The sequence below is a fragment of the Miscanthus floridulus genome, chromosome 12 (assembly GCF_019320115.1).
Source record: "Miscanthus floridulus cultivar M001 chromosome 12, ASM1932011v1, whole genome shotgun sequence".
In the NCBI taxonomy this organism is placed as follows: Eukaryota; Viridiplantae; Streptophyta; class Magnoliopsida; order Poales; family Poaceae; genus Miscanthus; species Miscanthus floridulus.
Genome location: NC_089591.1, coordinates 40,548,786 through 40,620,874, shown reverse-complemented (window position 1 = coordinate 40,620,874; position 72,089 = coordinate 40,548,786). Strand labels below are relative to the sequence as shown.

At 43.7% G+C, this 72,089-nt stretch overlaps 2 protein-coding genes across 3 annotated transcripts; one reads left to right on the top strand and one right to left on the bottom strand.

The window, feature by feature from the left end:
- Positions 1-33,425: 33,425 nt before the first annotated feature.
- Positions 33,426-35,903, top strand: LOC136496832 (uncharacterized protein At4g22758-like). The gene is made up of 2 exons (XM_066492583.1): positions 33,426-34,175; positions 35,442-35,903. Exons 1-2 carry the CDS (start codon positions 33,710-33,712, stop codon positions 35,624-35,626), a joined length of 651 nt encoding a protein of 216 aa, XP_066348680.1. The 5' UTR covers positions 33,426-33,709; the 3' UTR covers positions 35,627-35,903.
- Positions 35,904-36,766: 863 nt separating this feature from the next.
- LOC136497060 (uncharacterized) lies at positions 36,767-43,443 on the bottom strand. 2 transcript variants are annotated; one of them, XM_066492842.1, is made up of 7 exons: positions 42,613-43,443; positions 42,396-42,540; positions 42,260-42,313; positions 42,075-42,166; positions 39,045-39,280; positions 38,708-38,881; positions 36,767-37,292 (listed from the first exon to the last, which is right to left on the bottom strand). In XM_066492842.1, exons 1-7 carry the CDS (start codon positions 43,362-43,364, stop codon positions 37,195-37,197), a joined length of 1,551 nt encoding a protein of 516 aa, XP_066348939.1. In that variant the 5' UTR covers positions 43,365-43,443; the 3' UTR covers positions 36,767-37,194. The 2 variants fall into 2 exon arrangements, with proteins under 2 accessions (XP_066348939.1, XP_066348940.1); XM_066492843.1 differs by lacking the exon at positions 36,767-37,292 and having other exon boundaries at positions 38,796-38,923.
- Positions 43,444-72,089: the final 28,646 nt, after the last annotated feature.

Below are 72,089 nucleotides of genomic sequence, written 5' to 3'. Positions count from 1 at the left end.
CCATTGTCTGATTGCTCACGCACATTGCTCCACCATCCCCTCCTCCACCTTCCCAAGCCACTAGCAATACCAATCGTGCTCAGGAAAAGCCGTTGTTCGAGTTCATCGCCACCGCACCATCGTCAGAGCTACGCCAAGCTCATGTTCACCATGGTCGTGCTCCACCTGAGTAGTCTCACGCACACCTTTCTCTCATTAGGGTTAGCCTAGGGTCAGGTCTAGGTCACGCCGCTGGCCATTGAGCTAATGCTAGCACACCGACGCTGGAATGTGGCTGCGCATCGTCGTGCTTTCACCGCCTCCATGCCACGCACGTGGCCAAGCTTCACCGCCGCTCTACCGTAGCTCCAACCTAACCCTAGATCTCTACTGCACCACTAGGACATTGTAGCCGAGCTCGCTTGACCATGCCATGGCCAGAAATGATGGGTATGCCATCGCAGCGCCGCCGTTGTCCGCCATTATTGCCGCTACCATAGCCAACCACCATCAGGGGTTCGCCCACTTAGCTCACTAGGTGCGAAACGAGGAGGGGAACACGTCGGTGGTGACCTCGTCGCCGGTGACATCGCCGATAGTGAGTTCTCGTCGGCCAAAGCTGATGCCCTGCCTCTATCTCACTGGCGCGTGGGACCAGGGTTGACTACGGGACCCGCATGTCAGTGCCTAAGGGTGTATAGACTGGGTGCACCTAGCAGTTAGGGTTTAGTTGGTTTTTGAATTAATTTCTTAGATTTGAATACAAACTTCAAAAATTCATATCTAGAACTAGGAGTATCCAAATGAGGTGAACCAAATTTGGTTGGATTCATCTTGAAGTGTATTATTTGATAAAAATATTAAATATACTATTTATGGTATTTTTCTAGGAGAATTAAATTGACCAAGATAAAATTAGTTTATATCATATAAAATGCATATCTTGAGCTAGGAAGGTGATAAAATTGTAATTCCAATTTTGCTCATCTTGTGTTGACATGATCTAGCCAAGAAAAATATTAAACATACAGTAAGCATAATTGAAATATGGTCTTCCTATTTAATCTTAATTAATTGATAATTTCTAATGAAATTCAATATGGTAAAGATACATAACATATGGTCATGCAAATTTTTATGCAGTATTCTTTTGCTAATAGGAAAGTTATAAAAATATTAAATATGTTGCTTGACACTTTTATTAGGCTAAACAATTTTTACTAAAATAAACCTATATAACTTATCATTTTAGTAGAGGTGGCTATATTTATCAAAATGGTATGAAATTTGTACAATAGACTATTAGAGTCATAGTTAGGCTACTGTAAGTTTTTCAGAATTTATTGAGCACTAGAAATATTTATCCTTTAAATCTCCTTATTATTTAAGGAAATTAATAAATGAATATAAATAAATTAGTTGTGTTTAACCATGATAAATTAGTTAGGCTTAGAAGTAATTGGTTGTATGCAACTAGTTAATTATTGCTTTATAATTCAACTAGATGGCTGCATGTATAGTTTCTGTTGTGGTGATAATTTCATGATGATAATGGTCTTTTCTGTAAAACTTATTAATAACAAAGTTGTAGATAACTTACTTATCTACCTGGTATTAAATTTTCATAGTCATAGGTCTTAGGGCATGAACAACCCACAGATGAGCTCCGTCTCTAAGCGCTTCGATTCTGTTGTACAGACATGTATAAAGACAGGTCATACAACCCAATAGACGGGGCTCTGTCTCTAAGCTGTTTAATGTTTTATATGTAGCTAGGATCAACTATAAATAATTTTTTGCATACCATTGTGTGGCTATTTTCGCCTCTGCCCGATAGCGTCTGCGTGCGCCGGCCCCGCCACTACCGCCGTAGCACACCATGCCCGGACCCCCTCACCGACTGCAGCTGCTCGTGCGGCACCGCGACATGTTGGCCCCACCACCTCACCTCGCCATTTGTGCTGTGGGCCCCACCCTGCTATCACGTCGTGCATGACGTAGGCCCCACCTCTCGTCTCCCTCTCCCTTTCTCTATCTGCAATGCGAGGAGCACCCATAAGCGGGAGCAAAGGCAGCACGCACAAGGCACCGCAACTAAGCACACGGCATCGCAAGTACACGCGCACGCAAACATGCAAAGAGGACAGGCATCCATCACCATCGCTGCAGCCGTCCTCACCGACCTTGCCCCAAACCTGAGTCCCCTCACTGCCCTCTATCTCCCTGTGACCTTGGATTTGATAACGGTGGTCAGAATCACTGTCTTCGTGAGCTGAGCAACCGGCCATGGCGGACGAAGGCGGGTGCTCGACGCCAGTGTGCTATGCTCTCTCTCTCTGAAGCACACACGCCTCTATCCTTTCTACATTTCAGTTGCAACTTTGCTTTTCCAGCTACAGCAGCAAATGGACCCCACCATGGCCGCGCTCAAGGTCTCATGTGGGGGCGCTCCTGGCCACGGCCGCCGTCACCATGGCCGCCATCAACAGGGTCCAGCCATCGTAGCTCGCCGAGGAGCAACGCAACGCCACAACCGCGATAGTTCCTTCCCACGCGTGGCCAAACCACAACTACGCGCGTGAGCGCCCGGGATCCACGAAGCGATGAGTCGAGGAGGCAGGCCATACATCGCTGCTGAAGCCGTCTTCTCCACCTCGGAGCATGGGACGTTCCCATCACCTCATGAGACGACACCGACTCAGTCTCCATGCTCCTATGGGGTGTTTTCTATAAAAATTGCGTCGAAGGGATGGGGTTAAAGGGACCATTGTACGTGCCCTTATGGTTTAAGAATTATAGCTGTTAGAAGTCTGCTATCAGAAATGCTTTATGTAACGTGTGACATGTATGTTGAATCATGTACGATCTTGGTTGTATGTTGGTTGAATTGAGACCTTTCGTGGTACTCGACGAACTACTAGGTTTATATGGGCTCAAGTATAACAGTGCGACCGCTTGCGGGCTGCTATTGTACTTGTGCTCTTATAAATTGGACGGTTCTGCTACAGCTGGCATCAGAGCAAGATTCAACATTAATTGCCACATATGTATTTAAAACAAAGGTTTTTATTTTTCCAAAACTAGTTTTGGCAACTGATAGATATATATATATAGGTGTTTAAACCTAAAGTTTGAATCTAAAGTATGCTAGTGATCACTTCCTTTATGCGTGCTATTGTATGGATGTCATTCACTTGAGTGGTAATGTATGGATCAATTGCCTCTACACCCAAGGTAAGATGATAAGTGCCATGACTGCAAGATGTGAGCGTGTGTTCTAATGGGGAGAGTTAGCTTTGATACTAAAGTATATATGTATCATATATATATGAAGATATTTAATTATGGGTTAGCTTTGATATGACTGTATATACATATTTATATGTATATATGGGACGTATTTACTTTTGGGTAGCTTTGATATAGAAGTATATATATGGGTATATATATATATATGGAAGTATTTAGCTTGCAATCTAGAGCCCAGATTTTTATTTCTGCATATATACTTGTGGGGTTGGGCTGACATGAAATTCTTGTGTAGGTACACTAAAAGCGAAACATGTAGCCCGACTAGCTATGTTATATATGAGAGAACGCACATATGCCACCATGTATGCTGTTAGAAGTTTTAATTTTCCAAAGTTTGTGAGGACGTATGGAACGTCTATGCATCATGATAAATCATTTATTACCTACTTGCATTGTTCCTCCCCTTATAAGTTTCTTATTCGGTTAAGTAACTCTTTTCTATTATACTGTTGTTCTCACGAGAGTTGCACCATTTTGTTGGAACAAATGGCAGCATCAGCTGGGAGTGAGACTTTCCTAGAAATGTTTGGTACCCCTACCCTACTTTGGAGGGTCTTGCATTATGCGGGATATACCAAACCATCTCTGTCTTCCTAGAATGAGGTATACCTGGAAGGACAGTCATGGTATGAGGTGCAGCTAACCATACTAGCTCATACCCAAGCACCCCTATGGCAGGAGTGGAAGGCAGAATCTGAAGGAAAAACTCCTTGGGAAGGTGCCTAGGTAGTTGCTTTTGAGGTGCTGAGCCAGATATGTCAGCAACACAAGGATGAGCTTACCAATAGTGTCGCTATTACTTTTCCTTGGGTGGATCCATCCATAGTAGTTTGGGCACAGCGCAAGCACAATGCATTGATCTGAGACCGAGATGAGCGAGCAGATAGTTCTAGTCCCGCTATGAGTGTAATGTTTGTCATGATGAAGATGTTCTATACTCGTCAGGATACCTAAGACTTCTAGGAGTCCTATACCATTTGCATGCATAGTTCATGAGGGCTGAAGCTGCACAGTGTAAACTAAGGAAGCATGTTCACAAGCACAAAAGGGCAGCAAGTGAGGCTCGATGGGACACCGACCAAGCTTATGTAGCATTGGGAGAACTCCATACTCAGATGGAATAGGTCAATCAGCAGAGAGCTACCGCCTAAGTAGTAAGAGCAGATGATTAGGCAGTGCTAGCAGGACTATGGGAGTAGCTGGAGGTCGCTCGTGCTGAGGCACTCATAGCTACATGCTAGTGGATCCAAGCAAACAACCGTGCTGTCATGGCAGAAGCAGCATGAAACAATGCCAAAGCCTTAGCCACACAGCAGGACCATGTCGAAAGGGACTTGCGCTAGCAGCTTGTGTAGACCCAGCACATGGTGATGGATCTTTAGCATGAGGTGCATTATTTAAATAACCAACTGCACCCACTCCTTGATGAGAAAGAAGAAGATCCAGAAATGTTTGTTGAAGATGACGGTTGGGAGGAAGAAGTGGTTCCATTGGATAAGGATGATGCTATCTCCGACCTCGACAGCGAGCACGCTAAAGAGTAGAGCCATCTAGGGACTAGTCAATGCACTAGTTGTATCCCTGCTATCTGTGTAATGGGCTTGTAGTTTGAATTTTAGTATTCGTGACTTAACTTCGGTGTAATATTGGCACTTTGCATGTTGTGTGATTACAGATTGAACTTTGATAAAATTCTAGTTTTGTTTTACTGATGAAATATGACATGCATGTTAATGTGTTGCAAGTATAATAAGTGATCTAATTGGTGATGTTATGTTGCGAGAATGAATTATTATGCCTTTATTTTATTGTATGAATTTAAGATTCTCTCTAGTAATTTCAGTTTGGCATGATTACACAATTCATCTACAATCTCCTAACATCAACCAATAATCACTTATGGTTGCAATTTTGTAGATGACTCACACTCGTGCTGCGGCAGGCACCATCTAGGGTGGCAATAATGGTGATTTACCACCACCACCATCACCTTCTACGAATTAGTTCTTCGGGCAATTTCTAGGAAATCAGAGAGCTATGGGAGAGACACTACGCCTCATTGCGCAGAACATCGCTCAGGCCCACCAGCAACATCAAGGGCCTAAACCAAATCAGTATAGCTCATTCAAAGACTTCCAAGACACTAAGCCCCTTATCTTCAAAGAGGCCAAAGAACCGCTCTAGGCGGATGAGTGGCTTAACACGATAGAGCAGAAGTTCCATCTGTTGAGGGTTACTAAGCATCTAAAGGCCAAATATGTGTCCCATCAACTGCAGGGACCTGCAGGAATATGGTGGACCCATTTCCTATCCTCTTTACCTTTTAAATGCATAGGTCACATGGGAATAGTTCAAGGAAGCCTTTAGGGGGCATCACATTCCCCCGGGGCTGATGTGCATGAAAGCCACTAAGTTCATGAGACTTACTCAAGGGACCAAAACCCTTACTGAGTACATGCATGCCTTCAACAATTTGTCTAGATACGCCCTAGGGTTCGTCGATATAGAGGAAAAGAAGATAGAAAGCTTCAAGAGAGGCCTTGGCACCAAACTAATGAAGACTATGGCCAACTCAAGGTGTGCCTTGGCACCAAACTATAATGAGTTTGTTAGTGATGTCTTAACCCTAGGAGAATCAGAACAACTTACATGCAGCAGCAAAGGGCCACAAAAGAGCAGCTGAGGCAGGTGCCTCAAGATCATCTCAATCTAGAGCTCTAGTGGTAGCCATGCCATAGTTCCGTCCACCAGCGCCTAAGTATAGGCCTCCTTAGCCAAAAGCTCAAGCCAATCACCCCCAGAGGACATTCTGCAAGGCATTCACCATTGCCATACCTAAGGGCAATGCAGGCCAGGGAAGCTCAGCAGGACCAAAGAACAACTAGCCATGCTTCAACTACAATCAGTTGGGTCATTGGGCCAAGGAGTGCCCCCATCCCAAGAAGAATGGCAATCAAAACCAGGGTAATCAGAAATAGGCCAATCCAAAAGCATGTCATGGATACGTGCGTTATACAGTCATAGAAGAAATTCCTACAGGAGAAGTTGTGACTGTCGGTATGTTTCTTGTTAACAAACATCCCGCCATTGTTTTATTTGATTTTGGAGCTTCTCATTCATTTATGAGCCAAACATTTGCATATAAGCATCATCAGAAGATAATTGAGGTAGACAAGGGTGGTTATAGTATAAGTTCAGCTAGGGCCACTATTTCTACTAATCAATTAGTGAGAGATGTGTTCATCTCTATACAAGAGAGGGAGTACACCATGGATCTTATAATATTGCTAGGACTAGCAATAGATGTGATTTTGGGCATGAATTGGATGAGGGGTCATGGAGTTCTCATTAACACTACCACCAGAACAATTATGTTGAGAGAACCAAAGGGGAGTAATGTTTTTCTAGTACCACTTCCCCAGAGTTTTGATCTTCAAAACTTGTCTTGTGCTATTCAAACCACTACCCTATGCGATATTCTAGTAGTTTGTGAATTTCCTGATGTATTTCCAGATGAGTTGTCGAGTTTACTACCTAATAGGGATGTGAAATTTAAGATCGAGTTAGTGTCGGGTATAGCACCTATCACAAGAAGACACTATAGGATGCCACCTAAATGAGTTAGCCGAACTTAAAATTCAGCTATAGGAACTATTGGACAAAGGTCTCATTTGACCCAGTTCGTCTCCTATGGGGTTGTCCAACTTTATTTGTAAAGAAGAAGGACAAATCCTTGTGGATACGTGTGGATTATAAGGCCGCTTAATGCTGTAACCATTAAGAATAAGTATCTTTTGCCTCGCATCAATATCTTGTTCGATCAACTGGCAAAAGCAAAGGTATTCTCTAAGATTGACTTCAGGTCAGGCTATCATCGGATTAAGATCAGGCCAGAGGATATACCTAAAATAGCTTTCTCCACTAGGTATGGCCTGTATGAGTATTTGGTCATGTCTTTTCGACTGACTAAATTCTCCTGCCTACTTCATGTATTTGATGAATTTGGTATTCATGCCCAAGCTCGATAAGATTGTGGTCATGTTTTATCGATGATATCTTGATTTACTCAGAGAATGAAGCAGATCATGCAGAGCAATTGAGAGTTGTCTTGTTGAAAGGTCCTAATATGGCTAGAGGGGGGTGAATAGCCTATTTAAAAATCTACAAATCAACTAGAGCAATTTGATTAGCATAACAAATAGCGAAAGCAAACTTGCTCTAGCTCTACAAGGGTTGCAAGCCACCTATCCAACAATTTTAGTTGCTATGATCTCTAGACACACAATTTGCTATGTCACTACTCACTAAGAGCTCTCATACTTGCTACACTAAAGAGCTCCAGTAGATGAACTTAAAACAACAAAGCAAGCTCTCAATTCTAATTACACTAAAGAGCTTGCTACAACTAATTTGCAAGAATATAAATGAGTGAGTAGGGTGATTATACCACCATGTAGAGGAGTGAACCAATCACAAGATGAATACTAAATCAATCACTAGGAGAATACCAAAGGGCAAGAGATAACCAATTTTTCTCATGAGGTTCACGTGCTTGCCGGCACGCTAGTCCCCATTGTGTCAACCAACACTTAGTGGTTCGATGGCTAAGAGGTGTTGTACGAACCTCATCCACACAATTGGACACCGCAAGAACCTACCCACAAGTGAGGTAACTCAATGACACAAGCAATCCACTAGAGTTACCTTTCGGCGCTCTACCGAGGAAGGCACAAGACCCCTCACAATCACCACGATCAGAGCCAGGAGACAATCACCAACCTCCTCTCAATGATCCTTGCTACTCCAAGCCATCTAGGTGGTGGCAACCACCAAGAGAAACAAGTGACTCCCACAACGAAACACAAATACCAAGTGCCTCTAGATGCAATCACTCAAGCAATGCACTTAGATTCTCTCCCAATGTCACAAAGATGATGAATCAATGATGGAGATGAGTGGGAGGGCTTTGACTAAGCTCACAAGATTGCTATGTCAATGCAAATGGCCTAAGAGAGAGAGCTTGAGACTGGCCATGGGGCTTAAATAGAAGCCCCTATGAAATAGAGTCGTTGGCTCCCCAGTCCACTGAAAAATGAGATGACCAGACGCGCAGGTCAGATCAACCGGACGCTGGACCCTAGCGTCTAGTCACGTGATGTGTGACACGTGTCCCCTGCTTCAAACGCTGATCACTCGATCTCAATGGTCATCAGTACATTTAAGTTGTGATCGGACGCGCTGCTTCGAAGTGACCTCTGTCTTTTCTGTAGATAGCGCCGGTGGCACCGTCGGACTGTCCGCACTCTACGGGCGGATACTCCGTCAGTGAAGTTTCTAACCCTTACTCAAATGTGCCAACCACTAAGTGTATCACCTTGTGCACATGTGTTAGCATATTTTCACAAACATTTTCAAGGGTGTTAGCACTCCACTAAATCCTAAATGCATATGCAATGAGTTAGAGCATCTAGTGGCACTTTGATAACAACATTTCGATATGAGTTTCATCCCTCTTAATAGTACGGCTATCGATCCTAAATATGATCACACTCGCTAAGTGTCTTGATCACTAAAACAAAATGGCTCCTACTATTTATACCTTTGCCTTGAGCCTTTTGTTTTTCTCTTTCTTCTTTTCCAAGTTCAAGCATTTGATCATCACCATGCCATCACCATCATCATGATCTTCACCATTGCTTCATCACTTGGAGTAGTGCTACCTATCTCATAATCACTTTGATAAACTAGGTTAGCACTTAGGGTTTCATCAATTAACCAAAACCAAACTAAAGCTTTCACTTGTCTAGATTGAGAGAGCATAAATTATATGCCAAATTTAGCAAATGTGAATTTTGGTTGAGCAAAGTACCTTTCTTGGGTCACATCTTATCTAAAGATGGAATTTTGGTAGACCCATCCAAAGTACAAGAGGTCATGGATTGGAAGGCCCCAACTTGGGTTCATGAAGTTTAGAGTTTTCTAGGGTTAGCAGACTACTATCATCGTTTCATTCCTGATTTTTCCAAGATAGCTAAGCCCATGACCAGACTACTCTAGAAGGATAAGAAGTTTAATTGGACACCAGAGTGTGAAACTATTTTTCACACCCTAAGGACCGTGTTAACTATAGCTCCGGTTTTAGCACAACCCGACATTAAAAAGCCTTTCGATGTGTTCTATGATGCATCGGGTATAGGTTTGGGGTGTGTGCTCATGCAAGAAGGAAGAGTTATTACCTATGCTTCCCGACAATTGTGAAAGCATGAAGTCAACTATCCTACACATGATTTAGAGCTTGCCACAGTTGTCCACACTTTGAAGATATGGAGACATTACTTGTTGGGAAATGTATGTCACATATACACTGATCACAAAAGTCTCAAATATATCTTCACTCAACCTAAGCTGAACATAAGACAATGTAGGTGGTTAGATCTGATCAAGGACTATAATTTAGAAGTGCACTACCATCCATAAAAAGCTAATGTTGTAGCAGATGCACTTAGTCAGAAATCTCATTGTAACACCTTCGAAGCCTTGTTGGAAGATGGATTTAATTTGTTACATCCTGTTGTGTTGCACAATATCACTGTCAGTTGCTCACTTGAGAGCAAAATCATAGAACTATAGAAGAAAGATGTGGGTGTGTTCCATATCAAGCGAAAGATGAAAAAACAGGAAACCAAGCATTTTAGGTTGGATGAAAGAGGTGTGCTATGGTTTGAGGACCGACTTGTGGTACCAAAGGACCGAGAACTTAGAAATCAAATTTTAGATGAAGCTCATTCATCCAAGTTGTCTATCCATCTAGGTAGTAGCAAAATGTATCAATATTTGAAAAGCTATTTTTGGTGGACCAAGATGAAGAAGGAAATCGCCGCCTATGTCGCTAGGTGTGATAATTGCAGTAGAGTCAAGGCCATTCATTTGAAATCTGCTGGATTACTTCAGTCGTTACCTATTCTAGGCTAGTAATGGGAGGAAATAAGTATGAACTTTATTATAGGCCTCCCGATGACACAACAAGGTCATGATTCTATATGGGTCATTGTAGATCGCCTTACCAAGTTAGCGCATTTTATACCGGTTAACATGGCGTATCACGTGAGGAAGTACGCTAAGCTGTACAATTCTCAGATCGTGAGACTACATGGAGTACCAAGGACCATAATCTCAGATCGGGGACCATAGTTTATAGCTCGCTTCTAGGAACACTTGCACCAGGCCTTAGGAACTAAACTAATCAGAAGTTTAGCATATCATCCACAAACTTTGGGATAGACCGAGCGAGTGAACCAGATCTTAGAAGATATGTTGAGAGCTTGTGTTATATCCTCCAAGGGTTCATGGGAAAAGTGGCTACCTTTAGCCAAGTTTTTCTACAATAATAGTTATCAAGAGAGCATCAAAATGGCTCCTTTTGAAGCCTTGTATGGTCGAAAATGTAGAACTCCCTTGAATTGGATTGAGCCCGGAGAAAGAAGATACTATGGCATAGATTTTGTCACTAAAGCGAAAGAGCAAGTATGCATCATTCAACAGCATATGAGAGTAGCTCAGTCTAGACAAAAGAGTTATGCTAATAAAAGAAGAAGACCACTAACCTTTGAAGTAAAAGACTATGCATACTTAAAAGTTTTGCCCATGAATGGAGTGTAGAGATTCGGAGTGAAAAGGAAGCTTGCTTCTAGATATGTAGGGCCGTACCAGATTATTGAACGGAAGAGAAATGTCACCTACAAGTTACAACTTCCTCTAGAGATGAGTACTATATTCAATGTCTTCCATGTTTCTAAGTGAAAAAGTTGCCTCCGCATACCTGATGAAGCTATTGCACCCACCAACATTAAGTTTCAATCAGATTTGACTTATGAAGAGAAACCAATCCGAGTGCTAGAAGAAATAGAAAGAGTAACATAGAGCAAAGTCATTAAGTTCTACAAAGTGGTGTGGAATAACAACAATGAACAAGATGCCACGTGGGAACGGGAGGATTATTTACGTGAGGTTTATCCCACTTTTTATGAAGAATGGTAGGTCTTTCAAATCTCGGGATGAGATTTCGATAAGGGGGAGGGGCTGTTACACCCCAATGATAAGCATTGCATTTGGCACTTGCATTTCATGAGCACAAGCATCATCCAAGCATTCATGAACATGAGCATATGAAATTTCATCTCATTCTTATACATTGTCACATGAAATGTTGATTATTATATATATATATGCTTATGCTTGTAATCATGTATGACCAATGTGTGGAATAGTTGTAAGGTCACTACAATACCCTAGACACATCTAGGATGGTGAATGGAACAACTTTTGTATTTATGACATGAACCAATTTTGCTTCGAAGTGTTGGTTTAATTTGAAATGTCAGTTTCATGATGCTAGTTTGACCAAAGTTGAATAATAGCTTAGAGTGTTTGCATGGTTGTATGACCTAAATAAAAGTTGTAGTTCACATCAAGGGTAACAAACTTTATTTAAAGGTCATGAGCTAAATGAGTGTCTAACTTAGTCAAACAAAGCTCACAAAAACCAACAAAATGTTGTGTGTAACTTAGAAAATTTTGCTAAGCCCTAAACTGGTTTTTAGTTCAAAGTACCTTGCTTTGGAGCACTGTAGTTTGAAAACCATTGGGAATTAGGTCAAACTCCTTTAAGCAATCTTGTAGTACTCATGTAGCTCTACACTTTGTATTAATAAAGTTTTCAAAAATTCACCATGGTTTGGGAGATTAGGAGGTTCAAAAACGTGCTGTCAGTTGGCTCCTTCACCTGTCTGAATCGGCCGAGGCAGCAGCCATCGTGGCCAACCGGCGTAGGCCGTGCGTGTTGCGTGGTGGCCGTACACCAGCGCTAGCCCCACCCATCAGGCTAGAGCGGGTGGTAAAGAGCACCATGTCGCGCGCACCCGCTCACACACGCTCACTCTCGCTCTCGCCTCGTCTCTCGCCCACGCACCGCTCTAGAGCGGAACCACAATGCCGCGCCATCACCGCTGACCTTCGCCATGCCCGCTCAGCTGCGACCATAGTGCCATTGTCCGAGTGCTCGTGCACACTGCTCCACCATCCCCTCCTCCACCTTCCCAAGCTGCTAGCCAGTACCAATCATGCTCAAGTAAAGCCATTGTTTGAGTTCACCGCCGCTGCGCTATCACCGGAGCTCCGCCAAGCTCACGTTCATCGTGGTTGTGCTCCACCAAGCCGTCTCGTGTATGCCTTTCTCTTGTTCAGGTTAGCCTAGGGTCAGGTCTAGGTCACATCGCTGGTTGTTGAGCCAACACTGGCACACCAGTGCCTGAAATGTGGCTGCGCACTGCCGTGCTTTCGCCGCTGCCATGCCACGCACGCAGCCAAGCTTCCTCGCCGCTCCACCGTAGCTCCAACCTAACCCTAGATCTCGGCTACACCACCAGGATGCTGTAGCTGAGCTCGCCTGAGCATGCTGTGGCCAAAAACGATGGGTGCACCACTGCAGCACCGCCGCCGACCGCCATTAGCATCGCCATCGTAGCCAACCACCATCAGGGGTTCACCCACTTAGCTCACTAGGTGCGGAATAAGGAGGGGAACACATCGGTGGTGACCTCACCAACGATGAGTTCTCATCGGTCAAAGCCAACGCCCTGCATCTGTCTCACTAACGCGTGGGACCAGGGTTGACTGTGGGACCCACATGTCAGCGCGTGGGACCAGGGTTGCTGGATTCATCTTGAAGTGTACTATTTGATAAAAATATAAAATCTAGTGTTTAGGGTATTTTTGTAGGAGAATTAAATTGAGCAAGATAAGTGCTTTTAAATTAGTTTATATCTTGTAAAACACATATCTTGAGCTAGGAAGGTGATAAAATTATAATTCCAATTTTATTGTTCTTGTATTGACATTCTCTAGCCAAGAAAAATTATTAAACCTATAGTAACCATACTTGAAATATGGTCTTCCTATTTAATCTTAATTAATTACTAATTTCTAGTGAAATTTAAAAGGGTAAAGATACATAACATATGGTCATGCAAATTTTTATAAAGTATTCTTGTGCTAAGAGAAAAGTAAGAAAAATATTAAATATTTTTCTTGACACTTTTCATTAGGTTAAACATTTTTTACTAAAATAAACCTATATAACTTGTCATTTTAGTAGAGGTGGCTATACTTATCTAAATGGCATGAAATTTGTACAGTAGACTATTAGGGTCATATGTAGGGTACTATAATTGTCTCAGAATTTATTGGGCATTAGAAGTATTTATCCTTTGAATCCTTTATTATCTAAGGAAATTAATAAATGAATATAAATAAATTAGTTATGTTTAACCATGATGTTTTCTGTGGTGCTTGTGATGCATATGATCTGTTGATGTTATTAGTTAGGCTTAGAAGTAATTGGTTGTATGCAACTAGTTAATTATTGCTTTATAATTCAACTAGATGGCTGCATGTGTAGTTTCTGTTGTGGTGATAATTTCATGATGATAATGGTCTTTTTTTGTAAAACTTGCATCTCCACTTGTAACCAAAACCACAAAGTCTATGGATACATGGGACTGTCCAACTCGTACACAAATATCTTCAAGAATTCCCTTAGGGTAGCAGAGTGACTGATCTACAAGCTGCAAACGCATGTTTGTGTACAATATAGTATCTCCATTGATTTTATCATAGACTACCTTTGGCATGATGTTAACATTTGCTCCAAAGTCATAGATAGCTTCTTGTAATATGTGAGGTCCAATGACTATGGAGATGACAGGTCTTCCTGGATCTCCTTTCTTGATGGGCAAGGAATAATCCTCCCATCTTCATGTTGATTGTTCTATGTAGCATCCTAAAGTAATGTGAATATCGACAAAATTTGATTTTCTAGATCTTCCGGTTGCCCTGAAATCTTACCTTTGTCGGTCGAAAGGAACAGCAGCCGCCAGCTAAGCTATTTATGATTCTATCATTTTATTAAAGCTACGCTAGTTTTTAATGGCTGAGGAGAAGCTATCCATTCTATTGTTCATTTGTTTCTAAGATTTTATCATTGGAAGCTAGTCTTCTAGATAAGCCCTCCATAATTTTAGCTTGGCCTAAAATTAACTCTCTCAAGGGTGGTTGATTATTGAAATTATTGAAATTACTACCTTGATAGTTACCTTGGTAGTTCAGCCTTTATTGCTGATTCCATCCTTTATTCTGTTGAGGATGATAGTTGTTGTTGTTGATGAAGTTCACATCCTTGTGGGTTTTAGGACAGTTGTTCCCTGAATGCCTAGTGTTGCCACACTCTTCACACGTCATGTGGGAATCATGAATGTGCATGACTTCTTGTTTCTCATTGGCTCATTCTTCGAGCCTCTTCATTAGCAGGTCCATCTTGGCAGATAGCATGTCTACCTCCTTGAGTTGATGCATACCTCCACCTCTCTTGCAAGTTTGAAGATGTTCTTCATTCCAATCTTGGTTGGAAACCATCTTCTCCACAAGAGCAGTTGCTTGTGTAATAGTGAGTGATAAGAATGCACCTCAAGCAGTGGCATCCATATTATGATGGGTGTTGTTTATCAACCCGTGGTAGAAAGTCTGCATGAGTAGCCAATCCTCCATCCCATGATGAGGGTGTTCTGATATGTAGTCTTGGAAGCATTCTCATGTCAAAACTTGAGATTCTTCCATGCAGAGCATTGGTTTTGCCTGTGGAAAAGAACTTTGCTAAGAAGGCAGCGGAGCAGTTTTCCCATGTAGTATTTCTATCTTTGTTGGTGTAGAACCAATGCTTTACCTTCCCCAAAAGTAAAAATGGGAAAAGGTAAAGTAAAATAGCATCTCTAGTAACTCTTTTGATGGAGAAAGTGCTGCAAATCTCCAGGAAGCATTGGAGATGAGCGCTCACATCTTCATGTGCCTTTCCACAAAACTGGCTAGCTTGCACCATGTTGATGAGAGCGGGCTTGAGCTCAAAAGCATTGTCTCCAATGTTGATCGCCGGTCCTGTACAGATGTTGCCATAGTTGAAGCAAAGAATTCATGGAGAGTCTTGTCAGCCATAGCTTCAAAAATTGGTGTTAAGCTTCGCCTGGTCTGGTTGTCTTCCTGTTCTAAAGCTAGAACTTTCTTGAGTTTAGCTCTAGTCCTCCTGATTAATGCTTCTGGATTTTCGACGTAGTTTGTCGAAAGATCAAAATTGGTCATACATTACCCTTCATAAGATATAAAAGTAGATATAACAAGGGTAAGCCTATTTGAGCAGTGGTCAATGGTTCCCTCGATCACATCAATAAGTAAAAGTTTATCAATATTCCTTTTTGCCTAGCTACCTTCCCCAGCAATGGCGCCAAAAATGCTTATTGGTATTTATTAACATGTCACTTGTTTACATAGCCACCTAATGTTTGTTGATATTTCTTAACATCACTTTTGCTAAGTTGTCATCCCTAGCTATGATGCAAGAAATGCTTGTTGGTACTTTTTAGCGTCACTTCTAGAATGACACTAAGAAGTACTTAAGTATTTTATTATGACTAGAAAGAATATATATATATAAAGGGATCTACAAGCGCACAGATAATTTACCATTGAAGCATTTCACCTGGGAGCATTCCAAGTATCGTTATTTATATTTTTACCATAGGGAAGGACTGGTAGTTGGAATATATTGATAAATTATACATATGATGGAGAAGTAACCATCACCTAGACTTCTACTCACAATAGGGGTAAGTCAAGAGATAAATGTAATATGAATGGTAAATGATAAATGATCACTCAGTGTACTCATTTCTATGGCATTAGCATTGCTAAGTAGAAATTAGAGAAATAATTCATAAGTCATTCTTAATTACAAGTCAAAGCATACGTTGATTAGTGCAAGTTCACTTAGTAGTCATGGCTGACATCAACTTCATATCTACACATAAGGGATATTACTAAGGAAGATCAAGAACAGAGCATGTCTTCCTTCATAACTAGATCCTACATGTCCTATATTCGGGGAGTGGACTACAAAGGACTCAATGGGAGTGTCACATTCGCGATCTACCATATGGATCGGAATACAGGGTGTATCCACAGGTAAACAACATATAAGCACCATGTTTACACAATGTCAACCACTCGGTCCGTGTACTTTAGAGCGAGCGCTATACGAACTTATGCCCAAACATAAAGAAAATCTATCTATACTAAGCATATAATCAAAGTAGACGATGATCATGATAACTAGGAATATGAATAATATTAAAAATAATGTCAAATCCATTGTAGCAAATATATGAATAATGAAAGATACTTAAGTATTTTATTATGACTAGAAAGAATATATATATAAAGGGATCTACAAGTGCACAGATAATTTACCATTGAAGCATTTCATCCGGGAGCATTCCAAGTATCGTTATTTATATTTTTACTATAGGGAAGGACTGGTAGTTGGAATATATTGATAAATTATACATATGATGGAGAAGTAACCATCACCAGACTTCTACTCACAACAGGGGTAAGTCAAGAGATAAATGTAATATGAATGGTAAATGATAAATGATCACTCAGTGTACTCATTTCTATGGCATTAGCATTGCTAAGTAGAAATTAGAGAAATAATTCGTAAGTCATTCTTAATTACAAGTCAAAGCATACATTGATTAGTGCAAGTTCACTTAGTAGTCATGGTTGACATCAACTTCATATCTACACATAAGGGATATTACTAAGGAAGATCAAGAACAGAGCATGTCTTCCTTCGTAACTAGATCCTACATGTCCTATATTCGAGGAGTGGACTGCAAAGGACTCAATGGGAGTGTCACATTCACGATCTACCATATGGATCAGAATACAGGGTGTATCCATAGGTAAACAAGTATAAGCATCACGCTTACATAATGTTGACCACTCACCTCATGTACTTTAGAGCAAGCGCTATACGAACTTATACCTGAACATAAAGAAAATCTAGCAATACTAAGCATATAATCAAAGTAGACAATGATCATGATAACTAGGAATATGAATAATATTGAGAATAATGTTGAATCCATTGTAGCAAACATATGAATAATGAAAGATACAAAAGAGGGTACAATGGGCTATACCAAGCCTACGCTCTTGACAAGATTAGGAATCCAAGCGAAGCTTGCCTCCCTTCTATATCTAGCCTAGCTAGCTATGCCCTAAAATATGGTGGAGCTTTGAGGATGATTAGGGTTTTTGCCTTCTCAAATGACTTACTACCTAAGGGAGGGGGTCGGGGCTAGTATATATAGGACGAAGCATCAATTCTGAGCCCTTGGATCAAACTGACCTAAAAGAATGGTGTAGATGCAAACCCTAAGGCGGTGGAGAACCAACATTCAAAGGAGGGGCTAACAGGTGGGCCTAGGGGCTGGCCGGCCTATAGGTGGCTGCCTCTCAGCCCTTTGCTTTGGTGGTTTGCCTCCTGGAGTCTTCTGGAGTTATTTTTGTTGTTGATAATTGTGATTAATTCTAACGTTTGCGTCCACCTTGACGGATTTCTAAATAAACCCTGCTGAAAACATAGATTCACCAAAACTTATGGAATTTGTTAGTTTAAACCTCTAAACCTATGTTGGTGATCATATTGATGCATTATACTGACGGGTTATAATGGTTCTTAACTACCACTAACAACTACTTCAGCCATTGCACATCCTAGTATGGAAATGGGACGAAATTAGCATGGACATAATAGTAGGATTGCCCATTGCACCAAATGGACATGACTCAATATGGGTTATAATAGATCAGTTGACGAAGGTGGCACACTTTATTCCAGTAAGGACTGATTACAAGGGTAACAAGTTAGCACAACTATACATCAATAACATCATTAGATTACATGGGGCTACCAAGCCAAATCATTTCAGATAGAGAAACTCAATTCATAGCCTAATTTTGGAAAAGCTTACATAAAACTTTGGGAACACGCCTAGATTATAGCTCAGCCTATCATCCACAAACCGATGGATAGACAGAAAGAGTAAACCAGATATTAGAAGAGATGTTGTGAGCCTGCGTACTAACCTATGGAAAAGACTAGGAAAAGAGCCTATCATTCATGGAATTCTCTTACAACAACAGCTATCAAGTAAGCTTAAAGATGGCACCATTCGAAGCATCGTATGGAAGGAAATGCCAAACACCATTAATGTGGTTTGAGGTCGAAGAAAGAAGCCTATTTGGCCTAGACATGATCAAGGAAGCCGAAGAACAAGTAGCCAAAGTCCGAGAGAACTTGAAGGCAGCACAAACTAGGCAGAAGAGCTATGCAGATACCCGACTAAGACCATTAGAATTTCAACCAGGAGATTTTGTCTATTTAAAAGTATCACCCATCAGGGGCACCCAAAGATTTCAAGTCAGAGAAAAGTTAGCACCATGGTATACTGGGTCATATCGGATCATTGAAAAGATTAGAGCGGTAGCCTATCGCTTAGAATTACCTCTAGAAATGTTAGATATACATGATGTGTTTCACGTGTCACAACTAAAGAAATGCCTAAGGGTACTAGAAGAGCAAGCACCTATGGAAGCCATGGATTTACAGCCAGATTTACAGTATCAGGAAAGACCTGATCAAGATATTGGATATTGTCACCCAACAAACCAGGAGGACAGCAGTAAGATTTTGCCAGGTATAATGGAGTAATCATATAAAGGCAAAAGCCACATGGGAAAGAGAGGACGATCTCAAAAAGGAATTTCCCTATCTATTTGAGGATCAGTTTGAATTTTGAGGATGAGATTCTTTTTAAGGTGGGTAGGTTTGTAACACCCTGAATTTTGACCTAGTTTAAAAACCACTAAAAATTGAACTTTTCAAAACTATGCATAGGAACCAACATATACGATTAATTGACCTAGGTATTAGTATAAATAGGCCAACATAGAAATTACAAATTATATGTGTAGGATTGTGTGCTTGAGTGTTTGCTTGCTTGTGGAACATATGGTGGTACTTTATTTTCAAAGTTGCATTTGAATTTGAATTCAAACCATTTCAAAATAGCTTAATAGGAAGTATGGAAAATAGAAAAGGGAAAGGAAATAGAAAAGAGCTACTAGGCTCCCTCTCCCTCTCCCTCTCCCTCTCCTTCTAGCCTACAGCGTAGCCCATCTCCCCCTCCCTTCTTCCCTCTCCCACATGGGCTAGCCTCTGGCCCAATGAGCTATGGCAGTAGCCCGCATCCCCCTCTTCCCTCTCCTCCTCACTGACAAGTGGGGCCCAACTATTAGCTCCTTCTTCCTCCCCACATGGAGCTCGCGTCCATGCCACCATAATGGCCCCACTGTGGCCCATCTGGCGCTAGAGAAGACGAGCACATAGTCACGGGGTTGACAACGCCTTGAGCCATCCCATCTCCCTCCTCTCTATGTCCATAGCATGTCAAAGCTAGCAGGGCAGCTGGCAAAAGAACCCCACCGACATGACAATGCATTGCATCGACCTTACCGGAGTACAAACAAGCACGGAGGCGTCCAGCTCACCATTATCGAGCTCAGGCACGTGCGTGAGGTGAAAATATCCATCGACAGGAGAGAAACTATCTCACCGCCTGCCACCGACTGTTGTGGGGTCAAAACCATGGCAAGCATGGTGTTAGAGTCGATGTTACAGTATGGGGTCTCTAGTGGCTCGGGTGGACTCAAGAACATAAGAATCACACAGAGAAGACGCAACAGTTTATCCTGGTTAGGGCCTAATTTGGTCCCTACATCTAGCAGTTAATGATCCTTATACTCAAGAGCACCCAAAATCTAGGGGTCACAACAGAGTGTAAAGGAAGAAAGTTTGGTAGGGGGGTTAGCTCAGTGCTAATCCTAAGGTTTCCTCACCGCCAGTGGAGTCTCCCCCTCATCGGAGAGAAAGGAGACGACGAGATGTGGTGGAGGAGGGGCTCTCGGTGCCCCTCTCTGGGTTGCCTTGCTCTTAGTGAAGACCGAAGGCAGATGGAATGGAATGGAGTGTCTGGTGATCGAATCGGGATCCTCCCCCTTTAGGTCTGACCTTATCCCTTATATAACGAGATAGGTTAGGTACAAGGGGGTTTGGGGGTTCTAGTCCATGGTCTATGTGATTCGGAGTCTAGGAGGGGCTAGCAGCGGTGCGCCATGGACCATCGAGGTGTCTTGAAGCCGAAGAAGCCTGGGTGTCATCCGGCTGCTCTGTTCTGACACTCTACGTGTCAGACGGTGTTGGCTTGGACTGGCTTCCCATGGGTGAGACATTCTGGAGTCTTCTTAGTGGCGAAGAAGGTTGGCTCCGGTGGGCTAACATGTGGGCCCAGAAGCCCCCAAGCCCCCAGAGGCCATGAGAAGCTATCTTCTTGTGTCACGCTTTGAACGTGACCCTATCGGATGAGCAGTTGGCAAGGGCACGCCTAGGGAGTGACGCTAGGAGCCCCTGGGCATTGGTATCCTAGGGCTTGTCTTCTTGTGCCAGGCCTTGGCTAGCATCGTTAGTGGAGTAGGAGCCAAGGGTCGGGCCTAGAGGTGCCGTAGATTAGGAACCCAAGGATCTGGGAAGCCCCCAAACCCTAGGCGGAAGCTGCAGTTGAGTCAGGCTCAGTCGGGTCTCTTTGCCAGAGGGTGCACACGAGCGTGCCCGATGGGCATAGCCACCGAGCCCCCAGGCGATCTTGAAGGGGTCGGTCTAGGAGTCTTCTTTGTTCGAGAACCATTGGACCCAAGGCTTAACATACATGTATGTTAGGATCTCATCAACGACCTTGATGGCCTATAAAAAGCCTGGCTAGTGAGCCTCCGCCTCAACCATCACCGCTACGAGCTCTGTCGTGAGCTAGAACATACCATTACCCCCTCTGTTCTCCCCTTCTCCCTCTCTCTAGGGCGCTACGTCTGTTTCCCCCAAACCAGGTATCGACGATGCCATTGGAGCCTTCTTCTTCTTCCCTTCTCGCTACGTCCCCAGTTAATTGGAGTGGCAGGTGAGTTTCCCCAGATCCTTCTCCACCTTCTGGTGTAGCTAGTTTCCCTCCCTCACCTTTGTGTTATGCTATCCCCATGCGCCATGCACCATTGAGCCACCATGGCCACCGGCTAGCCATCGGCGAGGCTCGGCTAGTCATCACGCCACCTCCACTGCACTCCTCACACACCCGTGCACATGCATGTGTTGTTGGTTAAGTAGGATAGGTTCATTAGGAGCACTTTCACTGCTTACCACTGCCGCCGTTGACCTCACCACCATCCGCGGTGAGCCTCCCCGAGCGTCGTCCACCCCTCAAACACCACCACTAGGGCCCAACATCGCCGACATAGCTTACCCCAGCAAGCCTGAGCCCTATCCCCTGTTCTGGTAAGGCGTCGGCGGAGTCCGTACGACCGCCGTCTCCTTCTCCCTCTCTCTTCTCTCTCTATTGGGTGGGACCGGGTCAAAACGGCGTCGCTATTGCCGTCCGTCCCCATCCATTACATCCTCCTCCCCTTTCTCTCTCTGTCACATGGGCCATGGCCTTAACACCACTACCATCATCCCCCACAGACATGGCAGGATGGCACACCTATCACACACACACACACACACACACCACACACAGCGCTGGGTGCACAGCGGAAATTGCTAGGTACACCCGGGTAGTGTACACAGTGTTAAAACCCTATTTTCCTGGCCTACAAAAATTGCAAAAAATTTGTAAATAAACTAGATGACATAGGGAATTTAATCATGTACTTTTCACCCATATTTTATGTATGAAAATGTAATCATAAAATTCCACTTAGATTTCCATCTATAAATAAACTTCTAAAACATATAACTTTTGAACCATAGCTCCTTTTTACATGAAACTGCCTCTAAAATTCATCTAAAATATAGCTCTATCATTTGTGCCACCATATTGTTCTATGTTTACTTTTGCCTTTATTTGTATTTTAGCAGTAGTCTTATACGATTGCTACGCACGGGAGACTATGGTGATCGTCAGGAGAACGAGGACCTAGATTTCATAGACATGACTGAAGGTGAAAACAATGTAGGCAAGTCCTAACTCCCCTCTCTACCATCTTGCTTTAATTCACTGAAAATGTTTAAAACATGATTATTGGATTTATTACCCTAGAATCAGTTATTGTGAAATGATTATTGTTGAATTAAGATAAATGGTTATCGTGTTAATTTATGAGCTCCACGATATGAATGAACTTAGGGATAATAATGAAACTTAAAATTGGTAAACCTAAAACTAAACCCTGACAGGGGGCGAGTGGTGGTAATCTATGGAGGTAGTTTACCATAACAGGGATGCCTAGAGAGGATTCCTATGGGAGATACTCGCCTCGGTCACATAAGGATCGGTTCATAGTTCCTCTCGCCTAGTGAGATATTATGTACAGCCACATGCATATATGTGTTGGCTTGATCTCACACCCCATTAGATAGAAGTATAATTTCTACTAGCAGGCCGGTGTAGGTAGCATAATATCACACAAGGAAATACGTTCGTAGGAGTATGACATCGAGGCTAGGGTTTTGATCGCGCTCAAGTTGCCTGTGGAATAGGGCACCAATTCGTTGTATAATAATACTGCTCTAGAGACTACCAGGAATAATGTCGTTTCACGGCCGTAGTATATCGCTAGATATGTAAGCCTAAGACCATGCCCCTTTGGGCCACTATCGTAAGACCCAATTTTTAGATATCAATAAAGCTCAGAACCTTTTATTATATATTTGTGTACTATTCTTGTGATTTGTGCGTACTTGTGCGTGATCATGGCACAAGTATGGATGCACTTAGGACTCTCAAAATGAGGGCCGACAAGTTTGTAGTAGTGGTTACCAACAGGGTGAAAAAGAGAGTTCGAATATAGAGTTAGTCTGGAGCATACTCTGTCTAGAGTAATCTCTAGAGAGCACCTTATATAGATGGGAGAATGAGGTTACACATGGTCGTAGGCCCTAGGGAGTGGTGCGAGTTGCAGCTGTTGCGATCCATCTTGCGAAGTCCTATAACCATGTTGTGTCAGACATTAGGTGATGTCAGAATCTCCCTTGTTAAGTTGTTGACTTAGGGGTGATTGGTTGCATGTAGGAGGCCATCCCGAGCCCCATCCCAGCACCACTCAGTGCACCTAGCCGTGTTTGGATGCCTACCTCGTATCTTTTTCCTGCTCTGTCTGATTCATCTTCACCCCTCTGTCTCACATGTATCCGTCTTCTCGATTCTCACTTCCCTCGCGATGCAGGACAACGCAATGCACCCATGATACAGAGGCCCATGTGTCATGCACTCAAAACTCCCATCCATGTATGCAACCAAACAAGATCTTATCTCGTACTGGACCAACAACAAAGACAACCAAACATGACTGGGTGCACGGTTTGAGTATGCATCTCACCATCCTGAACCGGCTCTCCATCCCAGCTCCCAATCACCAAAGCAACCAATCACCCCCCTTAGAGAACGTGTTTGTTGTAGTGGTATGAGATCTCAATAGCATGGAAAGTGGTAATGAGGAGAGAGGAGAGGAAGATCTTGCGAATGACGCTGCCAGAAATATCAGGGAAGGGCTCCATCCTTAATGGTCACCAAGAAACCACACCACCTGAGTCTTCGATGACTAGCATTGCGAACTCACAGTCAAAGGCGAGAGAGGAGATGGCGGGATCTCCAAATCTGCTTATGAGGAAGGCGGCGACGAGAGGGGTTGTAACCCTAGAGAGGCAGTGCAAATGGATGGAACCTAGAGGGGATACGGTGGCACGGTGACCCTATCGGTGGTTGTCTGCAAAGCGAATGCAAGACTGGTCCCTGGGCTGCAGAATAGGTGGAGGACATAGGTTCGATAGTTGGATATGCAACATTTGGTTGACTTATGGGATATATGCTAGACTTGCTTGTTAAGTTCCTACAATGTATCATGGCGTCATATGATATGTGATTGAGTGACACTATACCTAGCTATAGATAGTAGTCTTGTGCAAGTATGGACATTGTAAGTTATGATTTGTGATTGAGTGACACTACTCCGTATACCTAGCTATAGATAGTAGTTTTGTACAAGTATGGACATTGTAAGTTAGTCTTGTATAAGTATGGACATTGTAAGTATGGACAGATTGTATCCTGCCTTTTGTAATGCCACGTGTCAAGGGATTTTCTTGACTATATTAATACATTCGTGCGGCCTCCTCAGAGGTGAGAACGTTTACACAATTTTTTACATTGCTTAGAGGAGAGTGCTAACCTATATATGGGTTAGTGCAGTTAACCAAATATGATTTAATGCAGTGTCAGGGCATAGATAAGGGGTTGTGTAAGCAACTAATCGGACCCATTATATTCCTCAAAAAGGAAAAAAAATGTAAAGCATGTAGTACATCCTCTAAAATATAAGATATTTTGTCTTTTGTAAATATATTATTTTTGGGTCTAGTCTACAAATCTGGTGACAGATTTCTTTTGATAAAATCTTTCAGATTTTTTGCCAATCAAAAATAAGACAGCTCGCCAAAAGAAAATCTGACAGATAATACACATATAAATGTAGTGACAGTTTTGTTCGATTTATATCCGTTGAATTTTAGACCGACAGCTAACGGGTTTGGAAACCCGCTAGTTTCAGTTTTAAACCTTGCAATACAAAGTTTATAATGTTATAGTTCAAATTTTTTAACATAGCAGTACAAAGTTTGTAATGTCATAGTTAAAAGTTTGTGATTCCAGACTGTAAAGTTTTAAACTTAGCAATACAAAATTTATAATGTCAGAGTTCAAAGCTGTGTACCTAGAATTATAAAATTTGTAATGTCATAGTTGAAAGATTATAAATCTTGAGTGTAAAACTTTGAATCTAGCAGTGTAAAGTTTATAATGTGATAGTTCAAAGTTTTGAACGAAAGTTTATAAATCTTAAATGTAAAGTTTTGAACCATCTTTTTAACGGAACAAATCTGTCAGCTGATAGCTAGACAATCCGCTTAGAGGACAGCAAGAATCTTCAAACAAAATGAATGGCCCAGAATCTGACATATATGAATCAAACATTTTCTGTCGACAGAAATATAGTAATTTTCATTATTTATTTTATATATCTAGACATAGTGTGTATAGAAATGTATGGCAAAAATATATATCTAAAAAAGTCAAAATATCTTATAATTTAGAATGGAGGGAGTAGTTCTTATGCCACAAATAGCTTCAGTTCTGGATTATTTTTAGCCTTTATTTATGGTCAGAGTGTTAGGAATTTAGGCAATTTAATTATCAGTTTAATCTAGAAAAATAACATCAACAGGTTTGTGATGACATATATGTGCATGTGTATATTTCATATGAACACTACAACTTGCAGAGATGACATACTGGTGAATACAGTAAAAACACAAAGTATAGAAATCACAGAGAATAGACTATACCCAGCGGAGGGTCCCATGCCGAGGGCATCGGAGGCTCCATTCGCACTAGTCGACATAGTGCGTTGCTCGAAGTCATGGACCACAGTCGATGCAGGAAGATGTTCGCAGTGCAGTCCCACGAACGGATCACCAGGAAGAAGACGCCTTGATTTTCCGCAGGCAATCACCGGGAAGAAGATATACGTGGACGAGCAGTCGCGGATCGCTCCCCAAAAACCTAATCGCCGCTCATCCCGTGCAGGGTTCTCATGCGGACGAGAGTTCAGGAGGCACCTGCTCTCCCGCTACTCTATGCACGCAGAGTTACGGGACGGGAAAGCCAGGAAGCTGCTGATCTGTGGTTCTCTCGGGAGTGGTGTTCGGGAGACTGGGTCATGGACTGACGGGACTACGGATATATGGCTGCGACAGGGGTAGGAGACGAAGGCAGCGGAGAATCCCAGGAGACGGGAAGCGGAAGAGACGGTAATTGACGCAGTCAATTCGCCTCCACCATCAAGGAGCGAAACTCCCATGATAATGTGGATTTAAGTGGTAAAAGACTGGCCACGCCCACCCGCTCACTCGCCGCCCGCCTGCCTGCCTGCCTGCCTCGCCTCGCCACACCACGGCACAGCCACGGCCTTGGCCCGGCCCACGATGTCGGCGGCGCACTGCGCGCGCATGTGGCATGCCTTTATCCTTTTCTCAGCTTCTCAATTTAGATGAATAATTTCCAACCATATAAGCTGAGTCAGCGTTCAGTCAAAATCTCATATGGTGTTAAGCCATACAACACTTAATGTTACGTACCATAGAATTTTATTTGATTCATTAAATATTATATGGGCCAAGCCCATATTATATCCAACAATCCCCACCAAACTCTAAGGTTTGTAATAAAGTAGTCTCAGAACTACATTTCTTTTATATACCAGTGTTTCGATGGAGACTGTTAAGTTGAACATCCATCTAGAACAATAGTTTCACTCAGTCACAACTGAACAATGGACTAAGCCTTGAATTGACAGTTTTGTGTGAGGTGAATGTCACTAAAGTCCTTAGTTGATATTGGGCAGCAAAAGGCATCTCCTCTATTTGAAGCATATAAGTCATACTGCATTGTCTTTCATGAGTATTTAGAGATCACCCAAATCTCATAGACTGTGACCAGCAGTCTGACTCATATAGGTGTGTTCCTCAAAAGATATTATGTATGACAACATCTTTGCTTTGACAAGCCACTTGGAACGTATTAAGGCAAAAGACAGCCTACCTTACAGAAAGGAAAGATATGCATCAGAAATGAGTCTTACTAAGGATCTTTCCTCATAATTTACTACTAGCTTGTTTCACTATCCTACTTCATGGGATCTCCGATCACATAAAATAGGTTACCACTATAGTAAATTTCAAGTGGGTCTCAAACCCATCTCTCTCGATGCACTTTTTATGACGTTGCAGTGACAGACCCTTAGTGAACTGATCTGTCAAATTGTTAGACGTGTGAACATAGTCCAACGCTATTACTCTAGAGTTTCTCAATTTTCTAACAGATTTTAGTCGTCTCTTAACATGCCTTGTGGACTTCATGTTATCCTTAGAACTATTAACCTTTGTAATCACAGTCTGGTTATCATAGTTCATAGAAATAGCCGGTATGGGTTTTTCAACAACCGGTAAATCCATAAGGAGATCATGAAGCCACTCAGCCTCAGATCCAGCGGTGTCTAATGCTGTGAGTTATGCTTCCATTATAGACTTCATTAAGATAGTCTGCTTGCAAGACTTCCAGGAAATAGCACCACCTCCAAGCGAAAACACATATTCACTTGTGGCATAAAGCTCATCAGCATCAGAAATCCAGTTGGCATCACAATAGCCTTCCAGCACTTTCGGATGTCCGGTATAACAAATACCATAGCTCATGGTCCCTTTTAGGTAGCGCATCACTCTCTCAAGAGCACGCCAGTGATCATCTCCTGGGTTTGACACAAACTGGCTCAGCTTGCACACAACAAATGAGATGTCAGGCCTTGTTGCACTAGCAAGATACATGAGCGAACCAATGATCTGGGAATATCTCAACTGATCCCTTGCTATTCTCCGATTTTTCCTCAATAGCACGCTAGGGTCATAAGGTGTAGGAGCACGTGCACAGTCACTGAACCCAAAGCGACACAACACCTTTTCCACATAGTGGGTTTGTAACAGAGTTACCCCACCATCACCTTCTCTTAGAAGCTTGATGTTAAGAATAACATCAGCCTCTCCCAAATCTTTCATCTCAAAATTTTTAGATAGAAATTCCTTCACCTCCTCGATCACTTTGAGGCTAGATCCAAGAATCAGTATATCATCAACATATAAGCACAAAATGACTCCTTCACCCCCACCATACCGATAGTACACACATTTGTCAACTTCATTTATAACAAATCCAGCAGATGTTAAAGTTCTGTCGAACTTCTCATGCCATTGCTTAGGAGCTTGTTTTAGGCCGTATAATGACTTTAATAATTTACACACCTTGTCTTCTTGACCATTTGCTATAAATCCATCAGGCTGATCCATATAGATCTCCTCCTCCAACTCTCCATTTAGGAAAGCTGTCTTAACATCCATTTGATGAACGATAAGACCATAAGAGGCTGCCAGGGAAAGCAAAACTCGAATTGTGGTCAATCGGGCAACCGGTGAATAAGTATCAAAAAAAATCCTCACCTTCCTTTTGAGTATAACCCTTGGCCAGAAGCCTTGCCTTGTACCTCTCAATAGTACCATCAGGCCTAAGGTTTTTCTTGAACACCCATTTGCAACCTATAGGGTTGCACCTATAGGGACGATCAACTATTTCCCAAGTTCCATTAGACATAACAGAATCCATCTCACTCCATACTGCTTCTTTCCATAAGTCAGCATCAGGAGAGGAATATGCCTCTTCAATAGTCGTTGCTTGTGTCATTCACAAGGTACACAATATAGTCATCACCAAAAGACAGTTGCAGTCCTCTGTCTCTTGCTTTTTCTGGTGACTATAGTGTCATCCTCCTCAGGATTTTGCACATAGGGTTCCTCAATTTATTCTATCGGAATAAAATTTTCATGCTCATGGGGAATTATAAATTCATGACTAGTTGTGCTAGGTGCATTTTTTATGGGAAACTCATTCTCAAAAAATGTAGCGTCTCTAGATTCTATGATTGTATCAATAACCATCTCAGGAATACTAGAGTTTATAATTAAAAATCTATAACCCATGCTGTGAATAGCATAACCAAGAAAGACACCATCAACAGTCTTTGGTCTAAGCTTTCGCTTTTTGTTTATTAGCATATTCACCTTTACCAAACAACCCCAAGTTCGCAGGTAAGAGAGATTTAATCTCTTCTTCTCTCATTCCTCGAATAGTGTGATTTCTTTATTCTTTGTGGGCACTCTATTCAGGACATGACACGCTGTCAATATAGCATCACCCCATCATTCCTTAGATAGTCCCGTAGTCTCCAACATGTCATTAACCAAATCAGGTAGAGTACGGTTCTTTCTCTCTGCAATCCCATTGTAACTGTGGTGAGTATGGTGGCATCCTCTCATGAATAATTCCATGCACCGCGCAAAACTTAGAAAATTCATTTGAGAAATATTCTCCCCCGTGATCGGACCACAAACGCTTTATTTTCTTCTCAAGTTGATTTTCTACCTCAAGCTTTATAAACCTTAAAATAATGCAACGCTTCATCTTTTATTTTTAATAAATACATGTAGCAAAATCTAGTACAATCGTCTATAAATGTCATGAAGTATCGTCTACCGCCTTTAGTCAATTCGCCATTTATTTCACATAAATCAGAATGAACGAGTTCTAATGGTGTCCAAGTTTCTCGCCTCAATAGCCTTGTGAGGCTTGCGTGGTTGCTTCGATTGCACACACACCTGGCACTTAGAATCTTTGACTAAGTTAAATTTCGGGATTAAATTCAGATTTGCAAGCCACGTGAGATAGCCAAAATTAATATGACAAAGTCGTGAATGCCATATATTCGACTCATCCGAAACATTAACATTGTTCACTACTTTATTACGCGCATCAGCAAGCAAAGATAAGCGGAACAAGCCTCCACAATCATAACATTTTTCAACAAATGTTCCATGTCTCGATACAACACATTTATTGGACTCAAGCATAATTTTAAAGCCATCGCGACACATCTGAGAAGCGCTAACAAGGTTCTTTTTTATGGAGGGGACATGTTGCATGTTCTTTAACAGCACCGTCTTTTCTGAAGTAAACTTCAGAACGATCATACTAGCACCAAGAACACGCGCATGCGAACCGTTTCCCATCAGCAAGGATCCACTCCTACCGGCCTGATAGGAAATAAACAAAGAAACATCAGCACACACATGAATATTAGCACCGCTGTCCATCCACCACTCAGGTGAAAGACAAACTGAAAGAACAAAGGGTAAAGGATTACTATACCCAGATGTTCCTCCTCTACTTTCGCTAATGATTACGTTTGTTGATTTCTTTTCTTGCTTATATTTGCGGTCTGAGCATGCACTTGCCCAATACTTATCACTCCCGCAAACAAAGCAACATCCACCTTTCTTGTTGTTTTTTTCTTAAACTGTGTAGTCTGCTTAGGCTTTACATTGTTGTTTTTTTGCATGTTCTTCTTCTTTTTATTACGAGATGCAAATGAGTTTTTCTTCTGCACCATATTGGCAGCGGAAGACTCAACTCCTTTTCCATAGGTTGTCTTTTGCTCTCGCCCTCTCCTCAACATCAAGAGATCCAATAAGCTCAGCCACGCTAAACTCTTGTCTCTTGTATTTTAGAGAAGTAGCAAAATCCCTTCAAGAAGGATGGCAGCTTAGCGATTATACCGCCTGGCCACAAACTTGTCGGGACAACAGACATGGGAAATATTCTAGTTCCTTCGCTAGCGCCTGTATCTCATGAGCCTGTTCGACCACAGAACTGGTTTTCAACCATTTTGTAGTCATACAGCTGCTCCATAAGGTACAGCTCATTGTCAGCATCAGAAACCCCAAACTTTGCCTCAAGAGCATCCCATAACTCTTTGCCTGATGTGCAAGATATGTAGTTTTTCTCATACTTAGGATGAAGTGCACTAATCATGGCGCCTCGAAACAGGTTATCGGCAACCAAGAACTTTTGCTCCTCCTCACGAATAAACTGTTCAGGCTTCTCCTGTGCAGGCATGATAGCAGTTCATCGTAGTCAACCACAATACCATCTTGGCACGCCATATCATGAAATTCTTGCCATCAAAATTATTTGGCTTCAAAGCAGCAGCAAAATCACTGACAGAAAATTGCCTAACATTAGGTTTTTAGAATGTTAGGAATTTAGGCAATTTAATTATCAGTTCAATCCAGAAAAATAACATCAGCAGGTTTGTGACAACATACATGTGCATGTGTATATTTCTTATGAACACTACAGCTTGCAGATATGACATACTGGTGAATACAGTAAAAACATAAAGTACAGAAATCACAAAGAATAGACTATACCCAGTGGAGGGTCCCATGTCGAGACATTGGAGGCTCCATTCGTACTAGTCGATATAGTGCGTTGCTCGAAGTCGCGGACCACAGTCGATGCAGGAAGATGTTTGCAGTGTAGTCCCACGAACGGATCACCAGAAAGAAGACGCCTTGACGTTCCGCAGGCAATCACCGGGAAGAAGATGTACGACGAAGGCAGCGGAGAATCCCAGGAGACGGTAACTGACGCAGTCAATTCGCCTCCACCAACAAGGAGCGAAACTCCCGTGATAATATGGATTTAAGTGGCAAAAGACTGGCTACGTCCGCTCGCTCGCCACGGCCTCGGCCCGCGCCCATGGCCCTGGCTGGCAGCAGCGGCGCGCGCGTGTGGCACGCCTTTATCCTTTTCTCAGGTTCTCAATTTAGATGAATAATTTTCAACCATATAAGCTGAGTCAGCGTTCGGTCAAAATCTCGTATGGTATTAAGCCATACAACACTTAATGTTACATATCATAGAGTTTTATTTGATTCATTAAATATTATATGAGCCAAGCCCATATTATATCAAACACAGAGCATGTAAGCTAGCCTATGAAGTGTATCGAGATTAGTTGGGATTTCTCGCCGTACATCTATGCTCTTCCAATCTACCAAATCAAGCCCCCGCTGATTTCCACAGATCGTATACAGAGTCATTGTTTGCAGGTGCGATTTGCGTAAAGCATCGACGAGAAAACACAGGAAGGCCGCCACGTTGATCGTTGGAGGCCGGCTTCAACAATCAACCTTGACGCCGTCACCGTCACCTTCACTGGATGGGCATCCTAATTGAATTAGGTGCAGGCGTGCAGCGCTATCGCTAGCTTCTGGAGAAAACATAGGTGCTTGCCGACGTACGGCGAGAAGCAGGAGCTGCAGGGTCGCGTACGTGATGAGCAATTGGATGATATGCATTGGGCGGCGAAGCAATATGGCGAAAAAGAGATGCCCGATGGGGGTGAGACGCCTCACCTTGTGCCCTGTTCAGTTCCCTCCTAAAACGTCAAATTTTTCAAGATTCTTCATCACATCGAATATGAAAACGCATGCATGAAGCATTAAATATAAATAAAAAAATAAAACTAATTACATAGTTTAGACGAAATCCACGAGACGAATCTTTTAAGCCTAATTAGACTATGATTGGATACTAATTGTCAAATAACAACGAAAACGCTACGTGTCGTTTTGCCAAATTTTTCGCAATCTAAACTGGGCCTTGCTTTCTCAGGAGTAGTCTAGCCTAGCTACGCACCGGTGACCGATCGAGCACCGCAGGCGTAGGATAGCAGCAAGTGATCGGTGGCTAGCCCAGCCGTGAGTTGCCTATGGCGGTGGCCGGTGACCATGGACGTAAGGTAAGAAAGACTCCGGGCAGCTGGCGTGTTCCACGCGCGTCGTTCTGGGTGTGGTGGCCCGATAGCGCAGCGATTTCATTTCCTGGAAACCCATCCGAAGCTCATGCTCATCCTCATCCAGCGGCCGCCGCACGTGCGCGCGCGGATGCAGCACGAGTTCCGGTACCTGCAGATCGATAGTGGTGCGGACGTGCAGAGTGCATTATTTGGGCAGGGGAGCGTGTCGTCTCGTCGTCATCAATCAGGCAATCAGGCCCGGCCCGCCCTCCCCCAGTAGCGTGCTCCACCGCGCCTGTCCCTTCGCTGTCTGTCCCGGCGCTTCCCGGGCGAGCATCTTCCTTCCCAACCAGTTCTTTTCTTTTCCGCCGCGATCGATCCCAAAATCCTCGACACACGCCAATTAGGCCAAGCAATCATGCTGTACCGGAAACAAACATTTCACCGAGAGATGGATGGAGCTTTGCGCACGACAAGTCACTAAACAATTAGTAGAATTAGTACTAGCAAATCATCCCGTGGGATTATTTGCATGGGCCTACAGGGCGCCCCGCGGCATCGCGAGCTCACTGGTCGCCATCCGCTGCCCTCGCCGGCCACGTTCAACTCGACAGCGACCATCGTCCTAGCGTGCGTAGATCGACTGGTGGTGGCTCCCAGGACGTGCGTGGGCTAGTATTTCTGCGCGGTATCTCAGAGATTCTTGGGTAATTTTGCAGCACAGCCAAACTGATGGTGTACTAGTAGGACCCAAACTAATCCAATTATTGATGGGACGATGGCTGTTGGTCAAGAGGCTAGTGACGTCTTTAAATACTCGCGTCTTGCCCTTCCTCAGCTTTTATTTACCCAGGACGAGTCGCTCCTCGCTCGCTGACTGGTTATTACTTGTAGCCTCTCTGGTCCTGGTGCATTCTCACGGAACTCTCCTCCTGCATGGTGACCGCAGCAGCAGCCGCCTCTGCCTCTCCCCGCACCATGCTCTGCTTCGCATTGACCGCCTCGTCGTCCGGCCGCCGCGAGCCTTGCCGCCACCGAACGTGACTCGTCCGCCGGCCGTCACCAGCGGATCAATCGCTTCGACGCCTAGAGCCCCGCTCTGCAGCCGACGCTCGCGGCACGCGCGATGCCTCCTCTGGCGCAGCCGCACGGCGACAAGAGCAGCAGCTCCAGCGGCAGGCATCAGCGGCAGGGGATGGCGGCGACGGCGGCTCAGCAGCGGTCGGCGTCGTTCCACGGGCGCGGGACGGAGCAGCAGCGGCACCACCAGCCGCAGCAGAAGCAGAGGCCCAAGACGCTGCCTGACCTGCTCACCGGCGTCACGGGAGCCAGCTTCCGTTCCGGGTCCCCGTCCCCGCCGCCCCCGGACGGTGACAGTGACACGGGAAGGAGGACGCCCAGCAAGGTTCTGGTGAGCGTGGCGGTGCAGCAGAGCATGTGGCCGCTGCACGTCATGGCTTCCGCCGAGTGGACCGTGGCGGACCTGGTGGCGGCCGCCGTGGCGCTCTACGTCAAGGAAGGCCGCCGGCCGCTGCTGCCGTCCACCGACCCGGCAGCCTTCGGCCTCCACTACTCCCAGTTCAGCTTGGAGAGTACGTTCCTTCGAATCTCCAATAATTCTCGTCGGGATCACGCTACGTTTCACAGTTTTAGTGCTCTTCTACGGCTAAGCTAAACTGCACTATCGCTCGCTCTCTGTTTTCATTTTCACATCAAATCAGAGCTAGTAGTAGTAGTAGATTAACGCAACTACGCTAAAGCTGCTGCAATAGAAAACATCATTTCATCCAAACTTCGATCGATGCATTCAGTACATACATCATGCGCGGGCCCTGAAGTCAACACTTATCCTCATTTTGTTGACTTGTGGCCCCCCATCGTGGAATGACAAGTGGTTGCCACGGTCTATTCATATAGCAAGTGTATTCAACAAGTGGTTGCCACGGTCTATTCAGATAGCAAGTGTGACTTTTCAAAAAAAAAAAAAAAAAAAAAGATAGCAAGTGTGCGTTTGTTTGGATGGATGGGGTATGATGACAAATGTTGTTTGATTCAGTAGTAACTGGATTATTAGTTTGTTATATTATTAATTCATTATTATTATGATAAGATTAACTTTGATATGTGCTAATATAATGATTAGGATGCGTTTTAAGCACCAATTAGTATAATAGTATTGTTCAATTAGTGATTATCATAACAAAATTAGTGGTAGTGCATATTTATTACTATATAATTAGTTGTCATTATTTTTAAATAATAGATATAATTAGTTAACTATTCTCAGACCATCCATCCTTATCCATCTAACCAAATAGAAAAAAAAGCTTATCACATCCATTCAACCAAACAGTAAGTACAACTAAACTCATTCCTAAATTGATAGATAGTCATATCTCATCCAACTTTGCAGTTCGCACTAAGTAGTAGCACAGTTTCCAAGGACCAAATTCAAACTCAGGCTGTGTTTAGTTTCACGAAATTTGAGAATTTGGCTACTGTAGTACTTTTGTTTTTATTTGGCAATTAATGTTCAGTCTTGGACTAATTAGGCTCAAAACGTTCATCTCGCGATTTCCAACCAAACTGTGCAATTAGTTTTTTTTCGTCTACATTTAATGCTCCATGCACGTATCGCAAGATTCGATGTGATGGCTACTGTAGCACTTTTTGGAAAGCTTTTTTGAGAACTAAACACAGCCTAGTCAACTTTTCTTTTAGAATTTATCAACTACTCCTAGCTTAGCTAGTAAGGGGAAAAAAAGGACAGCTAGATATTTGGATGGGCTTTCTAGTGTAATTTGCACATGTTTTTAGTCTCCCGTTGACCATTTTGTTTTGTTTTTAATTATGCTTAGGTCTGAACCCAAAGGAGAAGATTATGGAACTGGGCTCCAGGAGCTTCTTCCTGTGCCCAACATCTTCAGCTGCCGGCGGTCAGGATGCTTCATCGTCCTCCGGCACAGCAAACGGGGTCATCAGGGCGGCGTCAGGGAAAACACCGGCCTGGCTGAGCTACATGCCGTTCTGGCCGACGATGTAATCGGCTAGCACCCCCAAACTCTTCCACCCACAGTGACCAAGCATCGGTTTCCAGGAAACAGGTCCAAAAGAATCTCCAAGTATTGCCTTTGTGAGACAAATGGCTACAAGGACATTTGTAATTGTGTATATGTTTTAGAGGAGATGAGACAGCAGTGTGTGTATGTGCGTAAGCATCTTGAATGGTGCAGGTGCGATCGTGCAAATCATCTGTGGCTCATGTTACACCGCAGATTCAGGAAAAAATATCAAATGTTAATATAATTAAAAGTTTAAAATAGTTTTAATGGCGAAAAATTGCTGTGGTCACCTTGTTTAAATTAACTATTCCACACCTCCAACAGATTAGAAAGCAATGGCGCGGACTAGGAAAATGGATGACCTTGCAAGTGGCAAGGAAATATCTTAAATAACCATGCTACCGCAGCCATTCTTTTTTTTTTTCTACTTGTGCTTTTGTGCAGCTAGTTTAAGCTAGCAACTGATCATCTTCGTCAAAGAGCTGGTGGCATCTATAGCAACTGATTATGGCAAAGGCCATGTTGGGCCAGGCTTAAACGAACACATCTTTGGCCCTGTTCTTCGGCACTACTTCAATAATATTTTTTAGCAAACAAACAATATTATCCTCTCACAATAAATTAGCATAAACATCAGCATAAGTTAAATTTCTCCCCGTGATATGGGACTCTATCCAGGCCGGGATGTTCTATGGGGTTGGGCCCCAGCATAAGTTAAATTTCTCCCCGTGATATGGGACTCTATCCAGGCCGGGATGTTCTATGGGGTTGGGCCCCGACCCTGGTCATTCTCGTGCCAACCCAACTAGGCATCTTGTTGTGGCTTCTTAAAAGCAAGTGCGGCATGCGTGGCCCTAGAGTCCAATGAAATTTGAAATTTTGCCGCAAGTTATTTAGGAATCGATACATGGCCCTAGCACCAATGAAACTTTGCCGCAAGCTATTTGCTGCAGGATACAGTCAAGTCACATCGGTTACTCTAAATTTCATGCTGAACAGAAAAGCAGATTGGCAGTCCAACACAGGCGTCAATAAAGAGCTCTGCGTTGAGATCAAAGCTATTTGCACTCTCAGCATTACAGAGCATCAGGTGTAAAGAGTGAAACAAGCATCAACATCCCTATGTTTACCCACGATATTCTTGTATCATCATTGAACAAACAAAAAGATTGATTACTGGAAAGCCACAGGCAAATTAATGGTGCAAAAGGTGGTACCTCAAACACTACCGACTCAAATAATAGCCTTACAACTTACAACACTACATTCTGATCTGGGTACCCATGAACCACTTTACATAAGCTCTTCCACTAATCTACAGACAAAATTACAAATAGATATTACAAGCTAAATACTTTTTTCAATGTGGGGCAATTGCGACCACAACGCATAATACACAACAGGCATCCCAGGCAAATCAAAGTGAAGGCCTCCCATCTGATGAACATGCTTCTCTTCTATCCAGAAAAGATCCAAGAGCAAAGAATCCATGATGTCCCCCAGAGTATCGGCATGTCCTGGAGCTCTGCTACCATTAATCCTCCCAGTTTTATGTGATCCTTCCGGACTGATCAACTAAGGTGCCTATTTGATCTCCACAAATTGCTCTAGAGATGTTACCCGGCTCTAACATGTTAAAGATGACAACTGCAAGAAATGTACAAATGTCATCTTATGTATAAACTGCTAATACTGTAATGCGTTGCCAAAACATCGCTGTGATGACCCCCACCAATTTCAAACATGGGTTTTCGACTCGATGCACAAAGATTAATAAAATAGATCAAATGACCTTAGAACCCTTCATTTATTATGCATCTCATCAAAGACAAGTCATTCATTTGTGAGAGTGCTAGCATTTATTAGCAGCAAGGATTGAAGAAAAGGGTAAAACACGCATATAACTTCTAAATCGACCTAAGGGCAGCCAGCCTGAAACTATAGATGGTTTCCATACATTAAATGCTATGCCAGGTAAGAAAAATTCTGACGTGGCACTAGATTTATTGAAGAGAGGGGAAAAGAGGAAAATTGAAACAATTTCAGCGTGTGCTCCAACAATGCGAGAAACAAGATTCTACTTGTTGGGGCTTCCGGGTGATTTCTTTGGCGTGTGTTGTCAGCCCATATCACCATGACGCCATCAGCCGAGTCTGAGCACGCGCCACCGGCTGTGTCTCAACGAGAGCCGCCGCGTGTCCAGCCTGCCTCGCCGATAACGGCATCCCCAACAACGCTGCCCTGTCTCCCCTGCTTACTACCACGTCCCTGCGAGCGCAGACGCAGCCAGCCTCGCCATCCGCAAATCCCCGTGAACGCCGCCGGCCAACTAGGCTGGTGTGTAGGTTTCTAGTTTCTTCGTCTCTTTCTTGGCCGCAACACATCCTAGCATGTACCCTAAGGACGACCGGGAGCAGAACTGCTCCTCCACGCCTGCCGTGCGAGCGTCGTCGGCTGTGGCACCCGCCTCACAACACGCGCCTGGCATGCTTGGTCGCTTGCGGTATGCATCACTGCCGTCCGCTGCTTTGGATGCCCCCCTGCTAGGAGCTACCGGCCATGCCTGCTGATTGCCGAGGGACAAGACGAGAGGAAAGAGAAGGGGATGAAGAGAGATGATACGGCAAGGGTGAGGGGAGAAAACTATTGCCAAAGATTCAATTGGGACCCACATGTGGAAATGATGGGATGGAGGTGTAGTTTCTATACATGGTGTCTTGCTTATGTGGCAGGGATAGAAACTACATGGTAGTTTCATGGTTGGGACTGCCCTAATACCTTTGTCCCGCAAAATAGTGAGTTTTAGGTCAAACTATCTCAAGTTTGACCAAGTTTATATAAAAAAAAACTACCAAAATTTATGATACTGAATGAGTACCATTAGATTCAGCATGAAATATATTTTCACAGCATACATATTTTGGTGTCATACATCAAACTTGAGATTACTTGATTTAAGACACAGCTAAACTGTCACTCTTAGCGGGACAGAGTTGAGGAGGCTAAAATGACCTACAACCTACATTCGGAATCTGACAGAGTAGTTGATAAGAGGTACTAACCAGGAATGTTGTTCTCCTCACAACATGTTACTGCTGTCATGTCCATTTTGGTGATTCCTCTTGCTGCTAACTCCCTAAAGGAGATGTGCTCAAATGAAGCATTACTGTTGCTCCTAGGAGGGCAACCAGAATCATCATCACCAACAATACCTTTAAGGACAACATCTGCATTGACTGGTTAGCAAGTACATCCAGTCAGTTTCCTCTCTGCATCATCTGAAGCTTTCATAGAAACTAAATTAAATCATTCGGGAATGGGAAGATGTATGTGCAAGTCCAATGGACAAATCAGAAGAATGAAAAAGAAAGGTGCTAGGGACGGGATGCAATGGCATACTCTCTGAAGCTCTTAAGGCAGCAGCTGTATCTGTTGTGAACAATGGATTCCCAGTGCCTGCACCAATCCCACCAAAGATGACCACCCTCCCTTTTTCAAGATGGCGTATGGCTCGACGCCTAATGTAAGGTTCTGCAACTTCTTGCATCATCAATGCGGTTTGGACTCGTGTCTCCACACCTATCTTTTCTAGTGATGCTTGAAGAAGTACTGAATTCATCACTGATGCCATCATTCTGACAGTAAAAACAGAAAGGTGTAAGTATATACACATGCCACTTAAGTACCAGTCTACCAGAAGTCCAGAACTCCCTGAATAGTACAGAAGGAAATCTAAAATCCAAAGTAATGCAATTTGAACAGACATAGGATTTCTGTTCACAAAGGTGCACATAATAAGACTAAATCATATGAGCTCCATTGGCCACTATTAAGTTACACAAGTTAACCAATTCATAAGTTCAAATGGTCATGTTCAGTTGCACTTCAGTTTTCAGTACTCCTCACTAGTGAATATTGAATACATTTCCTAGCATGCTGGCCTGGCTATTACACAGCTAGTCATCCAAGTCAACAAGTTGGTGCCCTGAGTTGACAGCTCTACATAGCTTCTTGTACACATTCAAAACTCAATCACAAATCCAACAACATATAACACAGTTGACCCTAGTGCTTAGTTTTTGAAGCTTGACCATGGCAAAATAAAATAGAATAAAATAAAAAAAATCCACCCCCTCTCCCCGCCACCACCACACACACAGGCAGAGATGACAATGTTGTAGAATCACACAAATACACAATGAACTTCACCGATTATAGTTTGATCTTGAATCAAGCTCTTGTGGGATATTTAAATTTTTTGCCACTTTTACATTTGGCAAGGGCTCCAATTGCTAGCTTTGGGCGCGTCCCTACATTTTTGCCACTGCACTGACGAAAAGTCAACCGTTTTAGACATTTTGCACGCGTGTCTGGCCAAGTCACCCTTCCACCGTGGCAGGGGCACACCAAAAGACCTCCCTGCCCCTGCCTTATCCCTTTAGGCATGCGACCAGGCGCCACCTCCATTCTTGACCATTCTAGGTAGACAACATGTCTTCTGACCTCTTTCATCCTTGTCTTGTCTGACTTCTCAGTGTGCAGCTCAAATTCCCCAACAATTGCATCTGCCTAACTGCCAGTCTGAACTCAGGCATTAAGGGATAAATAGCCCCCACATCCATATCTGGATAGTCCCTATCCCAGTCAATAATAGGCTCTGCAGTTGCTTTGTCATCAACAGGGAGAGCTGTGTCTTCCACTCCTGCTGGATCTCTGTTGGGATACTTGGGATGGGAACTTCTTCAGGTCCAGCTGCTGTTGCTGCCTCTTCTGCAGCTTTGAACCCATATGCCTCAAAAACTGCATCTTCATCTGCCAACATAGTAACCTCACCATCTTGATCATCATTGGGTATAATGGTTAGAGTACTCCAATCAACAGCAGGTTCTGGATCACTGAAAGGTTGTTCTTCTGGAGACATAGCTGTTTCACCAGCTGCTTATGACTGCTGCAGATTGGCCAGTAACCCTAGATGTTGCATGAGCACTACCATCATTGCCTGCTGCTCCTGACTGACCCCTTTCCATTACCTCACAGGAAACATACATCAACTATCATCAAAGCCTAGCACCCACCATCTCAACAAATTGTTTGTCTGTGGTTACCTTCCACTCGGTCCCACTATCTCTATCAACTCCCCACACAATAAGCTGCTGACTAGGGCCCCAGATAATGTTGCTAGCCATGTCCTCAACAAAGTTAGAAAGATTGAACAGACCTACTGTCAAACCAGACCTCATGCCTTGAATCTTCCATTTCAAGTGGACCATACTCTAGATTTGCAGTAAACTTAGCACAATCAACAACAATTCTAAACGCATTGCCAGGGATCAATCCTGACACAGGTCGAAAATCAAAACATTTCGGAGTTGGAACAGATCCAACTCCACAGTATCACTGCGAATACAATCTATACAGTATTATCCTACTTACCAAGGAGGGCAACCAGACGACTTCATTCTGCAAGATGAACAAATTGCCTACCTACAAAGCTCAATAACGTACAAGCAATGAAATTCAACAACCCTAGACAAAAAAAAAAAAACTAGCACAGCAAACCCTAGCTACAACAAAGGGGAGGAGAGGAGAGGAAGGTCTGCGGGCTCACCTACATCCACAAGCATGTATGGGTCAGAAGCGCCGGACTTGTTTTTGCCAGCCGCCGCTACTGCAGGTTGTTGCGCCGCGCCGCCACCAACAAAGGGACAGGGCTGATGAAGAATGGGGGCAGCGCCTGCGGGAGAGGGAGTGGTGTCGGGGGAACGGGTGTTGAGCCCACACGTGCCTAAAGGGATAAGGCAGGGGCAGGGAGGTCTTTTGGCATGCCCCTGCCATGCTGGAAGGGTTACTTGGCCAGCCACGCGTGCAAAATGTCTAAAACGGTGAAATTTTGGTCGGTGCGGTGGCAAAAACGAAAGCGTAGGGACGCGCCCAAAGCTGGCAATTGAGCCCTTGCCAAATGTAAAAGTGGCAAAAAATTAAATATCCCAGCTCTTGTGTTTCCTAAATTCAATGACGTGCTACACAAGAATAAACTTCTGCCTTGCATACGACTTATGTGAGATTATAAACTTGAAGTGGTACTTGACAATATAAATGCCAGATCAGGAATGCATTATACACAAAACATAATCACAAGGAAACTTCTAATCCATTCTAACCAATAAGCAGGTCCAACCAGGTGACTGGAATACAACCATGGCCGAGTCCTATACTATCAACATTCACCAGCACAACCATGGATGTCTGCATTAGAAGAACTGACAATTTGCTAGTAGTCTTTCTATAGGAGTCCAGGACCCATCCAAATATTTTTGTTGCATGCTCATCATTATTCCCGATTCTTGCTATATATGATAAAAAGTGTAAAGCGGAACAGAAGGCAGACATAGATCAAAAGTAAGGGAAATAACGATTGCAGAAAATTACCCAATTGGGTACGTTGAGGCTCGATCCGTGCCTGTTGCAGCTACCCAATTGTCACCGCAGAATATATTCCTCCCTCCTACCACGATTGCCACCTGATAGGATTGAATGTAATATTAACTTGAGTGCTTGACAAGTGTCCCTGATATCAGAAAAATGCATCTCTGAAATGGATGTACTCTATTTACCTCCACACCTTGATGGCACGCCACTTGAACTTCTCTAGCGATCAGCATAATCACCTGACAAAGTGACAAAATTGTAGTACAAAACAATTAGGGAAGCATCAAAATAGATCTATCACCATCAGCTAATATAAACTACCTTGGGATCAACATTTTCAGGAGCCGCTCCACGTAAGGCAGTGCCCCCAATCTTCAGAAGCACCCTCTTCCATCTTGGATTTGAAAGAGGGTTCGTTCTAGAGCTACCAACCCCAGTAGGAGGGCCAGTGCTGGAAAGAGGATACCTACAGTGACAAACATTAGCTAAGACCAGTAGATCTCCAAATTGATCAAGCAATGATGTAAAAATGAACCACCTTTTGCTGCCGTGCTGCTGCCTCGGTTTCACATCCTCGGCAGCAGCAAGAGGCTTGGAGGAGGCAGGAGACACAGAGTCACCAACGATCTGCTCCAGCTTTTTGAACCAGGGCCAGTGGCTGGGGGCGCCTCCACCGGAACTGGTGAGCCGCTGGCACTCCACCTTGTAGCGTTTCTTAAGGTTGTCGATCTTGTTCTTACATTGCTCCACGCTCTTGCCCCCGGTAGTCTTGCCCTGCCCGTCGGTCACGACGGCGGCCACGTCCTCCCAGTCCCGACCCCGCAGGTGTCCCCGGTTGAGTTGCTCAAATCGGTCCGTGTAGGCGTCGAGGAGGCTGCTGATCGCGCCGTCCGTCCACTCCTCCCGATCCTTACGGTAGAGGTCGTGCACGCTCGAGATCCCTCCACCGCCACGGCCCTTCTTCCCCCCACCGCCGCTGCCGCTGCTGTTGATGTAGGAACAGTACTCGCCCCCATCGCTGCTGAACTCCTCGGCGCGCTCCCTGCCCCGCTTGGCGTGTTGCGCCGGCTTGCCGCGCTCGGCGTGGTGGTTGCTGTCCTCCTGGACCTGCGCGAAGGAGCCGGCGCCGGCGGCAGCCCCCGCAGGCGCGACAGTGAAGCTCAAGGGATGGGCGGCCTGCTGCGACGGCGGCGGCGCGGGTTGCTGGGCGGTGGGGGGTGCGGGCGGGGGAGTTGCCGGCTGGTGGGCGTCGTCACCGAGGAGGCCGAAGTCGTCGTCGCAGGAGGCCATGGATGGCCGCGCGTGGCGGCGTTAGGGTTACGCCGCGGGCTCCGCTCCCAGCCACGGCGGCGGCGTTAGGGTGACGACGTTACCCTGCCCCCAGGTGTGACGTTACCCACGGAGCCGTTACGGCTCAATCACGGCTCCGTCACCGCGGGGATGTGCGGCCGTGAGGGGAGGGGTGGGACCCGCGTCGGCGAGGCTGCCCCGGGGCAAATGAGTGAAATGGGTCCCACTGGTCGGCTGGTCAAACGGGAAGAAACCAAGTGACGAACTGACGATCCACCACACCACTAGTGGTACTGCTTGCGTACAAGCGGATTTCTGGAACTTTTTACAAGTCCAGGATTAAGGATTTGCTGTACAATGGTCTCCTCAGTGCACTCTCAACTCAGAAGCTAGATGCTTTCTAGGTTCATTAATTAGGATGCTATCTAAAAAAAGATAATGTAAAATTATAATTAAAAAGACATGCGAAAATGTTTTTTTAGACAAGACATTATGGCCCTGTTTGGTTGAGCTATGGATTTTGGAAAAGTAGTTATGAGCTGTCGCTTTTCGAAAAGCGGTTGTGGATTGAGGGCTGTGGCTTTTCGAAAAGTCCATTTGGTTGAATAGCTGTGGCTTTTAGAAAACTTCTCACACTGACAGGCGCGCCCCCACATGTCATACACACACTGCTTCTTCATCCTCTAGCCACCATGGGGATGGCCGTGCTCGCCGGAGCTGGCCGCACCCACCACGGGGACGTAAACGAATCCGTCATGCTGCGAAAGGGCGATGTTGGGGAGGGCCGTGGTCCGTGCCGAGACGAGAGACATTAGGTGGGTGGCGGGGGAAGGGCCGAGAACGGCAATTGAAGCAATCTAAAAGTCTGGTTGTCGAGGAGGAGGTGCCGGCCGCCGGGAGGGCAGGAGGGCCGGGTTTGGATGCGGCATTCGGGGCGCTGGGCATCGGCGAACTCCGCAAAAAGTGCGAATCTGGCGGCGCGGCGCGGAGGATCTCGCGGCGGCGGAGCGAGGAAGTCGCGGGGCGAAGACGTTTCTCTAAGGTGTATTGCGGGTAATTTGATAAATGAGAAGCTACAGCCGGTGAAGCATGCCTCCCCCCTCTGTGAAATTGAACTGGGCAAAAGCTAGCTTTGAGAAGTTTGGTCTCAAACTCTTAGTTAGCTTTTGACTCTGAGAGCTACAACTAGAAGCTGACCAACACCCCTAGTCACAGGCATTGACACAAAGTTGTTGTATATGCCAATTGAGTTGAGCCATGCATGGTAACTCACCAAGTCAATTTTCGTGTCCTGCACGAGCACAATTCACCTGCTTACCTCATGGTCTCCGACATCTAGAACTCTGCATAAACACAATGCAGGAGCGGGACTCACGACCCGAGTATTCCTAGTTGAAAATCACGACCCGAGTATTCCTAGTTGAAAATCGATTTTATCGAGTACTGGAGAATGGAGTCGCAGACTTCGTGACTCGCCGAGGTTGCGTCTGATCGCGCAGATTGTCGATGGTCAACGAATTGCCGTCACCGAAGGCCAAGCACGCTCGATCGATTAGTGCCTTAGTGGTCATGGCAGCGTCGCGCCTCACACGGAGGCTAGAGGCGGAGCCGCCGTGGAGCCATACTTATGAAGTTATCTATCCCTTTTTTCAATATATTCATATTTCTTACCACTGAACTCTCATTAGTCATGCGTCAATGCCACAATGACTGCAGTAGGCCCTTGAGATTGGTGATTTGCTCAACATCAGATGTCGTTATATTTGTATCGTAGTTCATACAACTTTACATCTTAAATCTTCATATTGAATACTTGCTATGTTTTGTTTCCTTATATATTGAATTGAGTTGCAAATTTTACAATCATTTAGTGGTTGGTATAAATGGATTTTACTGAAAATGCATGTGAAAATATTTGATACGGCATACCCTTAGGTAAAGTTCTGGATCCACCACTGCTACAAAGGAACCAAGACACAAAAAAATATGGTACATAGATAATACAAGAGATGATATGTGTTTGGACAAAAGTTATTTTGAAGAAACCATCTATTAGAAGTATGATTTCTATCTATAATGTCTATATGACCAGACAAGTATAGAAACGAGCAAAATACTATTTTCAATCATATATGCATGACGTTTTGACTTAAATACTCCTTTATTTAGGTTCCAAAATGGAAACAAAAGCAATCACTAAGAGTTTCAAACAATCGGTAATGACTGTGGCATTATTTATTTTACTCCTTTATTTAGGTTCCAAAATGGAAACAAAAGCAATCACTAAGAGTTTCAAACAATCGGTAATGACTGTGGCATTATTTATTTTCACGTTGCAACGTACGGGCATTACCTAGTTATTAAAACAAAACATTAGTTTGTCAAACGGTTCTATTCCTAAATATATATCTTTTTAGTTTTATCTTAACCAATATTTTCTAAATTTAACCAAACTTTTTACTCCTATAGATTGTGTTAGCTCCTCGGGTAGAATCAGCCACCACGTCACCCCGAATAGCCACAGTCGTCCGATCTTCCATCGTGTGGTCCAGATTGCTTGTAGCCGCTTCCGTCCGAATCAGCTTCTTGCACCTCCTCGTCGCTCTCCATCGATTTTGCCAGCTTTTACCGCTTCTCGTCCGAATCCGGTCGACCAAATATATACGCCAGCTTCTGCTTCTGCTTCAGGAAACTTCTCTCCCCCTCCTCTCAATCCTCTTCCCTCCCTCCCTCCCTCTCTCTCGCGTCGCGACTGGGGCCACAGCGCGAGGCGACCTCGGCGGTGCCCTGGCCGTTGGCACGGCGGTGGCAACCCTAATCCTCCTCCGCACCCCTTCCTCCTTACGCCGCAAGGGCGGGGCGATGGCGGCCCTCGCTGATCGCTACAGCCGGTGCAATAGGTGAAAGCCCTTAGTTTTGTTTTGAATATTTGATGAAACCTAAGCACTAACATTTGTCATGAGTGATGATATGAGCTAGGTTGGTGCAATCCAAGTGAGAAGCATGGTGGCACTCAAATGGTGATGTTGATCACATGAAATGATGAGATGGGCACATGTGATGATGATCAAGTGCTCTACTTAAAAAAGAAGAAATAGAAAAACAAAACCCTATGGAGATCAAGGCAAAGGTATAATTAGGGATTTTGTTTTAGTGATCAAGACACTATAAAGAGTGTGATCATATTTAGGATAGAAGACCATACTATTAAGAGGGGTTCTTAACTAGACAATTCGGTCATCTAGTGCCACTAGGTGTTGGACTTCATGCATTGCATTTAGGCCTAGTGCACATCGGAGAGCAAGCGAAAATATTTATGGAAAATATTTTGAGAAATGCTAACTTGGCTCTAACATGTTTTTGAGAAAACACATTGAGAGTTAGCATTGCTTGCAAAGTAGTGTTAGACTGCTTGTGGATCGAATTGAGAATAAAAACACAGCTAACGGAGGTTTTTGCCTCAAGGTGGTCACCGCCATGGGTGCAGCGGTGCACCGCCCTGACTTGTTCGGTGACCGGCTGGCCAAGGCCAAGAGCAGCTGGTTCGGGGTGGTTACCGCCCTAGGTGCAGCGGTGCACCGCCCTAGCCTGTCCGGTGACAGGCTGGACATGGCAGATAGCAGCAGCGCTGGGGTAGTCACCGAACGTGACTGTGTGCACCGCCCCTGGCATGGCGGTGCACCGCCACTAGCTGTCCGGTGCCACCGCCGCTTTTTAACCGAGGCTGGGACTTGCTGGAGTTAGGGCTGAGAGGTCACCGCCCTGGTCACCGCCATGGGGTGGCGGTGCACCACCCTAATTATCCAGAGATGGGTGTTTTGGGGCTCGGCCAGGGTGGCACCGCCACCTCCTATCCGGTGCCACCGTCGTCCCTGTCTGGTGACCAACTAGTCGTTGGTCGACCATTGGAATTCAACCATTGGGGCACCGTCACCCCCTGTCCGGTGCCCTCACAGAAAATAGCTCTAAGGGGTAACGGCTCTATTTGCTTGTGTGGCTAGAAATAGAGGGTGTGGCCGGCCTTGGCCACTCTCTTGGCACCTCTTACACTTATGCACACCCTTTGGAAGCTGAGCAACACACTCCACTCACTTGTTCACTTGATTTCATCATCTTGAGTGAGATTGGAGAGCCTCTAGTGCATTGCATTGAGTTGCATCATCGTGTCGCACTAGTTGGATGATTTGGGCTGGTTGTGAGCTTGTTACTCTTGGTGTTTACCGACACCTAGACGGCCCGATGGTTGGAGGATCGTTGAGTGGAGTTGGTGATTGTCTCCGGCCTTGATCGGTTGCTTATGAGGGGTCTTGTGCCTTCCTCAGCGGAGCACCAAAGGCAACTCTAGTACATTGCTCGTGTCATTGAGCTACCTCACTTGTGGGTAGGTTCTTGCGGCGCCTCTTGTGGTGGGCTAGGTTTGTGATACCTATTAGCCACCAAACCACCAAGTGTTGGTTGATACAACGGGGACTAGCGTGCCGGCAAGCACATGAACCTTGGAAGAAAAATTGGTTGTCTCTTGACCATTGGTATTCTTCCGGTGATTGAATTGGTATCATCTTGTGATTGGTTCACTCCTCTACGTGGTGGTATAATCACCCTACTCACTCATTTACATTTCCGCAAACTTGTTGTAGCAAGCTCTTTAGTGTAGCTAGAATTAAGAGCTTACTTTCTAGCTTAAGTTCATCTAGTGGAGCTCTTTAGTGTAGCAAGTTTGAGAGTTCTTAGTGAGTAGCAACATAGCCTCTTGTGTGTCTAGTGATTATAGCAACTAGAATTATTGGATAGGTGGCTTACAACCCTTATAGAGCTAGAGCAAATTTACATTTTGCTATTTATCTACTAATCAATTTGCTCTAGTAATCTTGTAGATTTTTAAATAGGCTATTCACCCCCCTCTAGCCATATTTAGACCTTTCAAGTGGTATTGGAGTCGTGGTCATGGTTTGATTGAAGGCTTAACAACCTCGATATCAATTTATGGCTCAAGTTGTGTTCAACCACGTGGGGGGCAAACCACCATTCTTTGATGGCACATGCTATGATTATTGGAAGAGAAAGATGAAGATGTATCTTGGTTCAATCAATGACCAAGTGTGGGATGTGACCAAGAGTGACTGTGATTCTTGATCTGAACAACCCCACCAACATCGACAAGGCCAACAAGCAATGCAATACAATGGTTCTCAACACCATCTACAATGCCATTGATTTCAAGGTGTTTGAGCAAATTAAAGATTGTGAGAAAGCTAGTGAAGTGTGGAAGAGATTGGAGGAGACCTATGAGGGCACACCGGCGGTGAAGAGTGCTAAGCTATACATCCTCAAGGACAAGTTAGCAAGCTTCAAGATGAAGAATGATGAGAGCATTCCAGAGATGTTCCATAGATTGCAAGTAATTGTCAATTATTTAAAGGTTTTGGAAGAAAAGATCAATGATGATGATATCTCTCATCGGTTCTTGATGTGCTTACCTCCTAGATTTGAGACATTGATATTAATCATCATTAGAGGAGGATTGAAGCAACTCACCCCTAACCAAGTACTAGGTGATGTCATGACACAAGAGATATAACGTGTGGAATGGGAGGGGGTTAACACGGATGACAAGAAGAAAGATAAAGACAAGAAGAAGAAAAGTGTAGCATTCAAGGCTAGCTCATCATCCAAGAACAAGGGCAAGTCCAAGAAAGAAGAATCAAGTGATGATAAAGATGATAGTGACATTGATGATGAAGCCATGGCTATCTTTCAGCCTGTTCGGTTGGCTGGTTTGTATCATTGCTGGTTCGTGAAGAAGTACTGCTGGCTGGTTTGTGTGAGAGAAAAATACTATTTCGGCTGGAAATTTACGATCATTTACGACAAGCCACAGCCAAACGAACAGGCTGTTTGTGCGCAAGTTTGGAAGATTCATGAAGAAGAAGGGCTATGGTGCAAGAAAGAGAAGAGATCACACCAAGAGCAAAGAATATGTGAGAAGATGCTACAATTACAAGATCCTGGAACACATTATAGAGGATTGTCCCTACAATAGTGACAATAATGAGGATGAGAAGAAGAAGCACAAGAAGGACAAGAAGAAAAAGAAGGAGAAGAAGATGACCTTCTAAAAGAAGAAGGGTGGAGGCTATGTGGTGACATGGGATAGTGATGGCTCTTTGGATAGTGATGACTCTAGTGATGATGGGAAGAAATCTATCAAGAAAGAACTAGCAAGCATTGCCATCAACAACAAGCCTTCCATCTTCTACACTCTATCGACATGCCTCATAGCAAAGCCTACCAAGGTAAAATATGATATGAGTAATGATGATTGCGAAAGTGATGATTGTAGGAGTGATGATGATGAGGAGTACACCAAGGAGGAGCTCATGGACATGTGTAAGCAAGTGCACACTTGCTTTGAGATAAAGAGAAAGGAGTATAAAGAATTGCGCAAGAAGATCAAATCTCTTGAGCAATCCTTTGATGAGCTCAATGCCTCTCATGAGAGTCTAAGGGAAGACCATAAGATGCTTGGCAAAGCTCACCATAAGATGATTGGCAAAGCTCACTCTAAGCTTGAAAAGGCTCACTCCTCTCTCCTCAAGCAAGTCAAGGAGGAAGAAGCCAAGAAGGAGCAAGTAATTGTGTCATGTGATGTGGAACTAACTTATGATATTCTTGATAAATCTTTTTATAAACCCATTGTTGTTGCTCCCACTAACCCTTCTTGTAGCACTACCACTTCTACTTCACCTTTGAGTGATGGTTTCAGTTGTGATGCCTCACTAATGGTGGAAAATGAGACCCTCAATAAGAAGGTGAATGAGCTCACTCGTGCCTTAGGCAATGCATATGGTGGAGATGCCCGCTTGCTAAAGTGCTTGGGTAGCCAAAGGTTTTCTCTCAACAAAGAGGGATTAGGCTATACCCCCAAGAAAGGCAAAGCGGCCTCTGTCACTCCCAAAGCTAGCTTTGTGAAGGGTAATGGTCGGTTTTACAATAGATGCAAGCAAGTTAGGCATATAGAGCAATATTGCAAGACTAACAAGAACAAGCAACCTAATGCATCCTCAATTAGATTTGATTCTTGTTATATGCTTGTTAAGGGTGACAATGGTGTGAAGGCTAAATTCATTAATACACCAATTATGGGTCCAAAGAAGAAGGCCATTTGGATACCAAAGACCTTGGTAACTAACCTTCAAGGACCCAAGCAAGTTTGGGTACCTAAAAAGAATTTATCTTCTTTTATAGGTCAATTACAAAGCCAGAGAAAGACATTAGGTGCTTGATAGTGGGTGCACACAACACATGACCGGCGATTCAAGAATGTTCAATTCAATTAATGAAAATGATAGCAATGGAATTGATAGTATCACATTTGGTGATAATGACAAAGGCAATGTCAAATGGCTTTGTAAGATTGTAATATCCAATGACTTGAGCATTTCTAATGTGCTACTAGTGGAGAGCTTGAACTTTAACCTATTGTTGGTAGCTCAATTGTGTGATCTTGGTTTCAAGTGCATATTTAGAGTTGATGATGTAGAGATCATAATTATAGATGGCTCTAACTTGATATTCAAAGGTTTTAGATATGAGAATCTGTACTTGGTTGATTTCAATGCTAGAGAAGCTCAATTATCAACATGTTTGCTCACCAAGTCTAGCATGGGTTGGTTATAGCATAGAAGGCTTGGTCATGTTAGAATGAAATAATTAAATAAGTTGATTAAGCATGATCTAGTTAAAGGCTTGAAAGATGTCACATTAGAGAAGGATAAGTTTTGTAGTGCATGTCAAGTTGGAAAGCAAGTTGGCAACACGCATCCTAAAAAGAGCATGATGAGTACATCTAAGGCATTTGAGTTGTTGCACATGGACTTGTTTGGACCAACCACATACACTAGCATTGGTGGAAATAAATATGGATTTGTGATTATGGATGATTTCACTAGATATACATGAGTGTTCTTTCTTGTTGACAAGAGTGATGTATTTGCAACCTTCAAGACTTTCATCAAGAGAATACACAATGAGTTTGAAACAACCATCGAGAAAGTAAGAAGTGATAATGGAAATGAATTTAACAATACAAAAGTTGATGATTTGTGTGATGAGTTTGGGATTAGACATCAATTCTCAATCAAGTACACTCCACAATCAAATGGCCTAGTTGGGTGGAAAAATAGAACTTTGATTGCATTGGCAAGATCAATGTTGAGTGAATACAATGTGAGTCATTTATTTTGAGCCGAAGCAATCAACATGGCTTGCTACTATAGCAACTGACTCCATTGTCACCCCATAATGGAGAAGACACCATATGATCTCTTGAATAGAAGAAAGCCCAACATTGCATACTTTCGGGTTTTTGGTCGTAAATGCTATATATTAAAGAAAGGCACAAGATTGAGCAAGTTTGAGAAGAAATATGATGAAGGTTTCTTGCTTGGTTACTCAATTACTAGCAAGGCTTATAAAGTTTGGAATTTGGCTAGTGGTACTCTTGAGGAGGTTCATGATGTGGAATTTGATGAAACCAATGGTTCCCAAGAGGAAGATGAGAATCTAGATGATGTGAGAGACACTCAATTGGTCAATGCAATGAAGAATATGGATATTGGTGACATAAGGCCTAGAGAGGTGATTGATATTAAAGATGACAAGAATCAAGTGCTCTCTAACTCAAATGTTCAAGCTAGTGGTTCTCATGATCAAGGTCAAGCAAGTGCAAGTGATGATAAGGTGCAAGATCAACAACAAGTGGCTAGTTCATCATCTCAACCAAGTGATCAATCAAATACAACCAATCAAGTGCAAGTGCTCCAACTAACCAATGTTGCAAGAGATCATCCTTTGGACTCTATAATTGGTGATATCTTAAGAGGTGTGCAAACAAGATCAAGATTGACATCATTTTGTGAATATTTCGTATTTATGTCATCCATTGAACCAAAGAAGATAGATGAATCTTTGAAGAATATTGATTGGGTAAATACTATGCATCAAGAGCTAAACAGCTACACAAGGAATCAAGTGTGGGAGTTAGTTGAGAGGCCTAAGGATCATAATGTGATTGGAACTAAGTGTGTCTTTCGAAACAAGCAAGATCAAGATGGGATAGTTATAAGAAACAAAGTAAGATTAGTGGCTCAAGGTTACACTCAAGGTGAAGGTTTTGACTTTGAAGAAACATATGCACCGGTTGCGAGATTGAAAGCAATTAGGATCTTGTTAGCCTATGCTTGTGCCCACAACATAAAGTTATACCAAATGGATGTGAAGATTGCATTTCTAAATAGATACATCAATGAGCTTGTGTATATTGAGCAACCTCCCGGTTTTGAAGATGAAAAGAAACCCAGCTATGTTTGCAAGTTGAGAAAAAGCTTTATATGGCTTGAAACAAGCACCAAGAACATGGTATGAGAGATTGAGGAATTTTCTACTCTCTAATGGATTTAAGATAGAAAATATTAACACCACTCTCTTCACCAAGAAGCTAGGCAATGACTTATTTATGTTGCAAATCTATGTTGATGATATTATATTTGGATCAACCAATCAAGATTTTTGTGAGAAGTTTAGAAAGATGATGGCAAGTGAGTTTGAGATGTCTATGACTGGAGTGCTTAGTTACTTCCTTAGTCTTCAAATCAAGCAAATGAAGAATGGCACATTTGAGTCAAGACAAGTATATCAAAGACATGCTCAAGAAGTTTGGAATGGATGATGCTAAAGCTATTAGTACATCTATGGGGACAAATGGAAGCTTGGATAGTGATGCAAGTGGCAACATGATGGATCAAAAAATGTATCAGTCTATAATTGGAAGCCTACTCTATGTGACCGCATTAAGGCCGGATGTGTGCTAGATTTTAAGCCTCACCAAGAGAGAGTCACTTGAAGGCAACAAAGAGAATATTGAGGTAATTGAAGCATACACAAAATATTGGATTATGGTATCCTAAAGGAGCTAGATTTGAGTTGATTGGATATTCGGACTCCGATTATGCGGGATGCAAAGTTGAGAGAAAGAGCACATCGAGCACATGTCAACTATTAGGAAGATCACTTGTGTCTTGGTCATCAAAGAAGCAAAATAGTATAGCGCTTTCAACCGCTGAAGCGAAGTACATTTCGGCCGGTAGTTATTATGCTTAATTACTTTGGATGAAGGCTACTTTGAGTGATTTTGGAATCAAGTTCAAACAAGTGCCATTGCTATTGGACAATGAGAGTGCCGTGAAGCTCACCAACAATCTGGTTCAACATTCAAGAACAAAGCACATAGATGTCCGCCATCATTTCATAAGAGATCACCAACAAAAAGGAAACATTTTCATTGAGAGTGTAGGCACTGATGATCAACTTGCCGATATCTTCACCAAGACACTTGATGAGAAGAGATTTTGCAAGCTAAGAAAATAAATTGAATAAACTTGACTTCTCAAATATGTGTTAATGCACCCCCATTATATCACATGCCTCTCCTTTGAGCAAAAGCAAGGTAAAGTTAATTGACAAGTCATTCATCCATTGCTAAGGACTTGTTTAGTGCATCTAGTCATTTCTCACATGTCTTAGGCTCATTCATGAAAACGAATTTGATGTTTGTATGGTACCACTATTGCTTGTATGCTTGAAATGATCTAGTGGTAGCATATGACATGTTTGTGGGCTTGTGAACCTAGTGTTTAATCTAGAAAATGAGCAATAAGTGTTTAACTCAACATGGTGCATGATAACCCTTATTTGAAGGTGTAAAGAAGCTTATCCTTGGATCAAACTGAGTTAAATATCTTTTTTAAGTGATCTAGATTGAACCAAATTGGAAAAATAATCCTCACTTTACATGGTTTCACCCCAACCTATCTAAAATTTAAGCTCATCTTCTTGTGCTAATTATTGACAAAGGGAGAGAGAAATTTAGAAAGATAGTAAAGATAAGAGGAGCAAACAAATGAAATGACAAATGAATTAACATTGTAAGGGGGTCAATTAAAATTTGAAGCACACAAGTAGGGGAAGGAAGCTCATAAACTTGTATATTGTATTTGTATGTGCATTTACATATGTTTGCCTGCATGGCACAAGTTTTAAATTCTATATCCATTCTTGTGTGGTGTATGCTAGATCATAGAAAATGATTGATAAAATGAAAACTAGAATGCATAGAAAGAGTAACTAGACTTGTTGTAGGGTCTAGATGGCGGACTAAAGGGGGGTGAATAGTCCTTTCTAAAATTAATCGCACTGGCTAACCGAAACAAATGTGGAATTAAAACTATCGGTCTAGCCAAGACTACACTCCTCTATCTAAGTTCACTAGCATCTTATAAGGATCCTAATTAGACAACAAAGGTGCTGGGCTAGCTAGAGCTCATCTAATCAATCCTAGAGCAAGGTCACACAAACCTATGCTCTAGTACTCAAGTAACCAGGGGAGCTCCTACACAACTAGTGACGCAAAAGCACAAAGTTTCTAAGCTCACTAGCAATGCTCAATAACAAGGCTACACAAGTCAAATTAGAGAGCGCAAATTACTTAGCTGTACAAACTAAGCAATGCAACTAACAAGGCTACTCAAGCCAAATTAGTTGCACAAGGGAGCTACTTCTATGCTACATAAGTAAGAAGGTAACTAGCAAGCTACATAAACTAACTAATTACAAGAGCAACTACACAAGCACAATGTATATGAAACTAATTACAAGCTTGTGTAAAGGGATTGCAAACCAATAGGAAGACAAGGATGACATGATGATTTTATCCTGAGGTTCACGTGCTTGCCAACATGCTAGTCCCTATTGTGTCGACCGCTCACTTAGTGGTTCGGCGAATAATTGGCATCACCTGCTAAGCCCGCACGTCGGGCACCGCAAGAACCTACCTAGAAAGTGAGGGTAGCTCAATGACACGCTCAACTAGAGTTGCTCTTCACAATCCCCGTGGGGTGAGCACAATCCTCCTCACAAATCCTTCTTCCGAGCACCACACAATCTTCTCGCATGCTTCAACGGAGTCACAAGCCATCAAGCTGTCTAGGAGATGGCAACCTCCAAGAGTAACAAGCACCACCGGCTTGTATCACAATCACCTAGTGCCACTCGATGCAATCTCACGATGCAATCATACTAGAATCGTTCACTCACTTGATCGGATGATCACTATCAAGTACAAATGAGTTAGAGGGCTCTCAAGCACTCCCCAAGCATGGACACTTAGTCCCAACAGTGCTCAACTAGCCAAATGCTTGAGCTCCACCTCTATTTATAACCCCCAAGCCAAATATAGCTGTTGGAGCAAAGATCCCTTTTCCGTGAGGGCACCGGACACGGCGGTGCCCCCTCAATGGTCACATAATGGCTAGGATGACTGGTCATAGGCATCAAACAGGGGCGACGGTGGCATCATCCTAGGGGTGATGATGACCACCTAGGCCAACCCTCGAAACACCCCGTCTCTGGATAAAAGGGGCGGTGCACCGAACATGGCACGATAATGCCCATGACGGTGCCCCCTTTCCTTTTCCTACTCTCAGGAAAAACACGACGGTGGCATCGGATAGCACCTGGTGGTGCATCGCCCTCACCATGGCGGTGTGCACCGCCACTTCCGGTCTGGTGACCACCTTGGCTTCTGCTGTGCTCAGCCAAATCTAGGTGGGCACCTCCCTAGGGGTGACAGTGCCACCAGACAAGGCACGATGGTGCCAGCCCCCAACACGCTGCTCTCAGCCTCGGCCAACTAGTCACCGCCATTGGGGTGGCGGTGCACTGGACAGATAGGGGCGGTGCCCCCAGGGTAGCAGCACGAGCCCAATTTCACCTCCTCTTCTTTACCAACTTCTTCACCTTTACAAATATGCTAACACCACTAAGTGATCACCACCTTGTGCACGTATGTTAGCTTTTCACAAACATTTTCCCAAAGGATTAGCACTCTTTTCTCAACGCCACTCGATCCTAATACGTATGCAAAGTTAGATCGCTCAAGTGGCACTAGATGACCGATATGCAAACAAGTTTGCCCCTCTTAATAGTATGACCATCAATCCTAAACCCAATCATCCACTTCTCTACAACCCAGTCATCCACTTTTCTACACACATATGACCGGTGAAATGAAATATCCTATAGGTTATATATTTGCATTGCGCATTCCATTCCATCTTCTCTAATGTTGATGCAACACATGCACCAACGAATCACAAATGATATGATCCACTTCATATCATCACGTGACTATATTGGTTCATTAATCTTGACTTCACCTGCTTTTTACCATTGCATTCGTCCATCGGTGCCAAGTTTTGCTCAAGCTTCATCACCACGCGGTCTATCGCTCCAAAGCCTCCAACTTGTCCTTCACGCTTGCAACAGGTCCATCAAGCCAAGTCTTGTCTTGATCTTGTCTACCTTAGTCACATGACTCCATGTCATGACTCATATGCAATGAGCTCCTTCATCTCATGTGTGAGCCTTGCAACATATCTAAGCCATTTTACTCCCATGGCATAGGATGCTCACACATGATGTACTTGTGGACTAATTACCTGTGTATCTCACTCAAACACATATTAGTCCACTTAAGGTTGTCACTCAATTACCAAAAGCAAACAAGGATATTTCACTTGTGCTTATAATGTAAAAACTAGACCCTTTCATATAATGTTAATCTCATAGGGTTTTCTAGTTTTTGTGAATGTCTAGTTACTAATGGTGCTAAGGATGGTGTATATTGGCAACTTCGGTTGGTATCATGCTTTAAAGGTCCATTCTTTACACCTTAGCATTATTTGGTAGTTATTACTCTCCCAAACCTCTAATCCATGCATATGTGCAAGCTTTCAAATCCAAACTCTTAGCACATATGTAGGAGGAGTTAATGCTACCAATTTTGGGTTTATAAAACTTGTCCATAATCTTTACACATGGTAATATGCTTGGGCAAGCAACATGAATCTAAATAGATTTTATTAAATATCTTTATAAATAGGTTGTCAACAATTACTAAAAAGGGGGAGATTGAAAGCCCTAGTTTGATTTTGGATAATTGATGAAACCTAAGCACTAACCTTTGTCATGAGTGATGATATGAGCTAGGTTGGTGCAATCTAAGTGAGGAGCATGGTGACACTCAAATGATGATGTTGATGACATGAAATTATGAGATGGCCACATGTGATGATGATCAAGTGCTCAACTTGAAAAAAGAAGAAAGAGAAAAACAAGACCCTATGGAGATCTAGGCAAATGTATAATTAGGAATTTTGTTTTAGTGATCAAGACACTATAGAGAGTGTGATCACATTTAGGATAGAAGGCCGAACTATTAAGATGGGTTCTTAACTAGATAATTCGGTTATCTAGTGCCAATATGTGTTGGACTTCATGCATTGTATTTAGGTCTAGTGCACATCGGAGAGCAAGCAAAAATATTTATGAAAAATATTTTGAGAAATGTTAACTTGGCTCTAACATGTTTTTAAGAAAACACTTTGAGAGTTAGCATCGCTTGCAAAGTAGTGTTAGACTGCTTGTGGATCGAATCAAGAATAAAAACGCAGCTAACGGAGGTTTTTGCCTCGGGGTGGTCCCCGCTATGGGTGCGGCGGTGCACCGCCCTGGCTTGTCCGGTGACCGGCTGGCCGAGGCCGAGAGCAGCTGGTTCGCGGTGGTCACCACCCTGGGTGCGGCGATGCACTGCCAAGGCCTGTCCGGTGACATGCTAGACATGGCAGAGAGCATCAGCGCTGGGGTGGTCATCGGACGTGACTGTGTGCACCGCCCCTAGTACGACGGTGCATCGTCACTGGCTGTCCGGTGTCACCGCCACTTTTTAACCGAGGTTGGGACTTGCTGGAGTTAGGGCCAAGAGGGCACCGCCCTGATCAGTGCCATGGGATGGTGGTGCACTGCCCTAATTATCCAGAGATGGGTTTTTTAGGGCTCGGCCAGGGTGGCACCGCCATCCCCTATCTGGTGCCACCGTCGCCTCTGTCTGGTGACCAACTAGTCGTTGGTCGACCGTTGGGGCACCGTCACCTCGTGTTCGGTGACCGCACCGTCCTGTCCGATGCCCTCACAGAAAGCAGCTCTAAGGGATAACGGCTCTATTTGCTTGTGTGGCCAGAAATAGAGGGTGTGGCTGGTCTTAGTCACTCTCTTGGCACCTCTTACACTTGTGTACACTCTTTGGAAGCTGAACAACACACTCCACTCACTTGTTCGCTTGATTTTATCATTTTGAGTGAGATTGGAGGGCCTCTAGTGCGTTGCATTGAGTTGCATCATCGTGTGGCACTAGTTGGTTGATTTGAGCTGGTTGTGAGCTGTTACTCTTGGTGTTTACCGACACCTAGATGGCCCGGTGGTTGGAGGATCGTTGAGTGGAGTTGTGAGCGTCAAAGACAACTTTAGTACATCACTCGTGTCATTGAGCTACCTCACTTGTGGGTAGGTTCTTACGACGCCTCTTGTGGTGGGCTAGGTGTGTGATATATATTAACCACCAAACCATCGAGTGTTGATCAACACAACGGGGACTAGCGTGCCGACAAGCACGTGAACCTCAAAAGAAAAATTGGTTGTCTCTTGTCTATTGGTATTCTCTCGATGATTGAATTGGTATTCATTATGTGATTGGTTCAGTCCTTTACGTGACGGTATAATCACCCTACTCACTTATTTACATTTTCATAAACTAGTTGTAGCAAGCTCTTGAGTGTAGCTAGAATTAAAAATATACTTTCTAACTTAAATTCATCTAGTGGAGCTCTTTAATATAGCAAGTTTAAAAGCTCTTACTGAGTAGCAACATAACTTTCTGTGTGCTAATAATTATAGCAACTAGAATTATCGGATAGGTGCAGCCCTTCGAGAGCCGGAGTAAATTTGTATTTCGTTATTTCTCGTACTAATCGAATTGCATACTGTAGATTTCTAGCCATGTTACGAGCTTTCAGCAGGTCGCCGCCCCCGGCCGCGAGGAGCCCCAATGGCCGCCGTCCCCGGCCACGACACGGCTGAGCGGCCCTGCCGGTGCTCACCGGCGCGGCTCCCCCCCATATGCGACATCATCTTGCCGGGTGACGCGTCTTCTTCTGTGCTCCATGAAACCCTAGGTGCCTGTCTCTTCCTTTCTCCCTCTCCCTGCCGACTCCCCTATCCCAGCGCGTGTGCAAGTTCGTCGCGGTACCAGGTCTTTCAGCTATGGCTGAGTCCCATGTCAGGTGGTCCTCTTGGTTCTCAATCTCACCTGCACATTTTTATTTCAGCATAATTCTGTTCTGATTAATTCTGGGATAAACAAACGCAAATGGTAGGCTGGAGCAGCGCAAATGATGTCTTGGTTGTCCAACTCTGCAAACGAAGAATCTGGGAGGTTTCACTATTTTGAGACCTATTGATTGAAGCATGAAGGTGTATGCCAGGTTCAGGTGCTCAGACACTTTTCTATATTATTATGTCTTTGGTTCCCCTTCCTGTCACTTACTTAATTTCCTGGGAGTATTTTGAGCCAATTTTATTTTGCATCCGATAGATGCGTACATGTTATCCTGCAACATTGACCTACATGTCTGGAGAACAATGATCCAAATGTACCACTGCATCTGGTATATCTTTTGATGATTTCCTTTCGAGGTCCATGTTAGATAATTGACCTCGATGATTGCACATTTGTTTCAGACAAAGGAGTCCAGGTCGGTTATTACTATGCAGCTCAAGGTTCTGAGACATGAACCATCCCTGTGCAGCAGTAGTGGTTAAAGTGGAGGATTTAGAGGTTGAGGTAAGCAAGGCATGCCTCAGCTTTTTATTATTCATGTCTCATATAGTCGTATTATTTCAACTCATGGCAAGCCCAACGATGGAAGGAATTAGTAATACAAGAGGAAAAAAAATAGCACTGTTTACCCTGTCTAACCTTCTTATAATTGAAGGTCATTCATTTCCCTAGGTGCACCTGTATTGTTGGAAGGCCACTATGTCATTTGAAGGATTGGAAACTAAACAGCAAGCAGAAGATGTTATTCTTTCATTGGTTGCTGTATCAGGCAACCTCCAGCTGCTTCAAAAGGTCCCCCTTCTATTTCACCCTATGTGGATACATTGCATTTTCCCAAATGTTTGTTATAGTAGTATATTTAGTTGATACTGTAGATTGGTCCTTACTTTCTTGGAGATACTGCAACCTCCAGCTACATACCATTATCTGCAATTGCCTTGGGCACAAAAGCTTTATCTAATTATTTGATTTGCTCCTTTTATATTTGTTAAATTTGTAAAAACAATACCTGTTGCAGGTGCACGTTGTAACAATATTGGAGATCCGTGTAGTGGGTGCATGGTTACAGGCCATGAAAAATGGTTGAACAACCACTCTTGGTAACAATGAACTCTGCTTTGCAATCTAAATGTTTTTTAATACCTCTGAGTTTTATTGTGTACTCTACTTCACACAATCTGTTTCTACTACTATTCAATTTGATCGATTTACAAGATCCATTTGTCCTTTCCAAATATAGAATGTGCACTACTGATATAGGTTCATTTCAACATTTCTAGTCTTCTTTTTTTTACTAATTTCCTGATGGTGTCGCTAGCTTTCTAAAACCGGTGTTACTTATAGATGATCTACCCCTACGAAGTAACTCATATACTGACTTTGTGGCAACAGGTTTCCAATGTGTTTTCAGGGCTCCTGTTGTGATGGTGACATTAAAAAAAATACTGGGCATACCAAATTAAGCTTGCTTGATTTTGCCTCTGCTGCTATATACGCTGCTTGGTTCTGAGGTTCGCTGCTTGACCTATTTGGATATTTCAGACCAATTACATTGCATGTAAACACATCAGGCTTTATAAGTGTACTTGCTAATAATCAGTGTTGCCTGCTTGCCCTGCACTATGATAGCTTTTTGCTATAAGGCTAAAAAAAGGGCGTATCTAGTGCAGAGAGCTCCCGCTCTATGCGGGGTGTGGGGAAGGGTGTCAGTGGCAAGCCTTACCCTCGCCTGTGCAATGCGAGGAGACTGCTACTCGAACCCGGGACCTTCTGGTCACAGGTGGTAAAACTCTACCGCTTGCACTAAGGCACTAAAAAATAGCATCCTTATTCTTTCTTGCAATGTTTCTTTCTCGACTGCATATACCGAGTATGTGATGCAATGCATCAGCAAAAAAAATATAAATAAAAGGATGCTCCTCATTCTTTCTAGCAATAGTTCTTTCTCTGCTGTGGGTACCGACAACAACATACACAGTGGAAGAACAGTAACTTTTAGAGTGTTCTGTTTCTAAGTCCCTATATTCATGCTGCCTATGGGTACTGACAAGGGCCATCCATTTTCCTAGATGTAGCAGTGTTTGACACCGTACTCATACTGTTTATGTTTTTCTTGTTATGGGAACATGTACATGACGACGACAGGATAAATGCATAAGCTACCTAACTGTGCCTGTTATGTGTTAGATGTTTAACTTGACCATCCATGTTAACAAGCATAGATATTAGTTTTTGATTGTAATGTTTATTCTCTGTCCTAGATAATCATGGTTAAATTGGCTCATAATAAATTGCCATCATTTCTGCCAGCTACTCCTTACATGAAAAAAAAAAAGAATTGCATCGTCGAGCTCCATCTAAGAGAAAATGCTCCTAGTCTTGCTTTCATGGCATCACTGCAGTTTGTCTACACAAAATTATCTCAGCAGGTTGTTCGGTTGCTATCTGCTATGCTTCATTTTTACATCACTGTGCTAATATTTTACTGAGCTATCTTCGCCTAAACATATTTCCTGCAAACATAGAGGTCCATGACTCCATGTTGAACCGTGACTAGGGGCTCATGTTGGGTTTCAACTCTAGCCTACCCCAACTTGCTTGCGACTAAAAGGCTCTGTTGTTGTTGTATAGAGGTCCATGTTATATTCATGTTTCAGATTTGCAGCAAGAGGCCTATCTATTTAATGCTGTAGTTCATTCCCATGCCTTCTGGCGTCTTTGTTCATTTGCAGGTTGATTCCACGCCATTTATGCATCAACAAAATCATTGACTGCTACAAAGGTATAGATACACTTGAACTCAAAGTTCAGATTGACGTTTCCATCTGTTCATTGAGTCGGGTTTGATTTGCATCAAGGAGACTTTCCACAAATTATGTAACAAGGTCCTGACAACAATTTTACTTGACCTTCCAGACTTCAGTTAGTCTCCGAAACCTTTCAATTTGTGGATTTACTTTTACTTTTTCCTTATTTGCAGACTAATTGTTTTAGGGAGCTAATATAACTAATGAGAAAACCATAATTCCTTATTAGATTATTAGGTTCTAAAAGACACATATTCCTTTTCTTATTTTACCTTCTGTACTCATGCACGTGGCAACAATTCTGTTACACCAAATGATCTCGACGGCCACGTTGTTTCCAAAAGCTGAATAAAAGCTGTTAGAGTATAAGTTGACGAGTAATATAGATTGTCAATAGATCACTGGAGTTCTCTGCATTGTTTGCTTTAGCAGAGTTCATCTACAGAATATTTTTTGGAGGATAAAGCATTATCATGAAAAAGGTCAAGATCTAAGTGATCTGCAATACTAGATGTAGCGAATGTTTTTTTGGTGCGCTCTACCATAGCCTTCTTCTGGAAATTTCTTTTTTATAGTCATACATGTTTAGAGTTCTTTTAGCTTGCTGAAACAATATATCATTGCTGGTGCATATAGGTGTAGGGCTGCAACATGGACTCAGGATGTGGAAATTTCTTCTTTATAGTCATACATGTTTAGAGTTCTTTTACCTTGCTGAAATAATATATCATTTCCCATGGGTTCTTTGTAAGTACAGCTGAATTCATGCATTTATTTCTGAAATATTATTTGCTTCACTGGTTCCTGTAGGCTAATTATGCAACCCATCAGGCCAATACATAGGTTTCCTTCAGTACACATACAATGCCATCTAAATATGCCATCCCTAGCCATTCAAGTTGGCACCTGCTCTGATCGTCTCAGCTCCAACAAAATTCTGGATCGTCAGGTACAGATCCTGCTCCTCTCATCTAACTACTGAAGCCAGTTAATTCTCCTACTCCCTGTAAACCTTTTGTTCCAATATTTATTTGGTTCTTTGTAGGTGCAACTGAATTTGTACAAAATCTGAGTACCTAGGATGACATAGGTATGCCGTTGCTCAAATACTGAAGAAAACACAGCCAATGAAAACCATACAATCGCAAGCAATGAAGCTCATGTTACTCATTGACTGAAACCAAAGGCCTGCTCCAATAAACTGACATCACTTTTGGGAACAATCCAATTGGCCTGTTGCTCCCTCAACAATTTCCAGCATGTTCAGACTTTACTGCCGAAGGTCACCAATACTTCCTTATTGTGCTACCAGCTATAACTTCGTCGATCACATGCAACTGTACATAGTTCCTGCCCATCTAAAAAACAAGCTACCCTATTTCTTTGTGAACCGCGTCTTGGTCTGTAAATCAAATTTCAATTCGCACCAGCACCTGCATTTCAACTACAATTCATATTCATTGTTTACATCTATCCCAGCAATTAACTTTAATATATTACTTCATCCCGCACGAAGGCCATAGTACAAGTTCAGAAAGATTGAAGCCTAACGTTATCCTCGCCTACACGCGCGATGGCGCGAGCCCTATACTAGTATTGAAAAATACACAAAAAATATACAACATCAAGTAGTTTCATGAAATCCATCATGAAATATGTTTAATAGTGCATTTATTTGGTATCATAGTTGCTAATATATTTTCCTAGAAACTTGGTTTAAGCATAAAGAAGTCTGACCTATACAATAAAACAAAAATGACCTACATTTGGGAGCGATGCAATACCCTATTGTAAAGGGCGGGTCTAGGGAAGGGTGTCAGTGACAAGCCTTATCCTCCGTCTGTGCAATGCGAGGAGATCGTGACTCGAACCTGGGATCTTTCGGTCACAGACAGTAAGACTCTACCGTTTGCACTAGGCCCGCCCTTCCAATACCCTATTGTAAAACAAAAGAAAAAGATTGAGCTAAAATTTCTTCTACGTAGCAACCACCAATCATGGACTATGATGCATTGTGCTGTGCTGGGTAGCCCGGTGGCAAACAATCAACAGTCGACACCAGAAATGGATGCTGCGGTGAAGGAGAACAAAGCAATGGAGCAGAAAACCATATTTTCTCGGCAGCAGGGCAAGGGTACATCAGTTCCTCGTCCTACAAACCTGAAATATATAATTGCATTGCATTGCATGTATCCAGCTGAAACTCAACAAAGTACACAAGTAGCAACAACTGAAAGAACAGGATTACTGATTCCAAATTTCTGAGTTAAGATTCTCACTCCTAGAATATGGAAAATACACTATGGTAGCATACTATTACAATACCAAGGGGAAGCGATTATATCATGATTTGCCGAATTGTGTTAAAATATCAACTGTGTAAACTAGAGAATTCCCAGCTAGGTTTGTATTTTTCATAGAATTCAATGTAACCCGGCTGGTTGCAAGAGAAGGATGACATTACAAGACAACATAAATATCGAGCAAACAGTATTGCCTGTAATATTTGGAAGTATCTAGCAACGACTGACGAAGTGCAGAACTGCAGATCTAAATCTATCTTTGGGGATTGGAAAGCGGATACGATCAAGTGTAGCTGTGGGGATCGAAACTCATTCGAATGGATCTCTCTAGATGCAAAGTTGAATACTAGTTAAGTTCAAACTGAACTGTCAGTTCCAATAAGGCCATAACCCTGTGGGCCTGTGAATCTACTCTTTGTAGATAGTTGCTTCCGCAACATCATATTCTAAGTTGCAATTGCAAGATTTTCCCCTTACTAGTCCACTAAAGAATCACCATTACCAGCAATGTGTGAAACACAAGAAACATAAGCCACTCTGCCTCTCTGCTCAATGTGGAGACAATTGCAAAACTTTCAACTTAGTAATAGGATTGTCAATTAAACTTCCAAAGATTTACTTAGAATGCTAACTACTAGCATCGTGTAACAATAATCTGCACCCAGCCAAATGTTCCAAGGGTCATACTGAATACGTACAGTAATATTTCCAGGACCATTCCTTACAGGTAAAATCCATGAGAATGCAGAAAAAAAAGTACGAATTCTATCCAGTTGCAAAGCATAGAACCAAGTGCCTGGTAGAAAAAAAGAAAATAAAAACTCAACCAAAAAAAAACTGAAGGTGCAAAAGGAAAGTTTATCAGTGAAGATTGACAAATCATAAACATCCACTATCAACACTGCAAGCAAGAGGATGTTTTCAATTCAACCAAACTAATCACTGACCAGTGACCACTGACAAACGTTTATAGGTTAAACAGAACAATTTTCGCAGCATTATCATTGCATAATTCCTTAATCAACTAAGCAACATGGAATTTCCATACTAAACTTGGCACCCAATATTAATACTGCAAACAAGATGACTGTAGGTGCGAAAAGTGACCAACAAGTAAATATTTGTAGTTTTGCCGTGCATTGTGATCGGATATGGCCTAGCACTCAATAACACAGGATTTATACTGGTTTAGGCAACGTGCCCTACGTCCAGTTTCAGTCGGTCGGTGACTTTATTCCTGAGCCCAGATGCTCGAATTTTGCTGTGGGGTTACAAACGAGTAGGAATAAGAAGGGGGTGTTAAAGGCCCGGTCGGACTCTGAACCGAAGGGCCGAGAGTGACGGGGGCTCTAACGTGCGCTAAGTATTAGAGCGTATGCTCTGTGTAGCTTTAGAGTTCTAGAGCTATTGAGCTATTGAGCTATTCGAGTTCTCAGGTCCTCGAGTGCTCGAATCGTCTAGCTTCTCTTTTTCTTTTGAGGAGAGCCCCAGAGCCAGAGAGAGAGAGAGAGAGCTCATCCCCTTTTATAGTCAAAGGGGATGGCCTTACAAGTCAGAGAAAGAGAGAGAATGTATACGTGTGCTACCTAGTCTTGTTGCCCACGCTGTCGGGTATGAGACGGTCGTCGGTGCCCACAATACTGTTTATGTCCAGATGCAAGTGGCAGGCTCTACCGTGTTTGCCTGGTATGGCAAACATCGGTGCCTACAAATACTGTATGTGTTCTGACACGCCTGGAAGGTTGCATAGTGCCCATCTGGCATGGCCTGATGGCACCGTCCTGTAGGTGCGCAGGGTATGACAGGGTACGGTCCTCGGTATTGCGGTTTGAATTGAGCACCTTACCTTATCTGCTTCGCCTGATCCCCGGGCCCTCACCGAGCGGGCGTCTCTGGTCGGTCATTTCCATTTGGCCCCGACCGTGTCTGTCGGAGAAGAGTCGCGAGCAGAGGTCTGGCGTATCCCCGATCGGAAAAGGAGGTTGGAGTCGAACTGTGTCCCCACCTTGGCCTGGCCTTCCGGTCGGGGACCAGATCGTTCTTCTGGCCTGTCATTATGTCTCTGGGCCGGCCTGGGAGGTGCGCGTTGTCACTACGCTGTCTGCTAGGCCGAGTTCTTATAGGGAAGCTAGCCCATTGGGGAGCCTGGGTTTATGAACCCGACAGGAGCCCCCCGAGCCCTTTTTGGACTTTTGTAAAGTCGTGAAGGGGTTGTTTACACTCGTTTCACGAGCACACCCGGTGGGTGTAAGATCTTGGGTTGCCGTCGGACGAGACAGAGTGCAAACCCGAAAAGTGTCGTGCGCGGCCGAGGGGTCGGGCGAGACGGGGTGCCAACCCAAGTGTCGGGCGCGGCCGAGGGGTCGGGCGAGACGGAGAGCCAACCCAAGTGTCGAGCATGGCCGATGGGTCGGGCGAGATAGAGCGCCAACCCAAGTGTCGGGCACGGCCGAGGGGTCGGGCAAGATGGAGCGCCAACCCAAGTGTCGGGCGCCAACCCAAGTGTCGGGCGCGGCCGAGGGGTCAGGCGAGATGGAGCACCAACCCAAGTGTCGGGCACGGTCGAGGGGTCGGGTGAGACAGAGCGCCAACCCAAGTGTCGGGTGGGCCGAGGGGTCGGGTGAGACAGAGCGCCAACCCTAGTGTCGGGCACCAACCCAAGTGTTAGGCGCGGTCGAGGGGTCGGTCTAGTTTCGTGTGTTACCCTGTCCCTGGTTTTCACAACCGGAGGGGTTGAGCTAAAGTCGCTTGCCTCAATGGCTCGAGTGATGCGCTCGGTGAGCTTAATAACGGGTATGTCCGAGTGGAATCTAGATCCATCATTCATAATGGGGTCAGCATAGCCCTCATGTGACATTCCATTGCCCCTTGACCTGCCTCCCGGTAGATGCCCGAGCCATTCCGGATACTGACTCAGGTGGCCCGCTAGCCTCCCCTCGATGGAGATTATGTGGGCATGGCTCGAGGTCAGGATTGAGCGAGAAGGTTGAGATGACCCTGTCTGCTTCTGAGCGAATTGGGCGAGGGCCGCTGGGGCTCATTTGTGTTTTCTCCCTTAGCTCTGTTTGACCCACGAGGGGGCGCGGGTCATGACCCGCGAGTGGTCCTCATCTGGTTGGGGCTTTAGGGCTTTGTTGCTTTCGTCTAGGTATGCATTCATGCTCCTTTTTGTTCTCATAGTTGAGTTTTTGAGTGTGACTAACCTGCACTTGTTTGACAGCGGCCTAGGGCTGGTGGGACTAGGAATCTCCCCACCTCCCATGCGAGAAGAGTGGAGACCCAGCCTACAGTAGGTCGCGATGAGCGGCCCAAGGAAGTAGGTTGGTGGCGGTGTGACCTTCCCTACTAGGGGTTGCGTCTTCCTGGCTAGTCACGAGAACGGCGACAGTGGCGGTGGCTATGATGGCGGCGATCCCCATGGTGATGGTGGAGGTCGGGTCAGAGGTGACTCTCGTGGTCCCTCCCCTAATAGTTGCAGAGGAGGAAAGGAGGGAAACCGGGCTCCCTGCCTCACTCGGTAGAGGAGCACATGGTTCGCCCACCTGGTTAGAGTTGGAGGGGTTAGGAGGAACCGTGGCTAGACCGAAGGTAGTGCATCCGTCAGTAAGCCATGGAGTTCTAGCGGTGGACATCCCCTTCTCTGGTGAGGAAGACACCAGGGTGGTGCCGCCGACCATCGCATCGTCCTAGGAGCTGGTGATGATCCGGTCGTCGCATGATACTGTGATGGCTAGATCTTCTAGGGGGTCAGGGGCTACCAACGAGTTGGTGAGGCATTGCCCTAGCGAGCCAGGAAAGGCCCGATTCGTCCTTCATGATGAGGAGGAGGTGAAGCTCTAGCACTTGCTCAAGGAGAGAGGACTATCGATGGAGTCCAATCTCGCCCTTACCAAGGCGAGGCTCAAGGAGGCCTTAGAGAGGGTTGAGCTCGTCCATTAGGCCATGACAGTCAATCTGCCATGCATTGTAGAGGTAAGTTCTCTATGTTTTTGGTGTTGTCCTTGACTCCTTGGCCTTTCAATGGTTGTCTCAGCATGCCTGCTTCTTGTCTCATAGGATCTAGAGATGATGTCGATTCGTAAGTCCCAATTTCTTTGGGAAGAGCATGGTAGGATGGAGTAGGAAACAATGACGTTGTGGTGGGTCGATGAGCTCAGGCACCAGCTAGAGTCTGCCCGTCATGATTCCCAAGATGGGCAGCTGAGGCAATGGGAGCACGGGCGGTGGAGCTGCGTGCGATCGAGCAGGCGACTGCTGTCGAGTGGGAACTTGATGCGGCAAAGATCCACTTGGTGGAGACCAAGGCGGTGCTTTAGAAGTCCTTGGAGGCTCTAGAGATGGAGCGGAAGGCCCGGTCGGACACCGAACAAGAAGAGTTGTGCTTTGGGGGTAGATGCTAGAGGTAGAGGAGTCGAACAATCGACAGCTCGAGAGGGTGACCCAGCAAGAGGAAGGGCTCTCCATTCTTGAAAGCACCCTCCTTGGTATGTATATGTTCCACCCTTGGTTGATGCCTTGATTTTTCCTTTCCTTTCCTTCTGAATTTGTTCTTTTTCTAGAACTAGGTGGAGAGATCGACTCTCTAGAGCAAGAGCTAGAAATGATCAAAGCGATGGTCGGTCGGGGCATGGAGGTGCTAGCCCAGTCCCTTGAGGAGCGACGCGCTCTCAAGGGGGAGCTCGACCAGATTCACAACATCGCATAGGTGGTCATCTCCGATGTGTTCGGGTCGGGACTGAGCACTAGTACGCCCGTCATCCAGCTAGCAGAGGTCCCGAATGAAGTTCGGGCGCTCATCTCTGATGACATGTTCTACGGAATGATGGGGGTGCTAACCTCGGTGGCAACCCATCACCCTGATTTGGACTTCGCGGCCATCTACAGAGGATACGCCGATGGGTGGAGCGCAGACAAAATCCATGCGCTGGGGGAGAGTTTGGTGCCACATGCATAGATGGTTGCCGAGTAGGTCACCGCGCAGTGGGTGATGGAGGCTCACTGTTCATCTATGGCTAAAGACGTGCACTAGGAAGATGTCATCTGTGACAGAACCTCCTAAATTATAGGGTCCACATGCACCTGTCATTGTCCAATGACCCTTGATGACTATGCATATGTTCCCGGTAACTTAAGAAGCCTGTCGGGTGTTCTTGGGAAACCCAAATCATCCACAATTTCTTTTGAGCAGGATCCATTATAGAGTCATTGCAGTATTTCAATAGTTTATTCATTAATTTACATCAGAGTAAAATAGCGGAAGTCTTATAATAACTTAGTTACAAAACAATTGTTTCAAAGCTTATAAACTAGGTACGATTATTCTTACAAACCATAGTAGTGGAGTAGCATTAGTAACATAAAACAAAACACACAATAAAAGTGCCCTGCCCAAGGGCCACACATTTACTTGCCATCTTCGATTTGAACAACCATCATGTAGCATGGTCCAAAGCAGACCTGCTCATGAGGCTCACCTACAACAAGGGTTAAAGAACCCTGAGTACGAAAGTACTCAACAAGACTTAACCGACGTAAAAATGAAGAAGACTCAGGAATGCAGGCTCAGGGATTTAAGGTAAGGCTTTAGCAAGAATCAAAGTTCTTTTGCGTAAAAGCTCTCCAACAAGATTCTTTCTTTCAACATTTAAATCTTCATAAAGATCATATATAAAGCTAACATGATCCATATTGAGATCATGAACTTCATATCAAACTCTTTCTCAAATCTTACTCAAGTTCTATTTGTTAACTACGATGATGAATAGTGAGTTGAGTCTCTATAACCGAGGAGCAACGACAATTCGAACCGATTATAACCCAGCTGGGGATTCCCAACCACAAGACATATGTAGGTCCCTGACCTACATATACCAACCTATCCTCAGTTTCTCTAAAACAAGAACGGGTCCACGCCACCCGAGAGCACAGTACTCCACCAATCCAGCCCATTGCCATGTGGGTACACGCTACTCTCGCCATCTCTCCACTCCCAGTGCGCGAGTAGCCATTCTCATAATAGAATAGCCGAGTTAAGACTTACCGGAGTATGTGGCCAGTACTACAAAGTCTCACCTCATGCAATTCAACAACGGAAGGTTCTTAATCAACATAGGCGGAAAGAACCCGCTCACAAGGCATCCATGTCTTGTGGCTCTCATACATCGAGTCCGCTCAGTCTAGATTTATTACTCCACATGATTATATCTCATGATTCATAAATAATCAATCATATCCAATAAACCATTTATATCTCGCAGGTGGCAAGTAATCACCCGACTTTTATCAGTCTAAGCATGGCTAAGCATAATTAGGCATTCTCAAATTAAAGCTGGTAACAAGGTTGATATGGAAAAAAAACAAGGTTGGTAATGCACCAATTAGGTTTCTACTCAACTCCTAATCACTTAATGCAACATTTAAAAACAAAGCGATAAAATTTGTAAAACACAAGGTAGGTTTAAATGTATCTGGGGCTTGCCTTGATTGTCAGAATAGTCAGGTTCTGGAGATGCTCCATAGATATCAAACCCGACCTCAACAGGTGGGTTGACTTCCTCAACAACTTGGTTGACTACCAAGTTCTCACTTTCGTTGACTACACGTAGTAACAATGCCATGTTTAATATGATGCGAGATATAAAACATGATACTTGATGATGGATGCAAAAGTTAATAACTTGAATACAACTTTCCTTCGCGGTATAGTTACTAACAACTAACTAAACCTTCTCTAGGGTTTACTTAGATTAATACTAATGACCACGTTTCTTAACCACAACATGATCATAAACTCAAACACTTACTTAAAGTACCAAGGATCATTTTATGCTAATTACCCAAGGTCATCACTCAATCCCAAATTCAAACAAAACCTAAGTCATTAAGGTTTACTATTTGTTTTAATTAATGAATTAACTAATTCAAAATTAAGAAATAAATCAACATTTTCCAAATCAGCTCCAAATTTTTGTGAAGGCTCATCACATGATAACTAAGTGGAAAAACAATTTTCATAATTTTTGGATAATTATGTAAACCTAGAAAAATCATGGAATCCCATTTATTAATTAATTTGAGCAATTTTTATCACATTGAAAATATACTGAAAAGTAACATTTAATATTTTTCCTAAATAGTTCACATGTCAGAGAGGTCACACAAAAATTTTTTATAATTTTTGGCGCTCTATTTATTTCTACACAAAATAAACAAATCACAACACTATTTAACCATTTCTGCAAAATAGAAAAATTTCATTTTCACTTAAACTGCCACTGACAGGGTGACCCCACCGGTTAGCTGGCTCTGACCATGACGGTGAGGCCCT

What these genes read in the sequence shown, in the direction of transcription:
- LOC136496832 (XM_066492583.1), top strand. Translation starts at nt 33,710, where the DNA reads ATGCCTCCTCTGGCGCAGCCGCACGGCGACAAGAGCAGCAGCTCCAGC. An exon ending in CTCCCAGTTCAGCTTGGAGA is followed by an intron (nt 34,176 to 35,441) that starts GTACGTTCCTTC and finishes AATTATGCTTAG; the next exon opens with GTCTGAACCCAAAGGAGAAG.
- LOC136497060 (XM_066492842.1), bottom strand. Translation starts at nt 43,364, where the DNA reads ATGGCCTCCTGCGACGACGACTTCGGCCTCCTCGGTGACGACGCCCAC. An exon ending in CAGCAGCACGGCAGCAAAAG is followed by an intron (nt 42,541 to 42,612) that starts GTGGTTCATTTT and finishes TTGTCACTGTAG; the next exon opens with GTATCCTCTTTCCAGCACTG. An exon ending in TGAGGAGAACAACATTCCTG is followed by an intron (nt 37,293 to 38,707) that starts GTTAGTACCTCT and finishes CATTTCTTGCAG; the next exon opens with TTGTCATCTTTAACATGTTA.